Genomic DNA, 52,018 nt, shown 5'->3' on the forward strand with positions numbered 1-52,018 from the left:
GGGGTCATTTCTTAGCTAAGAAAAACATGTAGGATCTCTAGATCTTTTGCGCCCTCTTCTATATCATAAAAAAACGGGACAGGATACAGTTCTCCAACAAAACGCTTACGATTTGGCTGACCAGCTAGAATGCGTCAAAAGTAATTTAAAGCCACTGTGAGCTTTGTGGGAGTTTCTCGAGAAATTCACCTTGTCGTTGTTGGAAGAAACATTCGTGATCGACATGTTTTCTTTTAAACGGAAACTGTAACATAAATACACTTTATAAAGGGGAATGCAACGACTTGAGATCTTTTAGAATCTCACAATTATCTACTCGTTTTATTCAATGTATATATCATCCTGCTATTTCGCGTTGTGTTTTGCTGGACGACTATGAAATATACCGAGATTTATACCATGCCATAGAAAATACAGCCAATCAGAATAAGGAAATTTTTGGTTTCCCCCTTCCTTTTTTTTTTTTTTGGGATTTATAACGCACGTGCAGAGCTTTTTCTGCTCAAGTGGGATGTGTCCCTGCAACCTGTCCTGCTACACTTTAAAAATGTTGCTATTCTGTCCCTGCTACTGGACTGTTTACAGCCCTCTATTCTATCGAGTTTTTTCGGTCGTTAGGTGCGGGAAAAAAACGGCAAGAGAACTGAACGCCAGCGCCAAACGGAAGGGTGCGAGGGGGTCTTTCGCTGGCTTCGCTCGCTCCACGTCCCTACCCCCCTTCCCCGCGCTTCGCGCTCACGTTCGCTTCGCTCGGCTCGCCGATTCTCTTGCTTTTTTGCGTTGATAGTCTACCCTGCCACATGTCATTGCGACACGTTCCTGCGCTCAGGGTTCAAATGGCTTTTCTTTATTTATTTTTTTGTCCAAATGGCACTTTGCCATAGTTTTAAAATTTCCGGTTTTAAAAAGATTACGTTTATGCATTTTTTTCCGAGAAGGAAATAATAATTTTAATCGGCGTAAAAATGTTTTCTTTTTAGGAATTAATTTCGAGTGAGCGGAGGGTAGCATGTATTTCAGTTTTGCGATGTTTTGACTATGAATCTTTCTCTCTTACTCTCCTCCCTCAAACCGCCTCATCCCGAATACAATCCGGCTTTGCTTCCAAAAGGGTCCTATTCCCGGTCATAAAATCATCCGTGAGATATCAAAGACATCAAACACCACTGGTTATCACTGTGTTCCTCAGCAGTCTCGTACCTCAGTTTTCGCTCCTTACTGCGGAAGCTGAACGAAACGAGTGACTCTCGAGAACGCTAGGTATGCGCAATTCAACCGGAAGTCAGATATTTTCGGACTTTCAATCAGACCTTTTTTGGAAATAGCCAAAACTATTGTACTCAGACAGGACCCACCACTCTGCAAAACATTTTGAGGCCAATAACTTTTGTTCCTTTGGCTAAGCAGACAGGTGGTATCTTGCATACCCCCGCCCCACCCCGACACAAGGTAAGACCTCGTCGAGTACACTTGTTATGACCACTTCCCTAATATGCAAAGGGTCGTTCGTTTCCCGATCGCTGGTCAAGGGGAAGGTACAAGATCGTGTGTTTCTGTTGCGACTCACCAACGGCCACATTTCTCGTCCTTTGTCCGCTCACAGGCCGTATGAAGTTTGCTGGGTGACCATATTTTCAGTCGCAATTTCTTTCTTCGTTTGAACAATTGGACAAGGTTTTTGTTAAATTTCAATATTCACGTTAGCTCATGTAGGTAGCTGCCAGTTTATGCAAAGATTTGCCGTGAAGACATTTTTATCACTAAGTGGATAAGAAGGGGTAAAAAGTAATTTTTGTCCCAAGAAAAACACAAAACTGAAAAGTTACATGGTTCAATTGCGGTTTAGTGCAGTGTAGTCGTTAAGAAGAATCACTTTAGACGCTTTACAGTTATTTGCCGTAATTGCATACGAAAATAAAATGCATTAAGGAACTCACAAAAATAGAACGTAGAACTGACTTAGCGCGTAGGAAGAGGAAGTCGATAAAAGAATGGACGATGATTTGGTAGTATGTCATAAATGAATTGGAGAAAAAGAGAGTAAAAGGTAGCTTGGACATTTAGGAAGAAACTGGGAGAGGAAACAGTTAGAAATCGTCAGAAGTCAGGTTGAGAAAAATTCCTCAACTACAAAGCTAAAATAATAATTGAAATTGTTTGGCATTTCTAAACAATGATATACTACTTCTAGGAACATTAAACAAGATATTCCGCGGAAATTCTAAAAAAAATTCAAACTGCCGGGTATCTAGTTTTTTAAAAACACTTCCCGGCTGCCGGGTATCTAGACGGAAATCCAATTAAGTTCCTTGCCTGCGTAGCTGGCGGTTTTGTTGGGGTTAATGCGTGTTAACCCCAACAAACAGTCAGCTACTAGATCTTGTTCACAAATTATCACGTCTATCACGATCGACAACAACGAGCGCACCCGTTAGGTGTTGACACGTTGAACTACATTGAACTACATTGTGCAGGCTTAAATGAGGCGCTGGAGCATGCATCAGACATAATGCCATAATAATCCGACTTTTTGAAATAAAAGACTAATTTTGCAATAAAAAAATAGAAATAAATAATCCGGTAGGATTTGAAAAAAAAAAAATCATTTCCCTGCGCGACATGAAATGGTTGTTTCTCCCTCGTAAAACGTGATTCGCTAAGTAGCCGTGAGCCATGATCAGTTCCATTATTATTATTTTTTATGTTAATGGAACGTGATTTTGTAGCCACTAACAACAAAAGGCATGAAAAATGATAAATTGGAATTTACAGTAAAATGATTGTTTTACTTTCTGCAAAACGTTACATAGATCCTTTCTTTACCCCCCCCCCCCCCCCTTTTCTCGCTAAACTCACTCTCTCCTCGCACCTCGCGCCTCGCGCTCGAACTCCCCCTTTGAACGCCAGCCACGCAGGCTGTGATCAGTGTGGCATACTCGCCGGAGGGTAGAGCAATATACATAACATACCAGAACTCTGTTAAAAATTACCTGATTTTAGTTAGCCTGAGGTATCCACCCCTTCTCTAAACCAAGCACGTTTCTTGTAGAGCTATATATAGAGCGCCAGTTGCGAAAGCGAACAGCCGGAAGTTTTAATTTTGTCAGAACTTTGTTGCTAGGAGGTGCTATAATCCTTTTGCCTTCCCTCGAGTTTTTAGAAATTCACTGAGTGAAATTAGTCAAAATTAGTGAAAAACCACTAAAATTGTCTGAAATACATCCCCTGCAGCGAAGTTTAGACGTCACAAAACTTGCTCGCTTGTGTGGAAGTACTGGTTTGTCGATGACAATCTTTAAACTTTGCTTAACCTAGCTCTTAAAAATCCTATGCCAATGATAATATTTTTGTTCAATCAAACACTTCAAAGCAATTTCGCTGTTTATTTGCTTCTGATGGATATTTAGGATATTGTTTAATTTGTTATTTGATAATCGATAATTGCCAATTAGGGGGCAGCCCAAAAATGCTTTCCCAGTCTTCCAATTTGACCATGTCTGCATTATTGTGTGCGATTTGATACAGAAAAAAATCTTACGTGATCATTTAATCATCAGAAAAGTAAGCAAAAGGGAGACAATCCTCTTGATGTTTGAATACAATGTTTACAAGTTTGCGAAACGCAAATATGTGTCACGAAATTTGTCCCCCCGCAATTTACACAACAAATCATCAACAAGCCAATGAGAAGCCCTCATCTTCGTCACGTGGCGTAGTCGGTTACGTTCGCCTTTGCACTAAACAATACAATTTCTGAAGCCTTTTATCGCGGTGTGGTAAACGAAAGCCGCCGATGAAAAATCATTTCTTGTGCTTACTAGAAAGTGAAAGACACAATAAGCTATTAATTATCTGCGAGAGGCCTTTTAGTTCTTCGATGGCGGAACATTTGGTGTGTTATGAGCGATTTATTGACATATCAGAAGGTGTGAAGCAATAGATGTGCAACGAACGATCTTCTTTGATACATCCACGAACGTGTTGTTGTCTTTTTCGGCGGTGGACTTTTATCGTGGTGTATGGCAGTATTCGTGTGGCTTGAAAGAGAAAATACTCTTTCATTGATTGTATAAGTGAATATGCGGCGGAACAAGAGCAATAACAAATTTTATGTGCAAAGTATCTTAATTGGAAATTCTTTAATACGACATCATGCAACCGTCTTATAAGCCATCGAAGGAGAATCCTGTTCGAACGATAGAATTGTATCGTCGGCCTGGTGGATTCGGATTTACACTTTCCAGTCAGGGACCGTGTGTACTGAGCTGTATTTTAGCGGGAAGCCCCGCTCATAGGGCCGGCTTGAAGCCCGGCGATCAGATAATCGAAGTCAATGGGGCTTCAGTGGAAAAGGCACCTCATGAGCAAGTTGTCAAACTCATCGCTCGTTCACCGGACGGGATGGTTCAACTTGGGGTTCGAAAGCGTGCGGAAATTCAGAGATTGCGAACAGACGAGGAGGAAAAAAACTCCGAAAATCAAAAAGAAGCCACGATTAACGAAACGATATTGAATCGAGTGGATAAAGTTGTTGAGGAATTAAAATCAGGACAATTATTCGGGGATTCGCCGTCACTGGGCAAATCTTTATCCAACGGAAAATGCATCTCTGCGGACGATGTTGTTAGTGACGAAGAGCTGAAAGCTTCGTTTTGCGAAAGCATTAGATCAGAAAGTTCTGTTCCTGGCTCTTCGCCTGCCCAGAGTTATGCCAGTAGTAGGCGGTCGAGCGAGGGAGATGTTGGATCGAATAGTTCGTCGTCTCCAAAATTATCCCGGCTTCTTTATCCTAAGATGACGCCGTTAAAGGGCTATGTTGAGGCAGATATCGATCTCGAGCCGGAATTACGATCGATTGTCGGCTATTTAGGTTCAATTGAATTGCCGGCAGCGTCCAGTCTGCCTGCCGCGAGTTTAACCGCAATTCGTAATTGTGTTCGACGTCTGCGAGCCCAGCAGAAGGTTCATCTGTTGTTCTTAATGGAAATCTCTTTGATTGGCATAAAACTTGTGGACAACGAAAAGAGGACCATTGTGACGTACCCATTGAAGTCTCTGGCATTTACTGGCCTTTGCTCTGATGATAAGAGAGTGTTTGGTATTGTAACTAGGAAAACTAATGAGGCATCCTTAGAAAAGTCAAATAATCAACATAGCAGCTGGTCTGCTCCAAATAATCACAAAATTGACGTCCAAAGCACTGTAAACTGTTCTTGTCATGTTTTTTCTGTCAATCCAGAACTGAGATCTCACCATGCTCATCAGCGCATTGCTGAAAAGTATGGAATACAATGTACCCCTGAGGGTGGAGAGGGTGGTTGTATTGAGTTTCCTGCATGCTCCAGCCCTATTCTCAGAACTATAACTGGTATGTTTAAGGAAAGAGCAGGCTCAGAATCTGGCGCAACAAGTAGCGATGGAGAAATTCACACTAGTTTGAGAGGACGATCTCTGTCATTGTCGTCAAGCCAATCAGAGTCAGATGCGGTCTTCAGACAACATAACCACGACGACGTTCCAACAAATGAACCTCCAACGATTGATTTTGTTGTTAACCAAGTGGTAAATGGATTGTCGCAAGATTTTGATTCTTTTCAAACACAAGAACAGAGTTCCCAACACGATTCTAAACCTCTAAAAAGAGAGGATCACCAAGAATTGCATGAAGCAGTTGCATCATTTAATGAACCGTGTCAAACTGCTGAGAGAAATGACTCGGGCGTAGGTTCGGATTGCTACCCTCAGAATGACACAGAAGCTGTGAATGATGTAGCAACATCACAGGGTGGTATCTCTGGAAGACCTGCACCTCCTGTAGTAAATATTTCCTCGTTTCATTCTCGTGAAAGTTCAGCTGATTCTCAAATGTCTCTGGGATCGCATCATAGTTCTTTGGCTGGTGTCTTCGCAGAATCTGGATTGACGAGTAAATTACAGCGCAGCTCAGCAGGAGGACCAATGATGACAAAGGATCCATTACTAAGCAACTCTCAAGAGGTTGGTGTAGCATCTATAACTTGTTGTTTGTTTTTGGTTTGAAAGTTATTTCAAACTATTTTGCCCTGACAGTGAAAGGGGTGGTGAATGGTCCTTCAAAAAATGCGTGTCTCACAAAATTTTAGCCAAATTTCAGGGGTCTTGTCGTCTCGAATTTTTCTTTGACGCCTCGTGGAATCTTGATTTCTTTTGCAAGGCCTAAAAGGTCTCGGACTCGCAGAAAAGATATCAGTCTCGCATTTACCATTCGACACCCCTAGTGAAACCTGTTAATACAACCATTAATGGGTCATAAAATTGTGTCTCTGTCAAAAAGGTGGTCATATTTGATGAGGTAAATTTATAAAGGAAATTTCAACTGGGTACTCCAAATGGTCCAAATCAAAACTGGTAAGAAATTATATCAAGTACATGTAGCTTTTTGTTTTGGCCAAAAACTGTAGCCCTATAAAAAGGGGGTTCATATTTACAGGGTAACAGGGGCTGTATTAAAGGCAGGGTCCCACTGTATTTTCCTATGTCTTGTATTTCACAAATCAAACTGGTTTGATTTTGAATGTCACTGGTAACAATATTGGTGAATTGCACAAAATAAATTTTGATCGTAGTTTAATTTTTGTAAAATGCCAAGAATAAGCCCTGGTCTTATTATTGTTCAAAATACTTTTTTCAGTAGGTGGGCTTATGTTTTTGGGTAGGGGGGGGGGGGGGGGGCTTATTATTGGAGGGAATGTTATGTTTCAAAAAATTAATAATTATTGGTTTCATGTTTGAAGGGGTGTTGGGGTCTGAAAATTTTTAGCTGGTCATAACAAAACTGCATTTAAAACTCTTTAAACATGAATATTGATGACTTGAAACACAAAGCAAGTTCTAGAACCATCAGATGAACACCATAAGGCTCTGAAATACTATTGTTACGACATAAAGTACAAAGCAATCGCAGAAGATATTTTATTTTTCTTTAACAACTAATACTACATTTGTAAATATAAGCCCATTGCATATCGGAAGGATTTTTTTGAGCTTTAGGCCTATTTTCTGGGAGAACTTATTATCACAATTTTACGGTATCCTTTTTTATTCATCTTCTAAGGTCAGAGTTAATGCCTTACATTTTTTTCAAGCCAGTACACCTGTAATGACTGAGTTCACTCAATGTAGCGGGTGAAGACGTTGAGTAGTAGATAAATATGAGGGGAGATCTGATGGGCGGTACAATGGCGAGCTGATAGGCGAGCAGATGCCCAAGGACATTACACTGGAAAGAAAACAATAAGAATGCAAAGTATTATGCGAATCAGTAGAGATCTGTATCAAAAGTTAATGAATACGAATAGCGAGCAGGAGTCTGTATAAAGTTTATTGTTTGATTTGTATGGGGTTACAGTGTGTACATGTGATAATAGTGTGTGGATTGGTTTGCACCCTCATGAATAATTAATGAATTTTACAATTGGTGTTATTTTACACTTGTATACAGAGCAAAATGCTACAGGTGGTAACTTCAATGTAATAATGACAGCCCTGCCATGTGGTATTTTTGAATACACCTAAAAATTTTCAGACCTCAGACAGAATTCCTTCCCCTTCCTCCCTATATACATAAACTTGTATATATGCCCTCCCCTAAAAGAAGCCCACCTGAAAGGGACATTGAACAAATATGAGCCCACCTGGCATACATGTACATTAATTTTTAGAATTTTACAGTATTTCTATTTTGGGAATCCAGTACAGATAATTTTAGATGTCATGCCTTGTCTAGTCTATGGTTGCATAGCTACAGGATTTTTGTTTTGAGTATCAAATTTGCAAATTTATCACATGAAATTTTGGCAGCACTTTAATTTAGCAAATTTAGCGATTCTTTAAAAACTCGCTTAAATAAAATGCCGCTAAATACGAATTTTCATGAACTTTTGGAAAATTAAGTGACTTATGTTCCAAAATTTATGAAAAATCGCTAAATTAAAGTGTCGGTAAATATGGCTTTTTCAAAATCGCTAAATTTACATGTCACCAAAAATGTTCTGTAAATAAGGAATTAATACAAAGAAGGGTTAAAGGATTTGAAGAAAGGGAACATAAAGTGCAAAATGACTAGACAGGAAATAACTTGGTGTGAAAAAATAGAGTACACGCACAGGAATGTTTTGAATCATGTATAGGAACTGTCAGAATGTTTATCTTAAATATACAATACAAAATTAACAAGATAAAAATAAGAAATAAACAATACCATATAGCTATCTATAGCTAGCAATCAATCTTTCTGCTTCCTTTTCATATTGCTATTCAAGAATCCAAAATGAGAAAATTTTTTAGTAAACTTAATCTAAGATGTTATGGAAATATTTTTGACAGAAATTTAGGAAAAGAAGATTAGTGGTGGAGATAATGTAAAGCTGGGTTATTAAAATCACAGCACAGAAAAAATCTCTGAGTAGACCCTATGCTATCACTGCTAATTGATGCTAGTGGACATGTTTTGTACACAACTTCTTATCTTAATTACACATGACCAATGATCTTGAAATTAAAGAAAAATTAATCAAGTTGAAGACCAATCAGTTGTAATAAATATTGGTGCATGATTTTGCCAGAAAGATACTTGATATTATGTTTGTGCTGGAGATTTGAAGCTGAAAATAGACTCATTTGACGTTTTGTTTTAAGTGCATACGCATCAGACTATGTCCTTCAGATTGCTTTGGTTATCAAAACCCTATTTAGTCTTCATTCCCCAAGGTAATAATTGCTCAAGCGTTAAATTAATCAATGCATTCACTCTACAGTTAGTTTACATTCCTCTGGGCTTTCTTAATGAAATTTGCAAATGGTATTAAGCTGTCATTTAGTTTTACTGCATAACCACGATGCAGTGATACAACGTTGAAGGATATGCATTGTGTGTGTGATCTTTGAAGTGGCTGTGAAAACCTGATGTCTTCACTGTATTCAAATTAAGTGCTTTTCAGGTCAGTTTCATTGTTTTAGCAATTGTGTCATAGACAATGACTTATGTAAAACCAATATTCTGTTGTCATGCCTGATACAATAGTGGTAAACATAACATTTTTTGTGATTACTAATTCGGTTCTAGCTAGAAGGCAGAGAACTCCTACTACTCTGCAATATGGAGTAATTTGGAACTTAAATCTCATGTTTAAAGCATAAAAATGCACTTTAAGACTTTATTTGGACTATTTTGGAGCCTTTTTTTTGTTGTCAAAAACTGTCTTTTCTTTCATGTTTAGTTTGGCACATCTGAAGTGTTTGTTGTAATAAAATTTAGGAAAGTGTCAATTTTCTATGAGTTATATGGATAAACATGTCATAGAGTACATTGAGTTGCCTGGCAGTTTGTTATATGAGAGGCCATAATGTGCTTTGCTAGGTTTTTATGATGTGTTGTTAAAATTTGAATTAAAATTTCTATCAGCTACACTGTACATTGTATGTAGCTCAGCCCAATCTGATATGTGTATGAATACATACGTACAAGTAGCTAATGAGATACAAAAGATGGGTATCAAGTCTTAGCACAACTTCATCTGATAGGGGATAGTTGTAGCTCTATCAGAAACACAACACAGACTTTTTACTAGTATCTTTTACGGGACTTTATCTTCTGCAATGATATACTTGTATTCTAAATACTTTTTAATTAGCAACTTCAAACGTTCAGTTTTTTATGCTGTGATATTAACATCGTAGTGAATACATTATTTTGTACAATGTGGAATGAGTGGAAATTGAAAGTTTTCACTTCTAGGAGCTCGCCAAGATTTGTAGTTGTTTATTTAGTGGAATCTGCAAAATGTTTTGTGACAGGCTAACTGATACCATATCTGGCAATGCTTGATTATCTTGATTATCTGCTATGAAAGAGTTGCAAATGTAGATATAACATTAAAATACAGTAAACATACCTATGTCTTTGAAGAGTGATAAAAGAATGAATTGATTCTGAGCATTTGTCAAGACTGTTCTTCTGCACAAAAATTTTGGTTGAACTCGAATGCTATTGGTCCATTTTGCTTTGATAGTACCAGTAAATTTTCTCCCAATTTTCCAAGGACAAAATTAAGGCCATTTAATTTTCGTGAGACTAGTGAGAAAAAAATAAAACAAATGGCTTAGACAGGACCACTACAAGTACTGTTTGCAAAAGACTGGTATGAAACACGAAATTATTTATCATTATCTTATACCTGAACTTTAGTCCAGTGCAACACAGTAAAGTTTAAGTCAGTTTACAATTATATGGAGAGAAATATCTCATTCTGGTTTGAATCAAACCATAATGAGGAATTTGTATCGGTTCAGCTTCTGGAATAAGTTGGGTTGGTCTACAGTTAATTTTCACTCTTGTCTCACCTAAACAGTATCTTTGAAGTATAGTGAATTGTATGGAGGCCATTGTAAAACCTCTTTTGGCCTGATTCTAGGTGGTCTTGTGTAATTGCCCCCTAAAATAAGAAATTAAATTTAATCTATACTGTCTATTTTGTTCTGATCCTAACTTTGTTTGCCTTTTTTTATTTTTTATTTCCCTCCAGTCCTTAGCTCATTCGGATATAGGTAAGTTACAAAAACATGTTATTTTTTTGTAGACAATAAATAATCTTGTGTATGTTTGCTGGAAAAAGTATGTGTATGTGTGTGCAAAATGTTTCTGCTTTGAACAGCAGCAGAACTTATGTAATTCATATCAGCACATGGGAAAAATAATGATGTTACATTATTTAAATCATGCAGTCTAAACAGGCGCATTTCAAACATTTATTGTGAGCATGTATGAACAAACCTTGATTAAATCTGGACTTGTTGAATCTTGTGAAAAAGTAGTCAGGAAATTGAAAAATATTACAAATAACAAAACCTCAGATAGGACTGTGTAATAATAAGAGAGTTGAAAAGAGTATGGCCTCACTTTTAATTCCATTGTGTTTTTACAGTCTTAGGAAATTCCTCAAGTAGGAAGACATTAAATGCCAGTGCAAGTATCAGCTCCAGCACTCAGAGTATTCACAGCTTGAGTAGCATGCCTGGCGACATGTCTCAAGTGGATGGCAGAGTAGGTCGCTGGGCACTTGGATTTGACAAACTCATGGAAGATCCTGCTGGTCTGGGCTGCTTCAAGGTATGTGTGCACAAAATTGTTTCTGTTATTGTTTCCATCAATTTTTTAGTCAGAATAGCATTTTGTTGCCCTGCACATTAGATACAAGTTGTACTGTCCCTTGCATCTTAACATTAATTTTTTTTTTTGTGTTGTGTTCACACAAAAAATTGTGATTGGGTATAAGATGTGACATTGTTGGCCCCACAAACTTTCAAAGTTCAATGCTGTGTCAGGAAAATTTTCACACCCAAAATGCTCTTGTGAATTAGCTAACTCACTGACTTATTGAACTCTGTGTTCAGCACTTACAAATTCTCCAAAAAACCAAACTGGTTTTGTCACAACAAGTTTCCTGACACAACAATGAACTTTAAAAGTTTGCCAGCATGGTGTTATGTTTTAACACAATGTCATGTACTGTACATTGTATTTTCACGTGGCATATTCATGGCTAGATGGACTTTATTGTACACACCAAAACTCCAAATTGTCATGGAAATATTCTTGTTGCACATTCAAACTATTTTGTTTAAAAAGCAGGGGATTTTTAATAACATTTTAATTCGGAAACTAGTTTGAGTAGAGTAACAACTGTTTGAAAGTATGGACACTCTACTCAAACCAGCTGCCACCCTTCTCTGAGCAAAGTAGAGTGAAGTAGCACTGACTTCTCTGAGTGAACTAGAGTGAAGTAGCCGATGCCTTTTGTTGACTGTTGGTGCTTATGGAAAGCACTGAATGAAAGGGGAGAAAGGTTTGGATGTAATGGATACTAATTGACTATCCAGATCAAATCCATCAAACATAAGTGACACTTTTGGTTTGTCTTCACAGGAGTTCTTGAAGAAGGAATTTAGTGATGAGAACATTGTTTTCTGGATTGCATGTGAAAACTTCAGGAATATCACAGATTTTGAAGAGGTAGGAATATTTTTTTGGTATGTAGAAGCCAAGTATGGATAAACATAATATTGCCTGTAACCAAGGGTTTGGAAACCAAGACAAGCCATGAGTAACAGCTGCTTCTCATGATTCTGTGCCACCTAAGCCCTTACACAGCACAAATGATGTACAAACATTTTATTATCCAGCTTTACTCAGCAGATTGCAAATAATGTGCAGGGATCAATATAGCTAAGAAAACACTAAACTGGCTCATTACAAGCCCAGCTCGTTCCTTCAAACTTATCTCAGGTCTTTTTTTGCTAGAAAAATTTCAGCTAGCCTGTTCCAGTGGTTCAGTCAGTTGGGATAAGCATGAAGAACGGAAAGTGGAAAAATTTTGGCCAGGGTTTCACTTGCCATCCCTCACACTGCTCCTTGACTAACCGAATGGGCTAACTGGAATGGGCTAAATTAATTTCAGGCAGGATAATTTCTCATTTAGCTGGTGAAATGATTGGGTAGCCGGCTCTTACATGTTAGCTACATCCCTGAATGTGCAAGAGGACTTCAAATCTCTCAAATATCTCTCTCTGTTTGCACTCTAGAAGTTAGACCAGTTTTACAGGTTTTCCTTAGTCTCTTATTCCTTCTGACCATGTGAAAGTGCAAAAAATGGGATTTGGATGCCTCCGTTTACTATTGACAATTTTTCTTGGAAAAGTTAGGCACCATAATTGGTCTTGTTATAAGAATAAACAAAGGATACATGAAGATTTCTCTTAAATTGTGATTATCACAATGGTGATGTTTTTGTTCTTTACTAGCTGAAAATGGAAGCAGAAAGCATCTTCCACAACCATCTTGATGCAAATGCTCCCATGCCTGTTAACATCGATAGTTGTGCAGTTAAGGATGCTGAGGAACAATTGCAAAATCCAAACAATGATATGTTTCGCCTTCAGCAACAACAGGTTAAATGAGCTTTTCATTTGTTTATAATGTTTGATTTTATAACTTGTTAATGGTTATAATTATTGATTATACTTGAAGTTCTGTGAAGGCAACCTAGTTTGTGACCATTATAGTGAAAGCCTCTGAGTAGTATTTTAAGTAGTATTGTTTTTTATGTCATACCAGGTCTAATGTGACAGTCACAGGGTTCAAAATAGCAGCCGGCTGTCGGCGGTAGCCGGCACTTTGACGACACTCAGCCGGCTACTTTTCACCGAAGAAATAGAAAATATCATGCCTTGATCGGCCAACTGAAATCAAAGTTGCGGTAATGTTGAAGTAAACATTTCATATCAGAAATAAAGCAGCTATAGGGCTAGAAAGTGCGACTCACTGGTCGCTAATGTGACCAAAATTTCATCGTTTCTGTGTTAAGATGAATAACGGGCCACCACACCTTCTCAGATATTGTGTCCCTCCAGAAAATTATATTGAAGATCTTATTTGCTTCTCAGACCGTTCAAAATAAGAAAAGAAGTCACACTGCTCCAATCCATTCTTTTGCTTTGCAGTAAAATATTCTATCAGTTTGGAAAACTTGCAAATGGCGGACTGTGTTTGAAATCGCCCCAGAATGCATCTGGGTACGTCATGTATACAGATGGATTGTGTCCCTTGAAGCTCTCTAACAGCCGGGAAAAAATAAGCCTTGGCAAAAAAAGCCGACAAATTCAGGCTAAAAACGAAATTTTATTTTGAACCCTGATGTGTGACCTTTCAAATGAAGATGATTGTGTAGGCTCGATTTCTGCCACTCTATCAAGCCTGGTCTTTGAGAGTACAGGCCTAGTCTTTCCCGAACAACAGTGGCTGGAAATTACATGTAGGCCAAGTGATCGCGTAGTGTTTTGCTGTGGCAGAATCAGTAATTCAGCCCATGTAACTGGTGACCAATTTAGAAATGAACTCTAATTTATTGCATTCTTTAGGTTTATACACTGATGAAATTTGACAGCTACCCACGTTTTCTGAAGTCTGATGTGTACAGACAGAGCCTTGTGGCTGAGATGGAGGGAGGACCTCTCCCTTGTGATGAGGGTGAAGAGGAGAGAGAAATGAAAGGCAGAGGCTTCTTTTGGAAGGTATTGAGAAATAATAAGGTCTTTCTTACAAGCAGTTACACTTGTTGCAACAGTTCATGGCAGTAAAGGTTGTCGTGATCCTCAGATTTCTGGCAGCATTAAGGTTGTGCATGTAACTTCTCCTAACCTTTTTGTAACATTTTCAAACAGATGGGTCATGAGAATTTGCCAATCTATATCTAGAGCCAAATTCTCCTATTCCTAAGGAACATTTATAGAAATGTTTGAGAATCTTTAATGAGAATTTACATGTAGATGGGGGAGGGGGGGTGGGGGGGGGGGGTTGGGACTTAAAGGGTAAAAAACCAGTAGGTGTGTGGCAATTGGGTGTTAATTTGGCTCAAAAGTGACCATCACTAAATATGAAAATTAAAACTGTCATGAAGATAATTATTGAAAATAACCAAACTAAATCACCACTAAAAAGAAATATTTACACAGTTTTTTTTAATTTTTTTTGGCAAGTTTAACAAACTTAACAATAATGTTTTGCACTTTTTTAAAATCAAGAAAATAATGTGTAGCAATCCTAAATGTTATTTTAACTTTAAATGGATCAGGCTTCGGTTTGGTCTTTAAATCTATGCGTTCAGACATTTAACATCAGTGAGAATTCATAATTACAATTAAATATGTATTTTTTTTTTATTTCCTGAATTTTTTAATTTCCGTTTGCTGAATAACTAAGGTACATAAGATTTGTATGTTGAGAGAAAAATAGCACCACAATCTAACCAATAATAACAAAGGGGAAAGAAAATGATTACAGTTGAAGAAGAATTTAAATTTGTTGTGCGTTTCCAATGAAAACCCTTCCTCGTTTAGCCTGAATTTAATTTTGCTCCTGCTTTAAACATTAATTTTTAAAATCATCAATGGTGTTTCATCCCGTAATAAATCACAACTATAAAGAACATAAACTTAAACTTTAAAACTGCTAATAACATCAAATTCCAGGTTCCGTTTCTTTATCCGTCATCTGAAGAATCTGAATTCTCAAGTAGCAGCAGTAGAAGCAGTTTTAGTCTTGAAGGACAGGTAAAATAACCAAGTTGAATTAACTGTGATCATAAAATATCAATAGTTAAATGTTAGTTTTCAGACCTAACCAAAGCCAACAGCGTGAAATTTAAAACGTGAACCCTTACAAGAATACAGGTCTAAACTGCAGCAGTTTTTTTGCTTGGGACAGAGATACATTTATATGTAGGGGGAGTGGAAAGACCTCTACCACCCCTCCTGTCTTCTTCCCATGAGCCTTTCCCCCAGTCCTTTGCATAGGCTGAATCTGCATCACACTTAGGATTTGAGTTCAGTTTGATTTTGACTGGTGTTGTACTGTTGTATCCCTCACCCCACTTGCCTCTATTTAAACAAGACTAAACATGTATTAAATACCGTACCAGTCTTTAAAGAAAGAGATGAAGTTTTGGTTAAAGTAGAAGTTATTGGTATTCCCATGAACTCAATCAACACAATAATTTATTGTAATTTTCATAGGTAGAAAATAGTTGTAGGGATCTTAGAAATTCGGTGGATGGTGGCTTTTTGCTGAGGAAAGGGAACTACACAGTGGTTTTCTGGAATTCACTTTCATTTAAAAAAATTAAACGATTACATGAAAGTGTGGAATATTGGGTTTGAGTGAGTTCGTACATGCAAATGTTTGGATACGTGTGCTCTAACCAATCGGAGGAAACGCGGTGTTGTTTATACCAATCAGAAGCAGACTTTATCCTTGGTGTACGCGCGTTTTCCCGCGCTTTTCTTTGCTTGGCACTGTTGCCTGTATTTTGCTTGAATCTGATTGGTTCATTCGGTTATCTTCATTTTGTTTGTTTTGGTGGCAGTCATCAGTAACGTACTCTAACTAGTTTGTTGCAGGATTATACTGTGCTTATCAGGGATTTTTTATCCTTATTTATTATGTTCAGCGTTCAGGCCGCAGCTGGGGTAGTAAACACAGCAGTAAACGATCAACTAGCGGTATGGATGGAGACAGAAAGAGATCATTTCTTCCTTGGAAAGGTGAGTTCCCATCAAAAAACGATTAGTTAAAGATTACGAAAAAAAGAAATGTTCTTCTTGGGACACCCGGCGACCTAATGGTTAGTGCGTTAACTTCAGATAGGTCCCAGTTCGATCTATAACTGGTGTCGTTGTATAGTGTTCTTGGGAAAGACACTTGACTTTCGTAATGCCTCTGTTTCCAGGAGTGTTCATGGGTGCCTGCTTGTTACAAACGTGGGTTTTTTAGTTCCGCCTGTCGCCTTGATGTGATTACGTTTCAAACTCGTTGACTTTGCCGGATTTGCGTGTTCATTTTTTTGTTCCGGAAAAGAGCGTCACGCCAAGCGCTCATGGATAACACAAGTCACGCACAAAAAGACTTGTATAATAGCATAATAGGGGTGTCTTTTTGTGCTGAAGTCTAGGGATGGTTTAGCGTAGGATTGCATCTGTTATGTTCTGTTTCACTGCAAGAGTTGCTCGGGTCCTTTTGGTTGAGCATATTTACCGTGTGAGTTGTCGAAATATAAAAACAATCCTTAACGAAAAGGTGGATAGCAGAAAATAATATGTTTTCAGTTCTATCTTCTTTTAGTACACCGCCTTATTGCCTTTTTAACAAAACGTTTTTGTGGAGTCGATGGATTTTACTTTGATTCTAGTTGTGGGTTTTGGGTAGTTGGTGATATCAGATTGCATTGTTTCTTTTATCTAGAATGGTCGCTATTTCAAAATCGTTCAATGTAATATTGCTTTTTAAGCAAGCCACCGAAACTTTGGCGATGTTTCTACAAAAAGAAACACTTAAATTTTTACCCAATTTTGTTAAAGTTTTGGAGAAGAGTTAGGTTTTATAACAAAAAAATAAAAACGATCGAGCTTCAAAGTGCACACTTTCAGGTAAATGAGTAAAAATTTCAATTTTCTTTTCGACGTCATCACCGGTACATTTCCATCAAATAACAATTAAAATGTCATTTTTATTTCCGTCAGTTTGCATTTCGTAAGTGTCAAAAGTTTTGAAAAGAGTACAAAATTTTGAGCTGTACAATTAATTTACAAAAGTGCGTTGCCCTTTTAAGTTAAGATATTGCGTGCGTGCCCTTATGCATTTTTGTTGGTTTGTGTTTCCGTTAACTTCCGTTTAACATGACTTTTAATTTTTACCAATATTAAGTTTTAAAAACTAAATTCAGCGTTGGCCTCCGTGATGTCAAGCTGAATAAGAAAAGACTTGTGTAATTAGGATAAAAATAAACTTAAGGTTCCCTATATAAAAGCATGCCTTTGTTTTCTTTTTGTGCCTTTTATCCGCTTAAATCATTAGACTTCACAAATGAAAAGCCCTTCTTTGTTCAACAGAACAATCGCGAGACGTTGATGTCCATTTTAGTGGTTGTTAATTTCCATAGAAAGGATATTGCTTTTGTTTCAAGGTACTTACATGTAAATAATGCTCCTCCCTCTATTTTTCAGGCAAACACGTCAAAAAAGGTCAGTATATTGGTTGTTCATGTTCAGTGCTAGCATAATTGTTTTCTCTCGCGAGAGCAAGCCATATTTACTTCACGACCTCTTACAAAATCACTTCTCGGCTCATGTCCCGCACGTTTTGATGTGAAAGAGACACTTGAAATGCTGAAATTTCAGATAACGAGAAGGTCTGAGAACCTTTTCTTGAGTCCTGTGGGATTCGACCTTAGTAGCTACAGTAAGTATCTCAGACGAAATCCATCAGAAAATCGAGTAATATTATTAACTTAAGTTGGACAAAAATCAAGTAACAGAATAATTTAAACCCTATTGCCTTGTTTTCTACCCTTTTAAAAGCTAAAGATCTAAGTAATTATCCGTGATAACACCAACAACGATTTCTTATCAGAGCCTGAGAAAATGTATTTCAAAGTTCACAAGAACCATGTAAACTATAGGAAAAATTTCACGTGAAGCAATTCAGTTGAACTTCGAAATTTGTTTCGATGTTTGGTGTTGTTAAAAATGATTTCTTTTAATGAGAAATTTTCAAACAGTAACACAGAAGTTTGCAATAAGATGTAAATAATTTTGGTACAAAATTTTGTCCAATGAATATTTGAAGTCTTTGTGGATTTCGTCTTAAACTTCTGTTGTACGAAACCATGTTGCCTTTTAACTTTGTTTTGGTTTGTCATGTATATAATTCCCATCGCAAAGTGTAGGTTTACCATTCAAAGCTGTTTTTGTTTTCTTAATTTGCTACATTTCCTTATCTTTCAAGTGTTTACAATTTGATGTGCCATAGTCCACTTTGTTTTTCTTCAAACCCCTTCCCTTGTAAATTTTGCGGTTTTGAAGTTTGATGTGTGTCACTGAAAGGTTGTTTACTAATCGATTGTGTTTTTCACTTGTTTCTTGTAGGTGACCGGTCGTTTGGAAGCCAGCCGGGTAGTGCTCGAAGCTCTATGTCTTCTTTGTCCGATTCAGTCCCAAATATAAGTTACTCTTCAGAGGTTCGTGTTATTTAAACTCTTTTCATGTTTAATGTCACGCACTCTAGCGCCACGCTTGTCATGCAAAGCAAGCGTGCGTCACGCGTGTTTCACATCACGGACATTAACCGTTACCAGAAATTCTACGTTTGTTGATACGACCTCCGTCTTTGTTTAAACCAATTGTTATGTAATAAATTTGTAATTGAGCAATAACAGAGATCATTTCAGATATTGTTACTGATAGAACTATATATAAATATACTGTCTTTTAACGATTTAAGGTGGTTTCCGCCGAACGTTCGAGCAATACAGGCAAAAGTTACCACAGAGATCTCATGGCATGGTAACAATTTGAGTACAGCTAACAAAAACCTATCAAAACTTTAGCTCTCAAGCTGACCCCACGAGAGAAAAATAAAATTATCTACATTTCAGTTAAAACGGACGTTTCACGCCAGTTAAAAACAAAATGGAGCACGTTTGAAACATTTTTACGAGGTTTGACTTTAATTTTCTCGCGAATGCTTTAGAGTTTAATCACGGGGTCACCAAGACAAATGAACTTCCAGTGAGATGTTTTAAATAGTATATAAAATGTTACCGTACAATGAGTAGGTTTTTGGTACTTAATATTTGCACTCATTGCTCGAACATTCAGTAGAAACCGTCTCAAACACCATATTTTGTTCAGTTGTTTTAGTTATTTAATTATTTATTTATTTATTTTGGTTTTGTTCAGTGGTGTTGTTGTTGTTTTTCATCTTTATTTTGTTTTTGTTGTTTTCTTTTCGTTTTGTGTGAGCCAACCCGATTTTACAAACTTCATTTTTTAAACGTTCAAGTCTTGTCAAACCCGTCTCGGCAATTCACCAATAGAGAAATCAACGGAACCTCGTCGTATAAAACGAATATAAGATCTTACGATTCAAATTTTTCGCACAGAACATCTTATTTATATCGATCTGTGTCTGCGTTGCAGTTGTAATTGAAATATTTTATGAACAGCATTTCTGCATTGTGAATTTGATCAACCACAAATTTAATTCATGATGCTATACGTCACATACAGTTAACAGCCAGGATTTTCATCCTTACCCCTGCGCTGATTCGTAAACATCTCTTGTGGAAATCTCCCTACAAGATTTCTACATTGGCCAGTAAATTCTGCCACCGCGTAACACTTTAAAAAGCTCCAACTGTAGTTTTTTTCCACCCTCAATTCTATCAAGTAGTGCTCCCTTTATCGCAAAATATTTGCACGCGTTATAGAGTACCGGAAATTTTAAATGCGTTTAAAGAGTACTTATTAAATTTTCTATTGTATATCGAGTGATGCGTACAAAAAACAACAAGTTCAAGGCTAAGAGGTTCAAGTACTTATTTAACCATTCTTGCATAAAATCAAAACAACTTGTTATTTGTTTGTATTTAGTCCTTACACGTCGACCAAAGAAGAGAAAGCGAATCGTTCCAGTTCTGTAGAGTGGTATTGCCTGATCACTCGTCCACCATTGTACTATGCAAGGAGGGACAAACTCTACGACAGGCCCTCATACTGCTGTGTGACAGGAGACACCTCTCGCTTGTCGCACATGAAGTGTTTCTTGGAGGCGGAGACAAGGTAACTGTTGTGACCCTCTTGAGTTGTTCGCTTGACATACTTCTCTTGGATTGGTCGAGTTTTTGTTGTGGTTATATTCCATTTTACATCTTATGCGTCAATTGATGTCTTCATTGTGAAGAGTTTCTAGCAAGTGCGCTTACCGTTCTAATGATGTTGTAGCTAGTTGCGGTTATACTTTTGAATAAACAATGAAATTTCAAAGAGACACGGTGACTAGACTATACTGAATCAGTCGCCATTAGTTATATTGAATCTTGTAACTCGGGAAACGTTCTTGTAGGCTTAATTTGTCTACTGTGCTGAAAAGACAAAAAGGAAGTTGTTTGAATTATTGTGATTAACCCGGCTATCCTGAAATGCAGAGATTTTTTTTTTCCACCACCAAGCGGTTGCTAAATTATCTCTTCCGTTTAGATCGGTAACTGAGAAATGGAGACCAGGAATCGTTTATAGGATTTAATCCTACTTTGTCATTCCCCAAAATACAAAAGTTCAAAATGGCAAAACGATTCCAACAAAGGGTACCTTACACATATACTGCTCAAAAGCCAACGGAGGTTTGATCCACAAACGGATCTGCTCAAAAGATAACGGAGGTTTGATCCCCAAACTCACAATGACATAACATTAGTTGCGGACGTGTGGTCTAACTTGGAAAAAGTTTGTTTGGGCAAGAGTCGGGCCTCGATCTCGGGTCCTTTCACCAAAATTCTCCGCAAATCGCTCAAAACTTCTTCATTAATATTAGACAACTGCGTAGGAGTAATTATTTTTGATGATTTTTTTTTTTATTAAAGCTTGTGCCTCTTGAGGAACTAGACGAAGACATGTCCATCATGGGTGGCAGGGAAGTGGTGCTGGAACACAGAACGCTTTTCAGGTAAACAGACTGGCAAAACAAGCAGAGGTTACACCAAGTAAAAACGTGATCTGTGAGAGGCGCGGGAAATGATTCGTGGGAGGTTTTGGTTCCCTTTTTGACAGGCCAAGAATATGTCATTGGTTTGAATGAGCTCTTGCAATCAAGTGAACCAGTTTCAACGCATCAAACGCATGAGGACTTTCCGAAATTGACAGATGAATCACTCTGTTAAGGATTAAGTTTCTTTTTTTCAGTGTAAGGATAGGAATCACCTCACTGGAGAATTTCATATTGTGATACCCTGTGTTGTGCTTTAATTGTTGTTTCTTCTTCCGCGCTTTGCAGATTGGAACTCCCGGATGGTGCGATGCTGTGGATAAAAGTCAAACCCAATCAGAGTGTGAGAGCTTGCCTGGAGCCCATTCTCTCTCGGCAAGGCTTGTCTTCTAATCACGTGATTACACATTTGGTTAGTATTACGAACAAATCATATTCATGGGTGAAAGGCTAGCCAGACGGGATTATAAAAACAGGTTAACTACGGGGCACCAACGGCATTTATTTAGTGATGGCCTGAAATTTTTTGTGAGCTCGGGCATCGGAAAAAGTTAGACTTCGTTTGTTAATCTTGTACCCAGAGAAGATCTGGGTACGAGATTTTTCGTTTGTTTTAGGAATAAAAGTTGCTAGAGCTAGCAAAAGGTTTTCATAAAATCCTCTGGATCTTTGAAACATTCTTTTTCCACAAGTAGTTGAAATTAGACGCCAGTGGTGCCAAAATTAGCAATCTTATTTGATCATACACTTTTTACTTCTAGTTTAAGTATCAGTTTAGGTTATGTGATCCCCGGTATGAAAGGACCTATTCTCGCTAGCAATTTTAATGCTTATGTCTGCCTTTTTTTTTCCAACTCAGGTGGGATGTGAAGTGCCTTTAGACCCTGGTATCCCGGCAGCCTCTATCGAGCATCATCATGTAGTCGTAGAGACTGAGGAACAGTTTGCAGGTAGAAAATGCTAAACATGGGTCTTGGCTGTCCTGTGTCCTAAATTAATGCTTAAAACAGTTTGTAGCTATGTTAAAACGTTAGGATGACGGCTTCTTAAGGTAATTTGAAAGGCGAATACCTTATAAGGTCATGAAATTTTCGCGACACGTTAATTTCGCGAATTTCGCGATTCCAAAAAAATCGCGAAATTAAAGTGACGCGAACAATAAGTGTCGCGAACATAACATGACGCGAAAATTAATGACTTTCATTATGTCAATTATGAAAAAATAATAAGTTTAGTACCACTAAAATCAATGTGAATGAATTTGTCTCCGAATTGACTCAAGAACAATTATTCATTATGTACAAGATACCTACTTGTAGACAGGGTAAAAACTGTTCTGTTGTTGGTTTTGCCGAGATTTAGTCCCTCCCTTGCGTTTTTGTTAATTTTAAAGTTATTGTTCCTTTGATGAAGTCGTTTTATGTAATTGAAGGGCACGTTAAATATTATTACCAAGGAAATGTAAATTGTGTGTTACTCAAAAACGCGAAATTAAAGTGATTCAAAATACAAAATTCAAATCGCGAAATTAACGTGTCGCGAAATTTCTGTAATAAGGTATATGAGATTCTTAAATGGGAGACCCATTCCATGGTTTCCTTTAAAGGATATGCATCGCAGGTTTTAGCCAAATGTAGACATAAGAAAATGAAAGTAAGTAAAATATATAAATAACTTCTTATAGGAACATTTAAATAACACAGCAAATATATACAGATTGCGATATGGGTTTTTGAAACAACGGTTAGGTTGAACAGTTTCCAAAGTTAATCTCATTTGTCCACAACGTTCACTTTGGGTTAAAATAACTATTTATAAGGCTTAAAAATTTGTTTAAAAAATTGATAACTAATACTACGGTACCGAATTACATTGTAATACTAAGGACGAATTGTTTGTCTTAGTTAGAGCGGTTTTCAATAATTATTGAGTGTCGTAAAACCAAAACCAGAGTAATCGCTCTGGCCAGTCACAAAAGGCACACACAATTCAGTGAACCAATCAAAACTCAAAGTAAATACACGTAATGGAGATTAATTTTTCAACATTGACAAGAGCATGGGACAAAGAAAAATTCTGAGTCCCCGACGGGAATCGAACCCATGGCCTCCCAGATACCGGTTGGGCGCTCTAACCAACTGAGCTACGAGAGACTCGTGGTGAGCTGGGCCTTTTACTAGGTGGATATGTGACACGCGTCCTGCATACTGCTAGGATCAGCAATGTCGAAATTATCAAGTTTGTAGTAAATAATAAAGATGGTAAATTTTTAGCTCGGTGATAAATAATGAAGATTAATTTTTCAACAACGACACGAGCTTGGGACAAAGAAAAATTCCGAGTCCCCGCCGGGAATCGAACCCATGGCCTACCAGATACCGGTTGGGCGCTCTAACCAACTTAGCCGAAAGACTCGTGGTGAGCTGGGCCATTTACTAGGTTGATATATGACACGCGTCCTGCATACTGCTAGGATCAGCAATGTTGAAATCATAAAAAAACCGCGTCTATGAACCTGGAAGCAGCATAGGAAAAGTGTAAACCATAATCGTTTAGGGCCATCTTAGAAGTTGACACCAATGCCCCTCGGCTTTGTCAGATGAGCAAAACACGTCATCTAATCTGGGTACATAGGAAGTTTAAAGACGGATTAACTTCTTGGCGACGGCGGACAGGAAGTCTGTCAGAATTTAAAATTAACGACTTTCCAAGTTGCGGTTTCCGTTGTCGAAACTTTCAAAGTCCTCGAAACCTGCTCAGAAAGCGAATTTTATGCACCAAATACTTTTTAACTGTGCTTAGCTCAACAGCTTTCAAAGGTTTATTATTGGACAAAATTCATCGCTGTCTTCTTTGCGGATGTAGTTAGATTAAACCTGTCGGAGTGTGGACTGATTTCGCATATTAAACGTCTCCTTCGGAAGTTTAGCATACATGCTGCAGTTTGCTTTTAATAGCCAAATTTACAGATAACATGTAATATCAATCATATGAATTAAATCTTCTTTGGAAATCATTTGCTATAAATGAGCCGACTTAAAAATAAGTCACTAAAAATATATTGGCACAGTTTAAACGAGGAACTTGAGATTTTGTTTTCAACCGACGACTTCATTAGAATGCAGGCTGTCAGAGCTCGCGCTTACAAACACTCCACAAATTGACGAACTTCGTTGTTTTCCATAAAACCAAAGAGCGCCCTTGGAGGTTTTTGGCGCAGTTGGGTCCCTTTTGTTTGCCTTGTATGTCTCGCCAACCTGTAAAGCAAACCAAATCTGCGAGCGGGCATCAACAAAACTGACGTGTTTGTCTGCGAATCTACCGTGACTCTTGGCGTTGTTTTTCGTATCGTCTCTGCGGATTCTCGAACAGAACACAAAGGAAATCTATTGAGGCCGACTTTTCCTGCCCCCCACACTTGTGGGGATTTTCTAAAGCTCTGACCAATGTTGAAATTTGCGGTAAACGGTAAGTTGCACCCACCGAGAGTGTTTTTTGTATCGTATTTTGCTCGTAATTTTCGGTGCAGTTTCGGTGCATTGTCTGAAATTCTCTTTGCCACTGGAATATATTTGCGACAAAAATAACTGAAGCGTTCCGAAACGCTTCCATCATTATTGCAATGGATTTTTTCACTGTATTGTTGAGATTTTTTTCTCTTTCAAGAATGGAATAACAGGACTTGTTTTTGTCTGTGATTGTTTTGTTGCAAAACACAATCAAATGCACTATATGCCCAATTCGATCTTGCCTGAAATTACGTATGCTCTCTCTGATAAATAATAATAGTAATGTGTACATTACGTTATAAATTGAACACCAAAACTTCGCGTTTAAATCTCACTTTTACCTGAAATTTGACTTGTAATTTTCGTCAGTCATTGTTAGTTCAGTAAGTGAATGAAACAGGTGGCCCTATTCAATATCGCCTTTGCTGATTGTCAAATTAACTGTCTCTTCACACGAGATGAATTTGTTTTGCTGGAGAATGCTTCGGTAAACTTATTAGTGATTAATCATTTCAATGTCTCTATGTATTTTTTTATAAGTTTTGCTTCTTTTATTCAAGCGACTTGAAGAGCTGTCAGTGTTAACTTTATTGTCCTTTGTTAACAAAAAGTTAGAAAGTTGAAAATTGTTAAAAATGCCTTAAACTCAACTTTTTTATATACTTGAATTAAAACAATAGCTCAGCGACTTCTCTTGTATTTAGCAGTTTCTGTTTCTATCTTCTTGATCTAGAAATGCTATGGTTATGCATAACAAGAAGTCGATCCGGCTTTTTCCACCAAAATATTTATCTTAACTTTAGTTTGAGTTATTAATATTTTGTAGCTCAGTCAGAATAAACATTTTAACCCCAGACAAAATAATTATAATTTATTTAGTTTATTCGCCGCTCATGTTCTAATTTAACAAGGAGCCTGGCATAGCCTTGTTCACAACCATTTTTTTGTTTGTTAATTTTGCCCTGATGTAAACACAAGAAGTGGAACAGGAATAGTCATTTTCGTTTTTGCTTTATTTGTCATATGCCAAAGAAAACAGTACAAGAGACAGTGTTTACCTAGGCGTAGCCCCCTTGAACCTTAAATTAAATTAATAATCTCAAATTTCATGTTGTCAAATGTGTCGAAAACAAATAACACCATATGACAGTACTGCTTGTCAGATTTTCTGCATTTGAATGGTCGCACATTAGGGTTTCATCCACAGATGTCAAAGTTAGAACCACCTTGTACAGCGTTATAAATAGTACCACATGAAAGCACTGGTTAAAAGCTTTCATTTAAATGATCGCACATTAAAGTTTCGTACACAGACCTAAAAGTTAGAGCCACCTTGTACAGCATAATAGCCAGCACCATTCAAATTTTTATCTTAATCAATGAAATGAGACGGCAATTTCTTCAAGAACTTGTACATTTTGGTTGGTGACACTGATTCGCTTTGATTTTCTTTTTGTTTAGGAAATGCAAACACGCAGTCTTCTCCCCGTCTTACTGGAAGGCCATCACTTGCACCACGAGCCTCGCGGCGTGGCAGCAAGAAGAACGCGCTCGACGACCTCGCTTTTGAAGAGGTCATGCGCGGTAAACGCCAAACGCTCGGCGCCGGGTTCTTCGACGAAGCGGGAGTCTGGGTTCCAACCTTGAAATCTTCCCAGAGCGAAGAATCGCTAAAGGACTTGAATCGAGGAGAAGGCAGCTTTGGTAAGAGTCTTCTGAAGGCACAAGGTCTGTTTGCAAGGAAACGAAGAGAGGGAAGCGAACAGGATAAAATAACGCCAGTTGTTGGTAAAAGCGGTCGATTTGGCAACGAGAAGCCTACCGATGTAAAAGGTAGGTTAATGGGAATGTGTTCCTTCATCTTTGACCTTCGAAAATCGCGATGATTTCCCAAAGTTAAGAAGTGCGTACAAATTTAAAATCGATTTATTATTACATCAAGCTTGTTTTTGACCGCTGATCTTTATAAATAATTATTTTTTTTACTAAATTTACCAACTCCCCTTATGGTTATTTAAGAGATTTTGGTTTTTATCAAGTTGGTGGTTTTCTTTCTTCGTGACATTTCGTCTGTTTGATTATGTATCTGTTTTCAAAGGAGAAATTCGATGCCAGTCAATAGGCCATTTCCGAGTTACCCTTTGCCTCTGTTTTAAAACAAGTCTACGTGCGAAACCATTCTGTGAAAATGAGTTTCACCTACAGGTCCATTTTCATGCGAATCAAACTCATTTTCATTTGAATGGTTTCGCACGTAGACTCGCTTTAATTGAAACAGAGGCAAGAGGTAACTCGGAAATGGCCTATTGAAGGACTTACATTGAAATTAAGTTTAAAAACTTTTTTAGAATAGTTTGACATTACCCAATCACTTTTTAGTTTGAGATTTTGCAAAAGAAAAACCCTTCCCCACTCAATAATACTCGCCTAAGTGTCTACATAATTTGAATGACAGTGGAGATTTAAATTCATCTTAATTCGTTTGATAGTTAGATTGAAACAATTATTGTTTATAAAAATCGAAACAGCAGTGGTCTTTTCTTTGCCATTGTTGTAACTTTCTCAGCAGGTTTAGTTTTTTATTAGTGATATTTTTCTGTTATCTTTATTCTTTTAACCAAATTTGTGTAGTCAAAGTTTTTTATTTCCTTCTGCGAATCTGGTGTTTGCAAGAAGAGACTTTGCATAGAGAACGAACTCAACTTTCATTGTATAACTACCTTATTATTACTTATTTTCGCGGAAACTTAATTTCGCGAAAATCACACGGGCATATTTCGCGGGACTTGATTTTCGCGATTAGGCCAGAAAAAAACGTTAAAACGATTAAAAATATGTCAGAAACGTTAAAAATAAATTTTCGCGGGTTTTTAATTTCGCGATAATTTAAAAATTGCGAAAAGTAAGTCCCTCGATAACTTGGGCAGCTTAAAAAAATAAAATGAAAAATAATAAAAAAACATGGTTAATCCTGGATTATCTGATACCTGAAAGCGGATCAACGGTTGATTCAGTTTGAATTTTTGAAGCGCCTTAAAAATAATTCCATTTGTTGCAATTCAAATCGTGCAGAACTCCAGCCAAATTCAGCTTATTTTTGGCTTAAAAGAGCTTAATTAACCTTCTCGTGTTTACAAGCTTCCGTTGGGCGACAGGTGCATCTCTGCACTTTAATTCCCAATTCTAATTCGCTCTTTGAACGCTAAAACAGATGCCCTCCAGTCATCATCCTATTGTTCTCTACTATCAACTTGTCAAATATTCGCTTGGCGTCAGCCTTGCAGAATTTTCTGGTTGTTTTATTCAATTTACGTGCACGGTGACTAAGGAGAAGTTTTCTAGTCGTTTGTTGTAAGGAAATTTGGAGCAAAAGCAGGTTTTTGTTTGAATTTTTTTCGTACTTGCATGCAAAAGTTTTTTTTTTGCCTCTTTCTATGCTGACTAATGAGCTTTTTGTGTAATGTTTAGCGTTAAAGAAATTGTCGTGTTTTTTTTGTGTATTGGTTGTGTGAAGCTTCATTTCGCATACATTTATAAAACTTTTGTCTTAATGCTGTTTAAGTCATTAAATGGTAGTGAAGTTGTGTATTTTTCGTTTTAAATGCACCAAATTTTGTTACAAACTACGGAGGTAATTAACTTTAATTCCAAAGCTTCGAGTCAAGTAATTTATTTCAGTCGCAGTCTCGAAAGCATTAAATTGATTGAATTTGTCTCTATGAACCTGCCGTGTGAACTTATCATTTATGACCAATTTTCACTTTGCCTTATATGTTGCTCCGCAGACTTTTTTGAGCTGATCAGCCGTGCACAGGCCAACAGAATGGATGATCAGAGGGGCGAGCTTAAAGGAAACTTGGAGCTGCCCGAATTCCTCAAAATTCCGGCTAACAGTAGGCCAGCTCAAGGAAATGATCATTTCAAGGTTCCGTATGCACCGCCCCCACCTCAAGGTTTCAGAAGTGTTGATAGAAACGTCCCGAAACCTGCCTTGAAGAAAACGCTATCCACACCGGTGGGTCAGCCTCCCGAGAAAATGGACTTGATGCAGGAGTTGGCAGCGAAATTATCCAAACGAACCGAGCCCACGAAAAACAGTTCATCGCCAAAGGATGAGCGGCAGAACGAACAGAATGAAATGCTTTTAGACTACAATTTTAACTCGAGAACCCAGCCGCAACAGGAGCAAACTTCCCAAGCAGTTGTTAACGCGGAGGAAAGACAAAAACGTGCAGCGAGACCGAGATCTTGCACTGACGCAACCTTGTACACGACGATGGAAACGGCTCACGGGATGCGGGTTGAAACGGGCAATCGCCCGCACCCTGTTGCTGACGCGGAACCTCGTAAGAACGTGGCCCATGTTCATCCTTCAATACGGCCACAAGCATCGCAACCTGTCACGGTAAACAGCTTGCGTGGAATGCATTACGCTACTAATCCGCGCCGGAACACAGCCGATCACGCAATGTATTATCGCCCAAATAACACGGCCAGCGGCAAACCGCAGACCGCTGCGAGGGTTTCGTCGAAATCTCATCAGAATCTTAGAGACACCACGCCCGCCATTTACGACGTGAAACCGGGCTCGAATCAAGAATTGCGGAATAAAGGATACGATGATCATTTGGTGAAACATTCAACTGCTCCGGTAAATATTCCTACGAGAAGACTCGTCTCGGCGTACAGTTTACCCGAAGTTAACTCCAAGAAAGCTGAAGTGCACATTCCGTCCGCGGGGGGACCCCCTCCGGTTCCTCAGAGGACAGTCTCTTATATGGAAAGGCGACCTCGACCTAAGCCAATCACCGATCCAGAAGAGCTCTTAGCAGGACTGGAAAACATGCCGGTATCGCGTTCGAATGCGTCTCCGTCTGGCAGAGTAGAATCACCACCCCACCCAGAAATGACGCGAGTGGGAAGTCCGCTACCTCCCCCACCCACTCCTCCCTCGGGATCAATGTATGAGCTGCAGTTAGCCGACTTCTCTCCGCCTCCTTCCATATGTGAATCCCCTGAGAAAACCCCCCACCCGCCCGAATATCGAGACTCTTCAAGCTTTGCACAGACTTCAGCTTTGCAGAGTGGTGCGCCGTTCCCGAGTAGCACAACCTCTCAATCTAGAACCCACAGTGGAAACGCAGCAAATTACAGTGGTCCTGTGGCATATGTAAATATGTCAGGCAAGGATGTTCAGAGGCAAAGGACAGGCGATAACAGAACGGCGAACTACAACAAAGTGCCGATTACGCCACACGTAAGAATAAGCAATGCGAACGCGTCAAATTCGACAAACTCAACCCATCGGGTGAGGGGTGAGGATCGCGTGGATGCATCTTCTGCGCAGGTTCACACTCCAGGCTCTGTAACGCCAACTCTTTCGAACTTAAACAAAACGGTCACGCCACCCTCGACCAATGAACGGACTCTTGTTGAATCCCCCTCAGAAAATGCCACGCCCTACACGGGTCACAAACCTTCAATGGACAACACAGCTAAACGGCTGATACACAATACGGGGAGTATGCCAAGAACACGGAACACTGATCCAGAGAAGCGAAAAAGCCGACAGGATAGCGAGATGCCTAAACTCGATCCGTACGTGACCTACGAAAAAGAAGACTTGAGAATAACGTTTGTTTAACAATTCCTGTTATGCGGAGAATAATTTTATCTTTGCGGTGCCTTGGATGGTTGAAACTGTGATTAATTTTTTTGCCGGATTTTATTATTGTCATTCTCTAGGCGTTTTACTTGAGTTCAGTGATTACATACAAGATTTTTTTTAACCATTCTCAAAATTTAAAAGCAATACACCCTAGCATATAATTGAAAGTGATCTTCACTGAGAAACTGATGCAAAGAAAGCCCACAAAATGATCAGGCTTGGCTTAAGTGGATTTGTAATTGTAGCGTATCAGATATTTAGCAGTGTTGTGGGGAGAGGGGGGGGGGGGGGGGGGAGAGCAGTAGCAATAATAGAAATAATAATTTTTATCATGTGACATGCTAAAGTACATATCAAAAATAAAGCAGATATGCATTGAAGTGGAACCCGCCAAAATGCTAGCTCGTTGTTTCGGCTACTTTTTGGGTCCCCAAGCAATAGCCAGAACCCGAGGCTCCACTTCAAAAACTGCGGATAGTAACCTCTGATCATAGGTTCTGCAGATAGGGAATTCTACTAATAGGAAGTGATAAGGTTATGCACCTAGGAAGCGTTCGAGTCTTGGCATAGGTTTGTCTGATTTGTAATGGGAAGTTAATTTTTTACATCTGTCGTTACTTCGACTGCGAAGATCACTTTCAATATTGTTTCGTGTATATAGTTAATTTATGTCGCAAATTGGCATTTTATGTATTTTTTAAACAAGGAATATGAAACTAATTTTGTAGTTTGTCACATTACATGTTTTTGTTTGAAAGTTTAAAATCTATTTATGATGTATTTCGTACAGCTAGCTGTTTTTTGTTGAAAAGATATTGCTACGGTAAATGGTAGTTTTGTTTATTCTTTTGTTGGACATTTCAATCAAGTGTTCTTCGCAGCTGTTGGTGTCGTCACGCAACTCTTCTCCCAGCAATGGGTAGAACCGTTGCGTGACATAGGACGCAACATCCAAAGAAGGTCACGCTCGTTTTTTGAACCTTGTTAATTTTCTTTGGATAGTCATTCAACGCAGAAATGGTTACTTGCTTTATATTAGTAACGGGTTATTGCCTATTTATGAAGTTGTCGAAATAGCATTTTTTAAAGTCATATTTAGTTTCACAGGCAACCGATGTATAGTTTTGTACCAAAGAAGAATGTTATATTATTAATTATGAAATACAAGGTGTGAAAATGTATTAACGTTGTACACGTTATGTTACCAAGAGAATTCTCGCAATTATTCTATCCTTTGTGTATTTATTTATTGAACGTATTTAGTTATAGTAACTTACTTTCAAAACTTGGCCTTTTCGTGAGAGAGCCCGGTCAGAAATGCGAATAGCGTTGGGGGGGGGGGGGGGGGTGATGGAGCCTCGTGTTTCAATTTCAATTTTCCCAACTTTTTCTTCAAAATTTCAATATTTCCTGATTCGGAATAAAATTCCCTGACCTTCACGAATTTTTTTCTCTGACCATTTCCTGACCCGTAGAAACCCTGTAGATAGAAGCCGATAGGGAATATTGATAATATTAGAGCGAAAAAAAAGGAAAGGAGCTTTTAGTCCGGCGGCTTAGCTCGAAATTTTGGTTGAATTGTGCACTTTTTGATACAGGCATAAAATTTGGCACACTAAAAGTGGTCACCAACAGAAGTTTTTTCAGATATAGTGCCAAGCCCGAAAACGCCTGTTTCCATGGAAACTGTAATTTATTAAAATCAATGAAATTTAGTGAAATATTTGTTTGTCCTGGTTTTTAGACAAATACTATCATGTCAGGTAGTGATACCAAGTCGTACGTACAAAATTTAGAACGAAATGCTGTAATTTAGACTGTTCACAGCCCTCTTTATATTCGTATGTTTTTTCCGTTAGCGAACGGCGAACACTGGGATTGGGGAATGAATCGCGAGAGTAAATTATTGGTATGAAAAAGATGGTAAAAACATAACAATCGTAAGCCTAATTTAAAGCATTCATATCTGTAGTTTTGAAATAAAATCTAATAAAAGGTGTATAAAAGCGCAAGAAGAAGTACTTCGTGGGGTAGGGGCCTCTTGGCTGAAAATTTCATTGCTGTTTACTAGCTGAAAATAGGAAATTGGCGTTGGCACTATATCGAGAATTGATTAGTATGAGAATGCTTGTAATCCTACAAAGTTTGGTGCTTGTATCAAAAATCGCACAATTCAGGAGCTATAAAGCCGCCGGACTATTTTTCTTTTTCACCAGTGTGAAACTCCTGGTGGACCGTGATCTTATAATATACGCTGTCACGAGTTACTGCTGGCCGTAAAATCACGAACCCCCACATCACGCAAAGCGTTGTGATTGTAATTTAACGTAATTTTTTTTTGCCTTCCGTTTGCGGGTTTTTGTGCATCTTGGTAATGTAACCTATGTGACTTTTCCTGTCAGACTTTTTTGTACAGAAAGCTTGGCATTCAGTCCCATTTCGAACGAGGCTTTGAAATAACGCAAAAAAAGATTCACCGTCCAATTTAGCACGATTCTCCCTTCTCCTCTATTAACCCGCAAAATCAGTTCATTTTAAGATATTTTTTTCGACGATGGAGCTTATAATTATGGCTTTTTCATATGTAGTGAATTTTGCCTGCCGATGGAAATTTCAATTTATTGCGGGAAAGTTTGGGGAAATAGTATCTTTGAATAGAAATTACTTTGAAATAAACTCATTGATCATGATCTTTATTGGTGTTTGGTGGCTCTTAAAAGAGCCGTTTTGTGTTTTCTTTTCTTCACTCTACTTGCTGCTGGAGTACTTGGTCACTGCTTTAGTTCCCTCGCTCACTGCATGCTTTGCCAGCTCACCAGGCAACAGCAATCGAACGGCCGTCTGAATCTCGCGGGAACCGATGGTGCTCTTCTTGCTGTACTGGGCAAGACGAGAAGACTCGCCGGCAATCCGCTCGAACACATCGTTCACGAATGAATTCATGATGCCCATGGCTTTGCTCGAGATTCCGGTGTCGGGATGAACTTGTTTGAGCACTTTGTAGATGTAGATTGCGTAGCTTTCTCTTCGCTTTTTGGATCGCTTCTTCTTGTCACCCGAAGCTCTCTTTCCGCCGCTGACTTTCTTCACCTTCTTTGCTGCTTTGGGAGGCATTCTTCGAACTAAACACTGTACTCGATAAACACTTTCAGAAGTAAAAAACTTTCGAAGTTTTGTGAGTGAAGAGCAGGACTAAACTACAGAAATTTATAGCAAAAATCATTAGGATCGAAAGTGACTTGGATCGAAAATACTTACACCTGATTGGTTAGCAAAAACATAGCTGCCCGCCTGAGGAAACAGGTTCATTTTCTGCGCGTTGATTGGCCAATTGGTCCGTGTATAACGCCAAATCTTATTGGTTCGTTTCGATCCGTCTACACGCATAAAGCAAGAAAATAAATTATCTACCGTACTTTTCGATCTGTAAGTTTTTGAAAGTTTGTCGAAGTTTTTTTCTCACGTTTACGATTATGACGGGCCGTGGAAAATCTGGCAAAAGCCGCAGCAAAGCTAAAACTCGTTCATCTCGAGCTGGACTTCAGTTCCCGGTTGGCAGGGTTCATCGTCTCCTCCGCAAAGGCAACTACGCTCCGCGAATTGGTTCAGGCGCTCCGGTTTATATGGCCGCAGTTCTTGAGTATCTGTCCGCAGAAATCCTTGAGCTTGCTGGTAACGCTGCACGGGATAACAAGAAGACAAGAATCATTCCGAGGCACCTCCAACTTGCTGTCAGGAATGATGAAGAGCTGAATAAGTTGCTCGGCGGAGTCACCATCGCTCAGGGCGGCGTTCTACCCAACATTCAGGCTGTTCTGCTTCCGAAGAAATCCGAAAAGAGAAGCAAGCAGTAAAGTGACAAGGCAAAAACAAAACGGCTCTTTTAAGAGCCACCAAACTTACAAAAGCAATGACCAATAAAAGTCAGCTCTTGAATTTCTTTTATTGAGATAAACTCGTTGAAACACACTGAACAAACGTGATCTTAAAAGTTTATCCTTGCATCCATGAGATTTGATCGAAACGGTTTATATTACAAAACTTTATATTTTGTTCACAACTTGATCTAATAAACCCATGTCTGGACGCAATCTTTGTAAAATCCTTAGTTGAAGAAATGATAAGTCCTCACTAAAAGTCTTGCCCTGCGCCAATTTTAAACTTGTACGCTGAATAATTATTAAATGCTGCGAAAAGAAAACCATTCAATTTTCATGAACGTAATCTTCCCTCAGGCTATATTTCTTTTAATACCGATGAATCTTCTAAAAACAGTTTTACAACCACGTATTTTCTTCTTCTCGTAAAGACTGGGTCTCTTTCACGGATTTAATCTTTTGGCAGAAGACTCGTAAATTGTGACTACTTATTTCAGCAAATAAATTCAGCGACGGAATGAAGAAATGAGGGCAAAATTTATCACGAGCGAAAGACTCTAGAAGCCTCAGAACCCCATAAAAGCGAAGAGGAAGTTTTTCAATGGTCCACTGGTTTGAATCCGAGAATTTTGCGCTTTCGTGCAGCAAAACGGTTTGTAAATGGTAGGGTTTAAAGAAACCGCAGTCAAGCTCGTTGTAAACAAATGTTTTCAAAAGCTGGAAACATCGCCGTCTTTGAGGAAATCTGCTGAAATTGAGCTCAAATCTCTCTGCTTTGCAAAACCAAATTCTCCAATGATATTCCAGTGTAGTGGCTTTGGAAACCAGTTGTACTCCGCAATTTACTGTCTTTCGTTTCGTGGAGTGTTTGTTTCCTTTTCCAACGCATTTTTCGTCTTTAGAAGAATTACGATGAACGGGCCAAACTCCTTCACAATCAATTGCAGTTAGCAGATCCACAATCAAAGTCAAACCTCGGATTTTTATCTCAAGAGAAACTAAATCTTCGGATGAAATATTCCGAACTTCAATACCTTGTGTCGTTTTGTCGTGGTAATGTTGCAAATACAACATATCAGCCAGGAGTTTAGATAAAAGGCTGGACAGCTCAGCACGCAACATTTTGGACGACAAATACTCTTTTTCCGACGTAGATTTTATGCAAAGGCTTTTCCAGTTGTTTTGAGTACGCGTGTTTTCTACCATCTCAATAAGCGTTAGCCCTTGTAAACATCCATTGTCTTGCAAGTGTATTTCGGCAGGGCGAAGGCTTTCTGGACTGAGAAAAATCAGCAATTCGAAATGATTTGGCTCTTTTTCAGTGAAGAAGCTTGATGAATTGACAGGTTGAAAGGAAAACTTTGCATCGTATTTTGCTACAGCGGACAGCAAAATGTTTATGACGGATTGCGCCAAATTTAAAGTTTCGCGGGCGCTTGAAAGTTCGCCATTTGCAGCCTGCAGTCTTGGAAGTAAATTGTCTATCCAGTGTGGAGTTGACTGTAAATTGTAGAACCTTGATTCCTCCATTAGAGAGTCTTCGTTTCAAATGATATATGTTTTTGGTTGATACCGGTATGTTTTTCAACTGTTTAAAAATTAAGCGCGCTCGGCATGTAGTTTACTTGTGGTTTATACGCACCAGTTAAATATTATACGCCTGGGCAGTGAAAATCGCTGAATCGTCAGTGCAAATTCTCTTTGTGTTATGTGGAACAAAGATCGAGAAATAAATTGCAAGTTCTCTTGATTAGTTTTATTTTTGTTCTTTAAACATTCTATTAAACCATCACAAAATGCATTACACATATTTATTTCTAGAAATTAGGCATGCATGTAGTCACTCACTACATGTATTTACATGAACCCGGTAATAATCTAATCGACACAAGGTATTTCCAGAGGGGTGGGGCGGGGGATCAGGAAAAATCCCTTCTGTGGGGGAGGTATGGATACCTAATTTATGGAACAGACTACACATTTGCATTTGAAAAAATCCCCCCGCCCAATTAGCCTCCACTGCAAGCTTGTTTCAGTCCAACACAGAATAGGAATATGGTCTATTCATGAAATTCACTAATATTTCTGAGTCACCACACTTTATACCTAAGAACACAAATACAAAAACCCTAATATAGCTATAGTGACAAATGTATTGTAATAATTAATTTTTAGATAATAGTGTCCCAGTAAAGGCACCCTTTAATAAAGTTTATGTACATACCGGTATGTATGGCCTACTTTTTACTGCACAATTCTTTAGCATGGTAGAAAAACATGAAGCAACATGCAAAAAGTCAGTTGCTTTACATTATTTGCACAAATGATTTCATTCCTTTTTTTCTTTCTTCACCCTGCCCATAAGATAAAACTCATCATTTGGACGCATGTTAGTTAAATGTGCCATTCTATTAGACAATGCAAAGAGCCCTGCAATGGCGCCAATATCCCAGGCATCTTCACTGTTCAAGCCATGTTTTTCCAAAGCTGTTAAATGTTCGTCTTCCACTGTTTCAGATCTAGAAACATGCATTGCAAACTGAAGTATGGCCCTTTCTCTTTCTGTTAGGTCGGCACAATGCCAATTATTTGCCACCTAAAAACGGTAACCACACATTAAACAAAAAATATTAGAAAATGACTTGCAAAGCTGTCAAATGACATTTTATTGCCCAAAAAGTCCTGATATATTAACAGACTTCCTAGCCTCAAGTATCAGAAGGTATGGTGGTCTAATAGTTGGTGCGCTGGACTCGGGATCAAGCAGTCTGGGGTTCAAGCTCTGGCTGGGGTCTTTATGTTGTGTTCTTGGGCAAGACATTTTACTTTCACAGTGCATCTTTCACCCAGGTGTAAAAACAGATACTGCAAATTTAATGCCGGTGAAACCCTGTGATGGACTAGTATAGCATCAGGGGGAGTAGAAATACTTCTGGTAGCTTCATGCTACTGAAACTGGGATAAGCCCAGGCCTGATGGACCACTAGGCTTGAACGCAAACTTAACCTTACCTTACCTATAGGTTTACCTCGAGTTTGTTTATTGACATGACTAATATTAACTAACTACAACCCCCAGGGGGGAGGGGGTACTCGACATAATTTTGGGTAGGGAGGTGCAGCCCGGCCTCCTAAACCCTGACCCTGTTTAAGACACGAACCTCTGATTTTCCTACCCTGTTTAAGACAGAATGCCAATTTTTGATACCCTGTCTAAGACATAAACAAGTACCTCACTGGCTTTGTTGTGATCGTGAATTAAGCTATGAATCAATGCTGAATTCAACGTAAGTCAGCAATACAGAAGAATAAGCCTATCCTGTTTGACATTGGTCCATGCAAAGATACCCCATTTAGGACAAAAAGGGGTGAAATATACACCCCGTTCGTTAACGGGGCCGCACGTCCCCGTTAAATCCTAATAAGGGAGTGCCCCCCTGGGCTACAACCATGGCAAACAAAAGTTTAAGTGATTTTACCTGATCCCCCAGCAGTGGATTTTTTGAGTAGATTCTTAACAGGGCACCATGTGCCACAATACAGTACATGCAGTTGTTTGCTGAGCTTGTTGCAACCACAATCATTTCTTTCTCGGCGTTTGTAAGATTTCCCTCTCTCAGCATCAGAGCATCATAATACATGAAAAAAGCTCGAAATTCGTCAGGCCGATGAGCTAGAACTTTGAAGACATTAGGTAAAAAGCCACTCTAGGAAGCAAGAAAATGCATGTTTGTTACCACACTATAACAATATAAGTCAATTGTACCCATGTAATTACCAAAATAGAGTAGGTCCCTCCATGGGTCCATGACTTAAGTGCGTTATCATACTGGATGGCACTATAGTATACCTGCAGTATGATACAATCTCCATACTATAGTATGGAGATTGCCATCTCCATATTTTCCGAAGATGATCTGACTATTTCTGAAGATTTCCAAAGATGTTCTGACAACTTCCGACATTGACGAAGAGTACCGAAGATGTTCTGATGATTTTCAAACATAATTTGCCGAAGTAGGTGAAATTGACTCAAACACAAATAACAATGCTCATTTTCTGGATATATTTTGGCATAGTTACTCTACTAACTATGATTTTGGCCAAAATTATATTTAAGTAAAAAATTCAAATTTGTCAGTCAGGTGTGAAAAATAGGCCTGAATGCGCAAGATTGATATTTTGGATATCCAGGCGTGAGACCCAAGCATAATGCATGAGAGTTTGCAGGTGTACTATTGTAAAGCGCTATTTGTATCATTATAGCACTATAGAGATAAATAGCGCTATATAGATAAATCATCCTCATCATCATCATCACTATATATCTTAGACCCCTCCCCCATATCCATAAGCTGATGCCCCCTCCGTCTTATGAACTCACTGACAGTATGTGCCTATACACCATTTTAATAAGTCGAGGGGCCATTTTGAAGTTTTATTTTTCCGCTTATGACGTCAATAATAAAATATTCAAAATGACACCTTGGCTTATTACAGTGGTAGATACTTCATTTTAATACGTCGAGGTGCAGATGAATATTTCATTAACAACGTCATTTGCGGAAAGTTAAATATTCAAAAAGGTGTCTCGACTTATTAAAATGGTTTATAGACTAGCTTTTTTTTTTTTTTGGGGGGGGGGTCCAATTATATATTAAATAATAATACATCAAAAAATAATTATTTTCAAATATAATCCTTGTCCATTCACAGTAAGGCTACTGTTACGCCGCAAAATGTAATAATCGCCGCAAAATGTAATACTAACGCAAAATGTAATAACAATCGCCGCAAAATGTAATAATGACGCAAAATGTAATAACATTGACGCAAAATGTAATAAAGTTGTTAACGCAAAATGTAATAACTTTTTAACGCAAAATATAACAAATTTTTTAACGCATAATGTAACAAGAGCTCTTAGAGCTTACAACTGCGCTGGTCTCGTGAGCACTTTAGGGGAGCCATGTGGGGGGAACAAAAAATGCATCCCCCCTCCCCTTATCCCCTTTACCAGCGTCGAACAATGTTGCGACTGACAAACAAGATGGTAAGAAAACACCTTGCGTGACATTTCATGGTTGACTAGTTTTCTTATATGCTAATGGTGGCCAAATTTAATTCCCACGATCCTGATCCGTGAAACAAAAAAATCTTTTAAATCAGCATCCAGTGTTGTCTTGAATTACCGTTTAAAGATTGAATAACCAGCTCCTTAAATGGAATATTGGAGCAGATAATTAAATCAAATTTAAGAAGAACACTAGACCTGTGTTTTGCTGAATGGGAATTCCCCGGGGAATTAATTTACCAATGACGTAACCCTTGCAAGTCAGGGGATGTTTGTCTCAGTGATTTTCCATCAGATTTCAGAAATCCTATAGATGACACAGCTCCAAAAATAAATAACGCTAAAAAGTCGAACATTTCACACTTAACATGCTAAGTTTAGACCAGAGGATTTGTTTAGTTTCCGTTTGTAGCAGATTTAAACCTTTCATAGCATTGCGTGATTCTTGCCGATCAGTGCCTTGTGAAAGTAAAAATTTGTTAACGCCAGCACATTCCAGGGCACAAACGTAATGTAAATAAATGTAAATTCTTGCCCGCTAAAGCGTATTTATTTAAAGCGTGAAATTTTAGTATTTTCTTCGATTCAAACGCTTCAAAATACTTCACACTGAATTTGTAAGTAAAGATTAATGGATTGGCAAAGATTTGAAAGGTAGAAGATAATAGCTTTGAAAAATTATGTGACTTGAGGTCTAGCCGATCGAAAGTGAAACTTGTCATGTCAGCACATTCTTTTACACCAACGTAATGGTATTTATTCACAGATTCTGGCCCGCTGAAATATATTTTTCTTTCGACGCATGAAAATTTAGAATTTCCTTTGAATAAAATGCTTCAAAATCGAATATTTCACACTAAACATTCTTTGTAAAGACAAAAAATAAGAAAATGTTTCCATTTGTTACTGATTTGTAGCTTCTAAACATCGCGTGAGATGAGCCTGACCGAGTGGAGGTTTGGTGCAGGTCACCGACAAAACGAAAAATAATAATAAACCCCGTGCAGAGCAAGAACTGCGCAGCGCAGTTAATAACGCAAAATGTAATAACTTTAAAATTTATATATATATTGAAATCGTGTAGCCAAGCTCAGTGGCATTAACTTTTTGTTGGTTTTATGCGAATTCAGCATTATAGACCTACCATTCCTTTGTTTTAAGAAAAACTCCGCCGAGCTCCGGTTTAACTCAACTTGCATACTCGGGAGGAATATGTTGATATGCTAGCAAGGCTTCTAGTACGATCGCATTGCATGTCTACATGTATGTAATTAAGACTTTGTGGTCGTAGTCCTACCGTGTGCTCGGTTTAAGGTCGCGCGGGACCCTTGCTCATTAATAAATTCATTAGCCAAATTTCTTTACGAAGTGCTATCTTGTAAAGCTTTAATTCACTACATTTTGAACATCGATTCCTCTAAAATTTAATAAGGATACTCAGGGATGATGGAATTACATCATGATTGTCCTTTTACTGAGACATGACCATTGTCTGTGATGTTACAAGCCCTTAAAAGTTTAACTGCAGATAATGTGATTTTGTGTCCAAGTTTTCAGCTAGTACAGCGCACCAAATTAAATGATTATATAGCTTAGTGATAAATCTTAACCTCTTTTGTGCTATGGCTAGAACAAAATTTTCGATTTCAAAAACTGCTACAAGTTAATGGCTTCTAAGAGAGCAAAAATGTGAAATCTTAACTTTGAAACGTGCTATCTTCATTTTGAGAAGGAAATTTAAAAATTCGCTCTAGTCATAGCACAATAGAGTACACCAAGTTTATGTTCCTCGCGAATCAACTCTTGAAATTCTATATCGGCGGAGAAAACTTGGACACAAACAACGTGTTATATATTCAAAGCTGTGAATCTAATTATGATAATTCCCTATGTTCCAGCGCACGCGGCACAAAGCTGAGAACAATTACTAGTAATTACTTGTACAAAAGAGTTTAAAAACAAACATTCTCATGAATATTTCGTTTGTTGTCGGCTTCAGTCGTCCGGCAGTTCGTGCATACTCTTTAAATAAATACATACTAATGATTGCAAGGGTCCTGCGCGACCTTAAATGGCGACTGTAGTTTATTAAGTCGTTTGTTTGAGTTCATCCTTTGCCTACTAATTCTCCGCCTTCGAAGTAGACAATAAGATATTCTTCGACAACACAGATCACAAATTTTTTACTTGGTGAAATTTTAAAGAATATAAAGAACTGTATAAGTTATTTTCTATTTTTTATCTGTAATTAAGTTTTAAAGGTCCACATCAGCCCTAGGCTGCCATCTTTATAGACCTTTGTTTTCAAATAAAGTATGTATGTATGTATGTAGAGTCCTACTGGCAGGGTCTAAAATATTGTGTAGACACTGATTGTTTTGTTTTTAAAAATTATAAAGGATTTAAGAGATGACGTTGGAAAAAGGAAGTTTTTGGTGGTTGTAATAAGTTTTAACTTGATAATGTTATGAAATCAGTGTGTGTTTTATATTTCCCAAGTTTACTGGAAAAGGCAGAGGACAAAGTATTCTTGTCGTCAGGGACCGTATTAACCATTCACTTTAACGTTCTTGTTTACCTACTTCGATGAGAAAGTGTTAATTGCAAAGGATTGTTGGTGACAAAAACTGACGTAAGATTGACAACGAAGACGACTATTTCTTTGCATCTGTTTTGCTGTTATGACGGATTTGGGGGGTGTATTTCTTAATCCGTCCCTTTCTGCTTTCACTTGTCTCGGATGCTAAGAGGCCAGTTTTACCAGCTCTAATGAAACACGTTTGTTAATGTACAAAACATACCCATCCTTTTTAACAGTCAAGGCTCCATCTCCTCCCCAATCCGATCTAATGCACTAGTCATTTGTTTCCTCCGCCCCCCCCCCCCCACCCCCGCGACATGCGGGGACTTTGTCGGGCAATAGCGGGGGAATTACTGCAGCTTTGCGATGATTTTATGCCCAGACCCCCAGGGACTTTACCTCAAATTTGCCTGACCTAAAATACCCCCGGGAAACCGCGGGGAAATTTTCAAAAACATAATATAAAATGAGACAGGCCAAACACTACTCCCGCTGGTTGCTGAATGTTAGCCTTCAGTCTGTTAACGGAGGATTTAATTAACGCTTTCTTGAGCCATTTCAGTGATGATCTTTATGCCATTGTGTTTGCTAGCTCTGTGGCATATTCGTTAGGTTTATTGGCTCTTGTTTGTTGAGAGATTCTTAATAGCCTTTAAAGGAATGTTGTAGACTATATTGTGTATTGGATCAGTGGATTTCTAACTGTCAACTCGTATATGTGAAGTGGCGGTTAATTCGTATGATAATGTTTCGTTACCACGGTTGTGCGAGCAAAGGTTTCTTTGTTTTTAAGCTGCCTTTAGTTTGAGTGGTTGCGATTTGTGCTCTGGGAGCTAAAACTTTACCTCTATTTTTTTTATCTGTTTTGTTGCGTTACTTGCATCCAACAAATAAATTTTATGGCGGTTTGATCACTGCATTTGAAGTCTCTAGGATGCTGCAACGATGTCTCCTGGCAAATGTTTTATCTTAAGCAAGACTCGAGTTTCGGTCCTTCAGTGGACCTCATCAGTTGCTTCTATGTTAAAAGTCACTTTGAATGATTTGAAATCAATCGATTTGCCGTTTTTGTACTTGTCTGCGGATCGAAAATTCTGTTTTTTGATTTGCCCACGTAACTGGGCCAATTGTGTTAATGTAGTTTCGATCCGTGCTTAAGTGTGTTTGTTTAGAAGGCTATTTTTTGCATTTTTGACCGTAAAAGGTCAGTTCTGATGCTAAAAAGTAGTTCTTTCTTAGCCATGTGACAAGAATGAGTTCAAGAGGGGGTACCAAACAACTGTGTTTGTTGCTGGCATGGCTCACGATTTTCAAGTCTTCTCTCAACTTATTGGTTATTCTCCCACACTATTTGTCTAATCAAAAAGCTATACTCCAAACAACTTCAGTGGAAAGTTTTTTAAGCTGGTTGAAACATTCCTAATAGTTGTTGCTTCTCAAAATGTATTTAGCGCAGAAATGGACAATCCCTACTTTTGCAAGGTCTTTCAGCTAACCCAGGGGGGTGGTGGTTTTGCAAAGAAATTCTGCCCTGATGGGTGGTGGAATTCCCCATATTAGCACCGCTTGTTTGCAAATCCCCCCGCTATGTCGCAGGGGTGGGGGAGCGGGGGAAACAAATGACTAGTGCATAAAAGGACAGCGTGGTTGACGGGAATAAAAAATTCTTATCTCGTAAAGTAACTGCCAGAAAGAAATAGGTCTAGGAGGGGCAGTTCCTATATGGTCCTTGCAAACATACACGAGGTAAATTATTGAGTGCAATTCGCCTAATTCAGGAAACAAACGTGTTATTTTAGAGTTTGATAGAGTTATTGCATTTTGCGTTATTACATTATGCGTTAGAAAATTTATTACATTTTGCGTTAAAAAGTTAAGCTTATTACATTTTGCGTTAACAACTTTATTACATTTTGCGTCAATTTTATTACATTTTGCGTTATTATTACATTTTGCGGCGATTGTTATTACATTTTGCGTTAGTATTACATTTTGTGGCGATTATTACATTTTGCGGCGTAACAGCTACAAACATATTTTGTGCCTTGACAGCAAGCTAACCTTTTCTTCAACTTCTCTCATTGTCTCCTGAATATCTTTTGGCAATGTGTCCGTTATAGGCACAGGAAAGCGACTGATCGGCTTTTCTGTACTCAGATACCTTTTGCTCGTTGCAGCGACAAGTGTTTGAGACAAAACTCTTCCTCTGAACAGAGGAATCGACGTCAAATGTCTCACTCTGCCCACAAGACAAGAAGCCATGATCAACGAAGTACACAAAGTGTGGTGTTACACGAAGGAGAAGTAACTTTGGGAATTGTCCGCTGAATTTTCCGTTCGTGCCCAGTTTTTCTCTACAACGGGTGTCCCCATGACGTCACGCTTAGCAGCCTGACTTCAGTTGCTACACAATATTCGAGCGTTGCTGGTAATACTTTCGTGATTTTCTCTCAAAATGGTAAGTCTGTTGTTGTCAAAATGATTACTCATTTGGACCTACAGGGCTAAGAGTAATTTTTGCAGGGTCTGCTTTCATTGCTGCGCAAATTGAAGTCGAAGGGTGACAAAGAACTGAAGCTTCTTTTCCTTGGTTTGGACAATGCTGGGAAAACGACGATTTTAAAGCAGCTCGCTTCGGAGAACATTGAACATATCACACCAACGCAGGTATTTGCCGTTGTTATCGTTAGCAAACGCGAAGGCCAGTACTCTAACAATGAATTTTCTCTTTTTTCATTAGGGATTTAACATTAAGACTGTTGCATCGGAAGGATTTAGGTTAAACGTATGGGACATAGGAGGTACTAAATTTACGAATTGTTTTTACACGCCGATCTCTTTAGTTTAATAGAAGTGACAAGTGCGTCATCCTTTTACAATTATCATTATTCTTAAGTTTTTAGTTATTCAGAGATTGTTGTTTTACTTTTTATAGGGCAGAGATCCATCCGGCCTTATTGGAAAAATTATTTTGAACAAGTCGAAGCTCTGGTGGGTGTTAATTGAAAGTGACAATTTTTTTGATTGAGCTTATAAAGTTTTGTGCTTATTTAAAGAAAGATAACTTTAGAAAACCATATCAAGTCCAATAAATTTGTCATGGGAAATTCTTGAACGGTTTCAGTTACATTTGTTTACTCAAATGTTGCTTATCTTTGTAGGTATATGTTATAGATAGCGCAGATCGAAAGAGATTAGAAGAAACAGGTCTGGTAAGTGTTAGTCACTGGCATATGTAGAACCCCTTTTATTAACTTCATAAACAAGTTCATATACTAAAATATTGCTAATATTGGTCAATAGTTTTGTAGTTGTCAAAGTGTTTTGGGAGTGGACTCTTGTAAATAAATGTACAATTAAACAACTTTTCCCCACTACAACTCACCTTCATGAAGCCAAAAATGTTAGTCTCAAAAGTGCGAGTCTTATGTATTAGTCAATTTCAAGCAAGATCATCCCAAACAAAACCCCCGGGCATTTGACTTTTTTATACTATTCGTCCCAGACGTCCGTTAGTCTGCGGTTCAAACATTCTGGTCACGTGATAATGTTTTTGTGGCTCTGCGGTTTGCAAAACACTGATCACGTGATGTCGTTTTGGTTGTCTGGTCAAATGCCCTGCTGGTCGGAGCTGAAATGTCATCGCAAGTTCATTGTACCTGGGGGTGGGGGGGGGGATTTGGACAGCGGGCAGTTCCCCCTGGGCACCAGGAAAACTAAAATACTGCGAAAACTAAAGAAAATAAAAAAAAAACTAAACTAAAAAGAACCAAGTTGCCCCCACCAGGAAAACGTTCCAAAGCAGACAAAAAATCCTAGGTACGGCCCTGAAGTTGGGGTCAAAAGAGTACGAACCCTGATAATAAAGCTTTATACTACAGTATTAAAACTACTAGTAAGTGTTTGTGCTTCCTCTTGATCATTTTTTTAAGTTTAAGCTATTAAAAACAGAAAGACTTCAAAGCTTCAATACCTTTTGATAAGAAATCTGGCAGTGGCTACAATTTGTGAATTTTTTCTTTAGGAATTGTATGAGCTGTTAGAGGAGGAAAAATTGAATGGTGTACCTTTACTTGTTTTTGCAAATAAACAAGATCTGTTATCAGCCCTGCCACCTGATGAGGTAACGAATCAATTAATTTTGTTTGTATGCTGTTTTGTGCGCACTCTTTAAACTTAGTTGGTTTCGTATTGCACTGTTCCAGAAAATATCCATACTCCCCCCACGGAGTGTTTTTCAGTTTGAACCCCTCCTCCCCACTGGAAATTCCAGTGTAGCCTTATACTTTCCTTTAAAAGTATTGGTTTTCAAGACCCCCCTCCCTCCTTGGATTTTACAATGATCCTCCACAGGGAGGGAATGGATATTTTCTAGAACCACACATTGTATGATTATATACATCCTGAGGGGGAGGGATCAATTCTATCAAGGGGATTGGTGTTGGGTGTATACAAGGCTGTCATCAGATTTCGAGTCACCTTTTCCTGGATCTTCACATCCATAGCAGCTTGTTGTTTTGTGGATCAATGCAGGCAACTCTTTCAAAGTGGACAGTGCTGTAATTAAGGCAGATACCTCCCTAAGGCAGGCATGGTTGACCGGCTGAATTTCACTTGTTGGTGACTTTTTTGTCTGTAACTGAACCATCTTTTAGGCCTGCAGACACCTTTTTAAAGGAACTACGTCACAGGGATTTTGCAGGTTTTTGGTCTAAACTGTTCTGAAATTTGTAATAGGCAACTAAACCTATGGAAAACATCTTTGAACATTTAAAGGAAGATATAACCCTAATTTGCAGATAGAAATCAACCCTACGACTGTAAATATTGATTTTTTGTTGACGTGTGGAAAGAACTTGAAAACGTTAGCCTAACTTTTCCAGGTTGCAATCTGTTTCCATCCGAGCCATTTGCAGTCAAAGATGCTCGTTAACAGTTTCAGTGCTCCAATTATTATAGCATTTTTTAGTAAAAATGGAATATTATTTTTAGGTTTCCTTGGACACAAATACAAATTTTGGCTGTTCAAAAATCTGTTAAAATCCATGACGCAGACAGCTTGAGTTGGTCCCAATGGTGTACGTGTATGCCCTTCCATTTTTTTTGGTTGATCTGATCAAATGGAAATCACCATTTATAACATTTTAAGCTATTTCAACTCTTTATTAATTATTATTTTTGTAATTAAATACAGATTTCAACAGAATTAACACTAACCAATATAAGAGACAGAAGCTGGCACATTCAAGCATGTTCTGCAAAAACAGGAGAGGGTATACAGGTAATGAATAATTTTGGAAAAACTATGAATAAATCCAATTAGACTTTCATGCGTCACAGTGGTCAATGAGGGAAACAAAAGTATCATGTTACATACCTTATTGTTACTTATTTTCGCGGTACTTAATTTTACGAAAATGGAACATGCGTATTTTGCAGGACTTAATTTTTCGCGTTAAGGCCCAAAAAATGCGCTAAAACAATTAAAAAACCGTCAGAAACGCTAAGAATAAGTTTTTGCAGGTCTTTAATTTCGCGATATTTTGAAAATCATAAAAATCGCGAAAATTAAGTCCCGCAAAAATAAGTAACAATAAGGTACGTTTGCATGAAAGTAAAAATATTGCATTGGCTGCTTCAAAAGTCTTTTTAAAATTCAATAATATTAGCAAAAGTTTGTGTTAAAAAAGCAACAGTTCAAATGATTGAAAACTTCCTTGAATGAAAATCTGCACTCAAGTGTTGACTGATTGGCCGTGTGTGTGTAACATTTTATTAAAGAAAATCCTTTCCCAGATGTTGGTTGTCACATGATTTAGTGGTTCAATGCTTCATGTCAAAATCGAAATGCATGATGATCGGCTTTTCAACTAGCAAGTAAACCTAACAAGTAAACATAAAACAACAATTCAAACTAAAAAGTGATTTCCTTTGTGTAATTCTCAGTTGAAGTTATTATTATAATGTCAATTGATTGGCCATATTGCATATTTTTGCACTTCCCTTTGAGTCTCTGAGTTCTTGATTTTTAACTTAAAAGTACATAAAATTGTAGGTTTTGTACTGCAATCCTTTAGAGTTTCTACCACAACAATTAGACTACTTGCCCTCATTTCCTATGAGTTTCCAGGCCTGAAAAATTCATGGAATTAAGTTTGGCATGGAAAGTCATGGGAAATGGTATTTATCAACATGTACAAAATAAATTAGGCAGGTTATTTTTTGTGAGGAAAGGGTAAAAACATACCCGACATCAAGATAATTTTTGAAAATTTCCAAGAAAAATGACCAGTCAAATAAAGGTCATGGAAAACGTTGAAAAGTCATAGAAGAGGTCATGGAAAGCCATTGAATTTGAAAAGATCAAAAGAGTATGAACCCTGCATAATCCAAAATGTTGTTATACTCTAAAACTGTGAACTGCAGTAGTTGCTTAAAGTAATTCCCTTCAGTGAGAGATTCGATCCATCATTTTCAGTTATTTCTTTATTAATTATTTTATTTTTATTTTCAGATGGGAATGGAATGGATTGTGAAGAATGTGAGGAGTGTTTCAAAGAAATGATAGCTGTGGCATAGCCTAAACTAGTAATTTCAATCCATTTTAAAACACTTGTAAGCATTTAATTTTCATCTCATTGCAACTGCCAAACAGTTGCATTATTTACAGTAGCACATGCATAATCGCCGTTTGTTGACTCACATCTTAGCACTGAGGTGCTGGCAATTTGCATAAGAGCATGCTAGGCAATTGTTGAAAAGGGAGGTCTGATCGTCTGAGTATAAGTTAACTGTGATATCTGAAACAGAAAACAATACAGTCCTTCTTACCATAAGGCTTGTTTTCTGCGAGTTAAACATAATTTTATGAGACTGCAGAAAAACTGTTGATGGAAAATAATTTTATTGATAAGCTTCACAATGATAGATCTTGTTTGGTAGATTATTCTCGTAGAAAAGGTTTATCAAGACATGTAACTAAATATTGTTGCTGTCCCACTGTAAAAAGTGAGATTAGAGCTCTGTCAGTACTTAGGTTACTGGGAATGCGGTGTTGTTTCACATTAAAACTATTGTTGTTTACTGCCTTAGAAGTAAAAACAGGTCTTGTCCAATGTTATCCAATATTATTGACACCTTTGTTGAATAGTGAGTGAAATAATTTGAACTATGTGTAATATTATGTATTCAAGTCAGTGGTACACGTTCTTTGATTATTCTTCATTTTTTGTAGATATTTCTAATTTGAGATAATAATTCCTTGGTGTAATATCTAGACACTCTTTTGTGGTGATCAGTTCCCATATCTTCCTTGCTACCTTCTTTAATTTGTTGTAACATACAGAGGAGAAATTACAAAATGATTTCTAGTGCAACTGAAAGGGTTACTGTGATTTTCAAGAAAATCACATCATCTGGCCATCCTCAGTATTTATGGTAATAATTAAAACATTAAGTTAAACAAAGGTTCTATGGATGTTCCCAGTCCCCTATTTTTCTGTGAAGTCATCTATAGAGCTCAATCCTGAAGTTCGACAGGCCACCATCTTGGTCCCTGTTTTGAGCAAAAACGTGGGAGAGTACAAAAAGCCTGTGGGAAGGAATGCAGGGTGTTTATAGTGTGGGGGTGGGGAAGCAGAAATGGGGATTTTGCATGGGCATTTTGCACTCTCTCCAGTTTTCGCTTGCATTCAGAAACCAAGATGGCAGCCCGTTCTATAACTTCACTGAAACACAGGGGACTGTGAAAAGTCTTAAGGTTCTACAGCTCACCCTTTGATTCTCCAAGAGTGATCACCATCTAATTTCTCCTTACAGTATTAATACAATGTAAAACAGACAGGTGACGAGAATTAAATTAATCATCAACATGTACCGCTTGTAATATTATTCAATAAAAACTAAGAAAACGTTTATTTTTTTGACATGAACTTCGCATACAAGTAGAATGTTTTTTCATCACCTGAGTCCAAGAAGTATATAATTTTAAACGTTGGGGTTGTGCTGAATTTCTATTATTGCTGTCTTTGTTTATGTGGTGCTCTTTGCTTCCTAATTAAATTATTGAAAAATCAACCCAGTTGGGCAAAGATGTAGATTAATTAAATAAATTGAATGGCATAGTAAATGGTGGCAAATTTGAGAGGAATGCATTGAGTATGGAACAACATATTTCCACTTAAAAAAAATGTTCAATCTACAGATATTACTGTATAAGTAACAGTAACCATATTATGTATGCCTGGGTGGCGTTGTTTGAAATAAGTTTTGACCTGTTTCCTTTCAAACTTGGCGCAAGAACTAAAGTTTGCGTAGCTAAGTTATGGTTATATATCATGCTATTTCAGGGGAACTTGTAAATTTAAATGATGCTAGCAGAGATCACCCTAGCCTCGGAGCAGGCTCTCTGCAGATCATTGATGTTAATTATCTACTAGTCGAGTACAGAAGCATATGCTTTTTTCGAGTACCGTAATAACACATTTTTTGCATGAAGACATGTTTTTTTATTTTGGTCTTCAGTCAGTTCGTCCAAAGAGTAATGGTTGTCAATTTCACAGGAAATTTTCAACTCTGAAAATCCTTTCCAAAATGGAGCTTTTGAACAGATATTCATTGTTGGTATACGTAGTATAATAATTTATGTACATGTAGTTTTTTTTATTGTACGTCATTTTTTGTAGACCAAGTTATAGTAAGGTTATTATTTTTAACTTTACTATTGATGTATTTAGGTGTTGCTCATTAAAACTAACCATTCCACATGATTGTCAGCATTGTGTATCAGGGACGTATCATATTTCTTTGAATAATAACCATCCCTTGAATAATACCCCCTTCAATAATTGCCCCCCCCCCCCCCCCCCATCGTGTCAACCCTGTTTGGTGAAATTGTGAAAATGGTTGAAATAATCAGTTCCCTTCACCCCACCCCCCTCCTTTCCATGCCTTTAAAGAAGTTGTGCATCATTCAAGGTAATTAAAGCCACACTCTGTTTCATTAGGAATATCCTTTCAGTTTGGGGGAAGGTGGGGAACAGCATTGTATTCGCTTTGTAAAATTACTAGATGTGTCCCAAATTTAATGTGACTTAGGTTGGGATCTTCCTTCAAGATGCCATTATGTTGGTATTACCAAACATAAATAGGCAGAAATAGGTATGACAAATTGCACAACCCCAAAGCACAAAACATTTAGATTAAGGACCAAACAAACAGTTTCTAAATGCAGGGTTCCTACGCATCTTGAAAACCCTTGAATTTCAGGAGTTCGTTTTCAAGGCCTTGAAAGTACTTGAAATTTGTTTTCGGTTCTTGAAAGTCCTTGATTTTTTTTATTGAACATCAAAAGGCTTCAAGGCAATGAGAAGACCGCCAAAATAAGCGATTTTTTTAGTTCTTCAGCAAGCACATCAATGGCACAACAGACTGGAAATCATTGATTTGGGGTAAATTTCATGAAAAAAAAGTCCTTGAAATTTCCAAGATGGGTTCTGGAAAGTCCTTGAATTTTTGGCCTGAAAAAGTGTACGAACCTAGGTGTAAATGAGAGTAATGTTGCACAAGGAAGCAGGTAAGCCCTCACCTCCCACTTGTGTGGCCTGAGTTTGGTTCCTGGCCAGAAGTCAACATGGGTTTTGTTTGTAGTTGGCTTTTACCTAGCCTGCAAATAAAGCTGCCTCTCCATGCTCTAGCTGCTTGTTGCATTTAAGTGGCCAGAGCACGGAGAGATGGCTGTATTTGCAGTGTAGTTTGTGCCATGCTTAAAGGGTTTTTCTCTGGGTTCTCTAGTTTACTTGTCAACTCAAAAACTGACACCTCTTAATTCCGATTTTGATCCGAGATCAGCTCTAAGACGGTAATTTTTATAAGTGTTGCCCTTGACATCAATTGATTGATGAACTGAAATGGGAACTACAATTTAGCAACAGAAATCTGATGGTTTCTTATCCTCGGAAAGACATCAAGACTGAGAATGCACTGCGAAAAAAAATTGAAACAGTGAAAAACTCTAATTTTTGAGACAAAATTACTTTTAATGGACAATCTGGATCAAATAAAGACACTGCCAACTATGTATATTAAAACTCTATTATAGTAATTTTTTTTAAAAAAATTACTTTATTTTTATCTATTTCTCACGTTTTCGTAAATTTTAATATATATATTTTTTATTTT

General features: G+C 38.0%; 6 protein-coding genes across 8 annotated transcripts; 3 read left to right on the forward strand and 3 right to left on the reverse strand.

Moving 5' to 3' along the window:
* The first annotated feature begins 3,516 nt into the window (after window positions 1-3,516).
* On the forward strand, window positions 3,517-31,537 carry LOC144643277 (regulator of G-protein signaling 12-like). 2 transcript variants are annotated; one of them, XM_078502480.1, is made up of 16 exons: window positions 3,517-5,997; window positions 10,563-10,584; window positions 10,962-11,146; window positions 11,963-12,049; window positions 12,838-12,984; window positions 13,954-14,106; window positions 15,064-15,144; window positions 16,041-16,134; window positions 17,593-17,610; window positions 18,514-18,605; window positions 20,020-20,208; window positions 21,009-21,091; window positions 21,419-21,542; window positions 21,990-22,080; window positions 26,101-26,472; window positions 28,425-31,537. In XM_078502480.1, the coding sequence occupies exons 1-16, from the start codon at window positions 4,153-4,155 to the stop codon at window positions 30,281-30,283; spliced, it is 5,442 nt and encodes a 1,813-aa protein (XP_078358606.1). In that variant the 5' UTR covers window positions 3,517-4,152; the 3' UTR covers window positions 30,284-31,537. The 2 variants fall into 2 exon arrangements, with proteins under 2 accessions (XP_078358606.1, XP_078358607.1); XM_078502481.1 differs by lacking the exon at window positions 15,064-15,144 and having other exon boundaries at window positions 3,518-5,997.
* Window positions 31,538-32,984: 1,447 nt separating this feature from the next.
* On the reverse strand, window positions 32,985-33,493 carry LOC144643280 (histone H2B, sperm-like). The gene has a single exon (XM_078502484.1). It carries the CDS (start codon window positions 33,419-33,421, stop codon window positions 33,056-33,058), a length of 366 nt encoding a protein of 121 aa, XP_078358610.1. The 5' UTR covers window positions 33,422-33,493; the 3' UTR covers window positions 32,985-33,055.
* Window positions 33,494-33,743: 250 nt separating this feature from the next.
* LOC144643279 (histone H2A, embryonic) lies at window positions 33,744-34,171 on the forward strand. The gene has a single exon (XM_078502483.1). It carries the CDS (start codon window positions 33,781-33,783, stop codon window positions 34,159-34,161), a length of 381 nt encoding a protein of 126 aa, XP_078358609.1. The 5' UTR covers window positions 33,744-33,780; the 3' UTR covers window positions 34,162-34,171.
* A 208-nt stretch (window positions 34,172-34,379) lies between these two features.
* LOC144643278 (protein mab-21-like 2) lies at window positions 34,380-35,758 on the reverse strand. The gene has a single exon (XM_078502482.1). It carries the CDS (start codon window positions 35,713-35,715, stop codon window positions 34,585-34,587), a length of 1,131 nt encoding a protein of 376 aa, XP_078358608.1. The 5' UTR covers window positions 35,716-35,758; the 3' UTR covers window positions 34,380-34,584.
* Window positions 35,759-35,932: 174 nt separating this feature from the next.
* On the reverse strand, window positions 35,933-44,233 carry LOC144643281 (uncharacterized). Its single transcript, XM_078502485.1, has 3 exons — window positions 43,901-44,233; window positions 37,664-37,891; window positions 35,933-36,781 (listed from the first exon to the last, which is right to left on the reverse strand). The coding sequence occupies exons 1-3, from the start codon at window positions 44,099-44,101 to the stop codon at window positions 36,515-36,517; spliced, it is 696 nt and encodes a 231-aa protein (XP_078358611.1). The 5' UTR covers window positions 44,102-44,233; the 3' UTR covers window positions 35,933-36,514.
* LOC144643283 (ADP-ribosylation factor-like protein 3) lies at window positions 44,217-50,607 on the forward strand. 2 transcript variants are annotated; one of them, XR_013568883.1, is made up of 9 exons: window positions 44,217-44,297; window positions 44,363-44,506; window positions 44,580-44,640; window positions 44,775-44,830; window positions 45,001-45,051; window positions 45,864-45,962; window positions 47,034-47,120; window positions 48,354-49,369; window positions 49,421-49,438. XR_013568883.1 is itself a non-coding variant. In XM_078502486.1 (8 exons), the coding sequence occupies exons 1-8, from the start codon at window positions 44,295-44,297 to the stop codon at window positions 48,402-48,404; spliced, it is 552 nt and encodes a 183-aa protein (XP_078358612.1). In that variant the 5' UTR covers window positions 44,217-44,294; the 3' UTR covers window positions 48,405-50,607. The 2 variants fall into 2 exon arrangements, 1 of the variants encoding a protein (XP_078358612.1); XM_078502486.1 differs by having other exon boundaries at window positions 48,354-50,607.
* Window positions 50,608-52,018: the final 1,411 nt, after the last annotated feature.

This window comes from Oculina patagonica, chromosome 2, assembly GCF_052425735.1.
Source record: "Oculina patagonica isolate OP01 chromosome 2, crgOcupat, whole genome shotgun sequence".
NCBI lineage: Eukaryota > Metazoa > Cnidaria > Anthozoa > Scleractinia > Oculinidae > Oculina > Oculina patagonica.

What these genes read in the sequence shown, in the direction of transcription:
- LOC144643277 (XM_078502480.1), top strand. Translation starts at nt 4,153, where the DNA reads ATGCAACCGTCTTATAAGCCATCGAAGGAGAATCCTGTTCGAACGATA. An exon ending in TTCGCCTTCAGCAACAACAG is followed by an intron (nt 12,985 to 13,953) that starts GTTAAATGAGCT and finishes TGCATTCTTTAG; the next exon opens with GTTTATACACTGATGAAATT. An exon ending in GACTGAGGAACAGTTTGCAG is followed by an intron (nt 22,081 to 26,100) that starts GTAGAAAATGCT and finishes CTTTTTGTTTAG; the next exon opens with GAAATGCAAACACGCAGTCT.
- LOC144643278 (XM_078502482.1), bottom strand. Translation starts at nt 35,715, where the DNA reads ATGGAGGAATCAAGGTTCTACAATTTACAGTCAACTCCACACTGGATA.
- LOC144643283 (XM_078502486.1), top strand. An exon ending in TTGAACAAGTCGAAGCTCTG is followed by an intron (nt 44,831 to 45,000) that starts GTGGGTGTTAAT and finishes TTATCTTTGTAG; the next exon opens with GTATATGTTATAGATAGCGC. An exon ending in AAACAGGAGAGGGTATACAG is followed by an intron (nt 47,121 to 48,353) that starts GTAATGAATAAT and finishes TTTTATTTTCAG; the next exon opens with ATGGGAATGGAATGGATTGT.
- LOC144643281 (XM_078502485.1), bottom strand. Translation starts at nt 44,101, where the DNA reads ATGGCTTCTTGTCTTGTGGGCAGAGTGAGACATTTGACGTCGATTCCT. An exon ending in TGAGAGAAGTTGAAGAAAAG is followed by an intron (nt 37,892 to 43,900) that starts GTTAGCTTGCTG and finishes CTTGCTTCCTAG; the next exon opens with AGTGGCTTTTTACCTAATGT. An exon ending in ATCCACTGCTGGGGGATCAG is followed by an intron (nt 36,782 to 37,663) that starts GTAAAATCACTT and finishes TACCGTTTTTAG; the next exon opens with GTGGCAAATAATTGGCATTG.
- LOC144643280 (XM_078502484.1), bottom strand. Translation starts at nt 33,421, where the DNA reads ATGCCTCCCAAAGCAGCAAAGAAGGTGAAGAAAGTCAGCGGCGGAAAG.
- LOC144643279 (XM_078502483.1), top strand. Translation starts at nt 33,781, where the DNA reads ATGACGGGCCGTGGAAAATCTGGCAAAAGCCGCAGCAAAGCTAAAACT.